This window comes from Grampus griseus (assembly GCF_964374135.1).
Source record: "Grampus griseus genome assembly, chromosome: 2".
Classification (NCBI taxonomy): domain Eukaryota; kingdom Metazoa; phylum Chordata; class Mammalia; order Artiodactyla; family Delphinidae; genus Grampus; species Grampus griseus.
In genome coordinates this window covers 70,862,689-70,934,777 of record NC_139018.1, presented here as the reverse complement: position 1 = coordinate 70,934,777, position 72,089 = coordinate 70,862,689, and positions in this window count along the sequence as shown.

The following is a 72,089-nucleotide window of genomic DNA, read 5'->3' as shown; positions in this document are numbered from 1 at the left end:
AATCCTTTGTTGTTTCATTTACAAATATTTTCTCCCATTCTGAGGGTTGTCTTTTTGTCTTGTTTATGGTTTCCTTTGCTGTGCAGAAGCTTTTATATTTAATTAAGTCCCATTTGTTTATTTTTGTTTTTATTTCTTTTACTCTAGGAGGTGGGTCAAAAAAGATCTTGCTGTGGTTTATGTCAGAGTGTTTTTTCTATGTTTTCCTCTAAAGGTTTTATAGTGTCTGGTCTTACATTTAGGTCTTTAATCCATTTGTAGTTTACTTTTGTGTATGGTGTTAGGGAATGTTCTAATTTCATTCTTTTACATGTAGCTGTCCAGTTTTCTCAGCACCACTTATTGAAAGGCTGTCTTTTCTCCATTGTATATTCTTGCCTCCTTTGTCGTCAATTAGATACTCATATATGCATGGGTTTATCTCTGGGCATTCTATCCTGTACTATTGATCTATATTTCTGTTTTTGTGCCAGTACCATACTGTCTTATTCTTTGGCGGGGTGGGGGGTGAAGTAGAAAAGAACAGCTTTATTGCTTTGCCGGACAAAGGGGGCCACAGAGGGCTAATGCCCTCAAAACTGTGTGTCCCGACCTGGAGATGGTAGTGAAGAGTTTTTTTTTTTTTTTGAATTGTTGAATTTTATTTTACTTATTTTTTTATACAGCAGGTTCTTATTAGTCATCAATTTTATACACATCACTGTATACATGTCAATCCCAATCGCCCAATTCATCACACCCCCACCCCCACACCACTACCACTTCCCCCGCTTGGCGTCCATACGTTTGTTCTTTACATCTGTGTCTCAATTTCTGCTCTGCAAACTGGTTCATCTGTACCATTTTCTAGGTTCCACATATATGTGTTAATATACGATATTTGTTTTTCTCTTTCTGACTCACTTCACTCTCTATGACAGCATCTAGATCCATTCACGTCTCAACAAATGGCCCAATTTCATTCCTTTTAACGGCTGAGTAATATTCCATTGTATATATGTGCCACAGATTCTTAATCCATTCGTCTGTTTATGGGCATTTAGGTGGCTTCCATGAGATGGCTATTGTAAATAGTGCTGCAATGAGCATTGGGGTGCATGTGTCTTTTTTTTTGCGGTATGCAGGCCTCTCACTGTTGTGGCCTCTCTCGTCACAGAGCACAGGCTCTGGACACGCAGGCTCAGTGGCGATGGCTCATGGGCCCAGCCGCTCTGCGGCATGTGGGATCTTCCCGGACCGGGGCACGAACCCATGTCCCCTGCATTGGCAGGCAGACTCTCAACCACTGCGCCACCAGGAAAGCCCTCATGTGTCTTTTTGAATTGTGGTTTTCTCTGGGTATATGCCCAGTAGTGGGATTGCTGGATCATCTGGTAATTCTATTTTTAGTTTTTTAAGGAACCTCCATACTGTTCTCCATAGTGGCTGTATCAATTTACATTCCCACCAACAGTGCAAGAGGGTTCCCTTTTCTCCACACCATCTCCAGCATTCCTTGTTTGTAGATTTTCTGATTATGCCCATTCTTACTGGTGTGAGGTGATACCTCACTGTAGTTTTGATTTGCATTTCTCTAATAATTAGTGATGTTGAACAGCTTTTCATGTGCTTCTTGGCCATCTGTCTGACTTCTTTGGAGAAATGCCCATTTAGGTCTTCTGCCCATTTTTTGATTGGGTTGCTTTGTTTTTGTAATATTGAGCTGCATGTGCTGTTTATATATTTTGGAGATTAATCCTTTGTCTGTTGATTCATTTGCAAATATTTTCTCCCATTCTGAGGGTTGTCTTATCGTCTTGATTATGGTTTCCTTTGCTATGCAAAAGCTTTGAACTTTCATTAGGTCCCATTTGTTTACTTTTGTTTTTATTTCCATTACTCTAGGAGGTGGATCAAAAAAGATCTTGCTGTGATTTATGTCAAAGAGTGTTCTTCGTATGTTTTCCTCTAAGAGTTTTATAGTGTCCAGTCTTACATTTAGGTCTCTAATCAATTTTGAGTTTATTTTTGTGTACAGTGTTAGGGAGTGTTCTAATTTCATTCTTTTACATGTAGCTGTCCAGTTTTCCCAGCACCAGTTATTGAAGAGACTGTCCTTTCTCCATTGTATATCCTTGCCTCCTTTGTCATAGATTAGTTGACCATAGGTATGTGGGTTTATCTCTGGGCTTTCTATCTTGTTCCATTGATCTATGTTTCTGTTTTTGTGCCAGTACCATATTGTTTTGATTACTGTAGCTTTGTAGCATAGTCTGAAGTCAGGGAATCTGATTCCTCCAGCTCTGTTTTTTTCCTCAAGAGTGCTTTGGCTATTTAGGGTCTTTGGTGTCTCCATACAAATTTTAAGATTGTTTGGTTTACTTCTGTACAAAATACCATTAGTAATTTGATAGGGATTGCATTGAATCTTTGATCGCTTTGGGTAGTAGAGTTATTTTCACAATATTGATTCTTCCAATCCAAGAACATGGTATATCTCTCCATCTGTTGATATCATCTTTAATTACTTTCATCAGTGCCTTATAGTTTTCTGCATACAGGTCTTTTGTCTCCCTAGGTAGGTTTATTCCTAGGTATTTTATTCTTTTTGTTGCAGTGGTAAGTGGGAGTGTTTCCTTAATTTCTGTTTCAGATTTTTCTTCTTTAGTGTATAGGAATGAAAGAGATATCTGTGCATTAATGTTGTATCCTGCAACTTTACCAAATTCATTGATTACGTCTAGTAGTTTTCTGGTGACATCTTTAGGATTTTCTGCATATAGTTTCATGTCATCCGCAAACAGTGACATTTTTACTTCTTCTTTTCCAATTTGTATTCCTTTTATTTCTTTTTCTTCTCTGATTGCTATGGCTAGGACTTCCAAAACTACGTTAAATAATAGTGGTGAAAGTGGACATGTATTTCTTTTTTCTGATCTTAGAGGAAATGCTTTCAATTTTTCACCATTCAGAATGATGTTTGCTGTGGGTCTGTGGTATATGGCCTTTATTATGTTGAGGTTGGTTCCCTCTATGCCCATTTTCTGGAGAGTTTCTATCATAAATGGGTGCTGAATTTTGTCAAAAGCTATTTCTGCATCTATTGAGATGACCATATGGTTTTTATTCTTCAATTTGTTAATATGGTATATCACATTGATTGATTTGCGTATATTGAAGAATCCTTGCATCCCTGGGGTTAATCGCACTGGAATATGGTGTATGAACTTTTAATGTGTTGTTGGATTCTGTTTGCTATTATTTTATTGAGGATTTTTGCATCCATATTAATCAGTGATATTGGTGTTTAATTTTCTTTTTTTATAGTATCTTTGTCTGGTTTCAGTATCAGGGTGATGGTGGCCTCATAGAATGAGTTTCAGAGTTTCAGAGTGTTCCCTCCTCTGCAATTTTTTGGAAGAGTTTGAGAAGGATGGGTGTTAGCTCTTCTCTGAATGTTTGATAGAACTCACCTCTGAAGCCATGTTGTCCTGGCTTTTGTTTGTTGGAAGGTTTTTAATTACAGTTTCAATTTCATTACTTGTGATTGGTCTGTTCATATTTTCTATTTCTTCCTGGTTTAGTCTTGGAAGGTATACCTTTCTAATAATTTGTCCATTTCTTCCAGGTTGTCCATTTTATTGGCATAGAGTTGCTTGTGGTAGTCTCCTAGGATGCTTTGTATTTCTTCAGTGTCTGTTGAAACTTCTCCTTTTTCATTTCTAATTTTATTGATTTGAGTCCTCTCCATCTTTTTCTTGATGTGTCTGGCTAATGGTCTATCAATTTTGTTTATATTCTCAAAGAACCAACTTTTAGCTTTATTGATCTTTGCTATTGTTTTCTTTGCTTCTATTTCATTTATTTCTGCTCTGATCTTTACGATTTCTTTCCTTCTGCTAACTTTGGGTTTTGTTTTTTCTTCTTCCTCTAGTTCCTTTAGGTGTAACGTTAGATTGTTTATTTGAGATTTTTCCTGTTTCTTGAGGTAGGCTTGTATAGCTATAAACTTACCTCTTAGAACTGCTTTTGTTGCATCCCATAGGTTTTGGATCATCGTGTTTTCATTGTCATTTGACTGTATGTATTTTTTGTTTTCCTCTTTGATTTCTTCAGTTATCTCTTGGTTATTTAGTAATGTACTGTTTAGCCTCCATGTATTTGTGTTTTTTACGTTTTTTTCCTTGTAATTCATTTCTAATCTCATAGCGTTGTGGTCAGAAAAGATGCTTGATATGATTTCAATTTTCTTAAATTTACTGAGGCTTGATTTGTGACCCAAGATATGATCTATCCTAGAGAATGTTCTGTGCACACCTGAGAAGAAAGTGTAATCTGCTGTTTTTGGATGGAATGTACTAAAAATATCAATTAAATCTATCTGGTCTATTGTGTCATTTAAAACTTCTGTTTCCTTATTTATTTTCATTTTGGATGATCTGTCCATGGGTGTAAGTGAGGTGTTAAAGTCCCCCACTATTATTGTGATACTGTCAATTTCCTCTTTTATAGCTGCTAGCAGTTGCCTTATGTATTGAGTTGCTCCTATGTTCGGTGCATGTATATTTATAATTGTTATATCTTCTTCTTGGATTGATCCCTTGATCATTATGTAGTGTCCTTCCTTGTCTCTTGTAACATTCTTTATTTTAAAGTCTATTTTATCTGATATGAGTATTGCTACTCCAGATTTCTTTTGATTTCCATTTGTATGGAATATCTTTTTCCATCCCCTCACTTTCAGTCTGTATGTGTCCCTAGGTCTGAAGTGGGTCTCTTGTAGACAGCATATATATGGGTCTTGTTTTTGTATCCATTCAGCAAGCCTGTATCTTTTGGATGGAGCACTTAATTCATTCACATTTAAGGTAATTATCGATATGTTTCTTCCTATGACCATTTTCCTAATTGTTTTGGGTTTGTTTTTGTAGGTCCTTTTCTTCTGTTGTGTTTCCCACTTAGAGAAGTTCCTTTAGCATTTGTTGTAGAGCTGGTTTGGTGGTGCTGAATTCTCTTAGCTTTTGCTTGTCTGTAAAGCTTTTGATTTCTCCATCAAATCTTAATGAGATCCTTGCCGGGTAGGGAAATATTGGTTGTAGGTTCTTCCCTTTCATCACTTTAAGTATATCATTGCCACTCCCTTCTGGCTTGTAGAGTTTCTGCTGAGATATCAGCTGTTAACCTTATGGGAGTTCCCTTGTACGTTATTTGTTGTTTTTCCCTTGCTGCTTTCAGTAATTTTTCTTTGTCTTTAATTTTTGCCGATTTGATTACTATGTATATCAGTGTGTTTCTCCTTGGGTTTATCCTGTATGGGACTCTCTGTGCTTTCTGGACTTTGGTGGCTATTTCCTTTCCCATGTTAGGGAAGTTTTCAACTACAAAGTCTTCAAATATTTTCTCAGATCCTTTCTCTCTCTCTTCTCCTTCTGGGATCCCTATAATGTGGGAGGTCTGTTAGGCCGTCTTCATTTCTTTTCATTCCTTTTCCTTTATTCTGTTCTGCAGCAGTGAATTCCTCCATTCTGTCTTCCAGGTCACTTATCCGTTCTTCTGCCTCATTTATTCTGCTATTGATTCCTTCTGATTTAGTTTTCATTTCAGTTATTGTATTGTTCATCTCTGTTTGTTCTTTAATTCTTCTCGGTGTTTGTTAAACATTTCTTGCATCTTCTCAATCTTTGCCTCCATTGTTTTTCCGAGGTCCTGGATCATCTTCACTATCATTATTCTGAATTCTTTTTCTGGAAGGTTCCCTATCTCCACTTCATTTAGTTGTTTTTCTGGGGTTTTATCTTGTTCCTTCATCTGGTACATAGCCCTCTGCCTTTTCATCTTGTCTATCTTTCTGTGAATGTGGTTTTTGTTCCACAGGCTGCAGAATTGTAGTGCTTGTTGCTTCTGCTCTCTGCTTTCTGGTGAATGAGGCTATCTAAGAGGCTTGTGCAAGTTTCCTGATGGGACGGACTGGTGGTGGGTAGAGCTGGCTGTTGCTCTGGTGAGCAGAGCTCACTAAAACTTTAATCTGCTTGACTGCTGATGGGTGGGGCTGGGTTCCCTCCTTGTTGGTTGTTTGGCCTGAGGCAACCCAACACTGGAGTCTGGGAGGGCTCACGCCAAGAAGTACTTGCCAGAACTTCTGTTGCCATTGTCCTTGTCCTCACGGTGAGCCACAGCCACCCCTCATCTCTGCAGGAAACCCTCCAACACTAGCAGGAAGTCTGATTCAGTCTCCTATGGGGTCACTGCTCCTTCCCCTGGTCCCAATGCACACACTACTTTGTGTGTGCCCTCCAAGAGTGGAGTCTCTGTTTCCCCCAGTTCTGTCAGAGTCCTGCGGTCAAATCCTGCTAGCCTTCAAAGTCTGATTCTCTAGGAATTCCTCCTCCTGTTGCTGGACCCCAGGTTGGGAAGCCTGACATGGGGCTCAGAAACTTCACTCCAGTGTGTGGCCTTCTGTTGTATAAGTGTTCTCCAGTTTGTGAGTCACCCACCCAGCAGTTATGGCATTGATTTTATTGTGATTGCGCCCCTCCTACCGTCTCATTGTGGCTTCTCCTTTGTCTTTGGGTGTAAGGTATCTTTTTTGGTGAGTTCCAGTGTCTTCCTGCCGATGATTGTTCAGCAGTTAGTTGTGATTCTGGTGCTCTCGCAAGAGAGAGTGAGCGCACGTCCTTCTACTCCGCCATCTTGAACCCAGTCCATACTGTCTTGATTACTGTAGCTTTGTGGTATAGTTTGAAGTCAGGGACCCTGATTCCTCCAATTCCATTTTTCTTTCTCAAGATTGCTTTGGCTATTTGGGTCTTTTGTGTTTCCATGTGAATTTGTAAGATTTTTTGTTCTAATTCTGTGATGAATGCCATTGGTAGTTTGATAAGGATTGTGTTGAATCTGTAGATTGCTTTAGGTAGTATAGTCATTTTCACAATATTGATTCTTCCAATCCAAGAACATGGTATATTTCCCCATGTGTTTATGTCATCTTTGATTTCTTTCATCAGTGTTTTATAGTTTTCTGAGTACAAGTGTTTCACCTCCTTACACAGGTTTATTCCTAGGTATTTTATTTTGTTTGTTACAGTGGTAAATTGGAGTGTTTCCTTAATTTCTTTTTCTTATTTTTCGTTGTTGGTGTATAGGAATGCCAGAGATTTCTGTGCAATAATTTTGTATCCTGCAACCTTACCAAATTCATTGATTAGTTCTAGTAGTTTTCTGGTGGCATCTTTAGGATTTCCTATGTATAGTATCATGCCATTGGCAAATAGTGACATTTTTACTTCTTCTTTTCCAATTTGTATTCCTTTTGTTTCTTTTTCTTCTCTGATTGCTGTGGGTAGGACTTCTAAAACTATGTTGAATAAAAGTGGTGAGACTGGACATCCTTGTCTTGTTCCCGATCCTAGTGGAAATGCTTTCAGTTTTTCACCATTGAGTGTGATGCTTGCTGTGGGTTTGTCATATATGGCATATGTCATATTATGTTGAGGTAAGTTCCCTCTATGCCCATTTTCTGGAGAGTTTTTATCATAAATGGGTGCTGAATTTTGTCAAAAGATTTTTCTGCATCTATTGAGATGATCATATGGTTTTTATTCCTTAATTTGTTAATGTGGTGTATCACATTGATTGATTTGCATACATTGAAGAATCCTTGCATCCCTGGGAAAATCCCACTTGATCATGGTGTATGATCCTTTTAATGTGTTGTTGGGTTCTGTTTGCTAGTATTTTGTTCAGGATTTTTGTATCTCTGTTCATCAGTGATATTGGTCTATAATTTTCTTTTCTTGTGTTATCTTTTTCTGGTTTTGGTATCAGGGTGATGGTGCCTTCATAGAATGAATTTGGGAGTGTTTCTCTCTCTGCAATTTTTTGGAAAAGTTTGAGAAGGATAGGTGTTAGCACTTCTCTAAATGTTTGATAGAAATCGCCTGTGAAGCCGTCTGTTCCTGGACTTTTGTTTGTTGGAATATTTTTAATTATGGTTTCAATTTCATTACTTGTGATAAGTCTGTTTATATTTTCTAATTCTTCCAGGTTCACTCTTCGAAAATTGTACCTTTCCAAGAATTTGCCATTTTCTTCCAGGTTGTCCATTTTATTGGCATATAGTTGGTTGTAGTAATCTCTTACAATCCTTTGTATTTCTATGGTGTCTGTTGTAATTTCTCCTTTTTCGTTTCTAATTTTATTGATTTTCATCATCTCCCTTTTTTTCTTGATGTGTCTGGCTAAGGGTTTATCAATTTTGTTTATCTTCTCAAAGAACCAGATTTTAATTTTATTGATCTTTGCTATTGTTCCTTTCATTTCTATTTCATTTATTTCTGCTCTGATCTTTATGATTTCTTTCCTTCTACTGACTTTGGGTTTTCTTTGTTCTTCTTTCTCTAGTTGTTTCAAGTGTAGGGTTGGATTGTTTACTGGAGATTTTTCTTCGTTCTTCATGTGAGATTGAATTGCTATATAGACTTCCCTCTTAGAACTGCTTTTGCTTCATCCCATAGGTTTTGGGTTGTCGTGTTTTCTTTGTCATTTGTTTCTATGTATTTTTTAATTTCTTCTTTGATTTCTTCAGTGATCTCTTTGCTATTTAGTAGTGGACTGTTTAGTCTCCACGTATTTGTGTTTTCTGGGGTTATTTTTTGTTTTTTTTTTTTTTGCGGTATACGGGCCTCTCACTGTTGTGGCCTCTCCTGTTGCGGAGCACAGGCTCTGGACGTGCAGGCTCAGCGGCCATGGCTCACGGGCCTAGCCGCTGCGCGGCATGTGGGATCTTCCCGGACCAGGGCACAAACCCATGTCCCCTGCATCAGCAGGTGGACTCTTAACCACTGCGCCACCAGCGAAGCCCCATATTTGTGTTTTTTACAGTTTTTTTTTCCTGTAATTGATTTCCAATCTCATAGCATTGTGGTCAGAAAGGATGCCTGATATGATTTCAATTTTCTTAACTTTTCCAAGGCTTGATTTGTGACCCAAAATGTGTTCTGTCCTGGAGTATGTTCCATGTGCACTTGAGGTAGGTCTCTAGGTAGGTCTCTGTACCCGCTGTGTCAGCCGCATCTCTGCATGTTTTCCTTTCACCAGTGTCTTTTCCTGAAGCTGGCCCAGAGCCCATGTGTCCCTGCAGGCCAGCTGGGGCACAGTTTTCCACAGGCACACCTGCAGCGGCCGATGCAGCTGGAGGAGGCCTTGGAGGGGCATCACACTCGGCCCGCCTGGACCCACATGGCCAGAGGAGGCCCTTTCAGGCGCAGTACCTTGGCTTCCAGGACGTGCACGGCCCACAGAGGCCTCGTGGGGGGTGGTGCTCAGTTCTGTAGGGACCCATGTGGTTGGAGGCCTTGGGGGCGCTCAGGCTCAGGGACCCACAAGACCGGAAGAGGCCTTGGCAGGGTAGTGGGGCTCCGGCCGTGTGGGACCCACATAGCCGGAGGGGGCCCCGGGAGGTGGGGTTTCAGGCCCGGGACCCCAGCAGGCTTGCCAGAGCCCTAGCAGGCCAGGGAGACACTGGCTGAGTTCCCCTCCAATCCCTGATCCCCCAAAGGTCCCTCTCCATCCCTGCTGATCCCCTCACTGTGAGTGGGCCCCTCTGAGCTTGGGAATTTCTCTCCACTCCCAACCCCCTCTCAGGGGTCCTGGTCCCATCCCACCTCCACCTTTCTCTCCATTCCCTCCCATGTCCTACCTGGTTGCACAAGGATTCTTCCCCTCCCCTAGGTGTCTGAGGTCCCCCACCAGTGCCTAGTAGGTGCCCTAGTTATGAGGAAATGCAAGCTCCACATCCTCCTACTCCTCCATCTTGACTCCACCCCCTGAAAATTTGATGAATTCATTTATTAGTTTTAATAGTATTTGTGTGGAGATTTTAGGGTTTTCTATGTAACGTATTATGTCATCTGCAAATAGTGACAGTTTTTCTTCTTCCCTTCCAATTTGGATGCCTTTTATTTATTTTTCTTGTCTGAATGCTGTGGCTAGGACTTCCAGTACTATGTTAAATAGAAATGGCAAGAGTGGGCATCCTTGTCTTATTCCTGAATTTAGAGGAAAGGCTTTCAGCTTTTCAACATTGACTATGAAGTTAGCTGTGGGTTTGTCATAAATGGCCTTAATTATTTTGAGATATGTTCCCTCTATATCCACTTTGATGGGAGTTTTTATCATCAATAGATATTGAATATTGTCAAATGCTTTTACTGCATCCATTAAGATGATCATGTGATTTTTATCCTTCCTTTTGTTAATGTGGTGTGTCACATTGATTGATTTGCAAACATTTGAACCATTCTTGCATCCCTAGATGTATAATTGATTTATAATATTATATTAGTTTCAGGTGTATGTCATAGTGATTCAGTATTTTTATAGTTTATACTCCTAGTTGGATTTTCCCTTTTCTGTAGATTCTTACTTCTTTTCCACTTATAGAAGACCTTGTAACATTTCTTTGAGGGTAGGTTTAGTGTTGATGAATTTGTAGTTCTGCTTGTCAGAGAAGTTCTTTATCTCTCCTGTTCTACATGATAATCTTGCTGGGTAGAGTATCCTTAGGTTGCAGGTTTTTCCCTTTCAGCACCTTGAATATATCATGACATTCCCTGGCCTGCCAAGTTTCTGCAGAGAAATCAGCTTATAGCCTTTTGGGGATTCCCTTGTGTATGACTCTTTGTTTTTCTCTTGCTGCCTTTAGTATTCTCTATCTTTAACTTTTGCCATTTTAATTATGATGTGTCTTGGTGTGTGTCTGTTTGGGTTCATCTTGTTTGGTACCCTCTATATTTCCTGTACCTGAATATCTTTTTCTTTAAGTGTGACAAGTTTTCAGTCATAATTTCCTCAAATACATTTTTGATCCCCTTCTCTCTCTCTTATCCTGGGACCCCTATAATGAGAAAGTTGGTATTGTAATATTATACAGAAGATCTCTTAGACTGTTTCTCTTTTTTTTATTTAACTTGATTTTCTTTTTGCCATTCTGATTGGGTGATTTCCATTATTTTATCTTCAAGATCACTTATGTGTTCTTTTGTACCTCTTAGTCTGCTATTCATTCCTTCTAGTGTGTTTTTATTTCAGCTATTAAATTCTTCATTTCTGATTGGGTTTTTTATATTTTCTAGTTCCTTATTAATGTGTTCACTGTTTACATCAATTCTCTTTCCTAATTCCCTTAACATTTTTATTATCAATGCTCTGAATTATTTATCTGGTAAATGGTTTATTTCTGTTTTATTATTTATTTTTTCAGGGTTTTTCTCTAGCTTTTTCAATTGAGAGTAGTTCCTCAGCCTTTTCATTTTGCTTAACTTTCTCTGCCTCTATGAATTTAGGTGAAACAGTCACCTATTGCAGGCTCGAAATGGTGTTCTTATGTGGGAGTATCCCTGTACAGACTGCATATACCCGATGCCTTTGGTGGGAGAGCTGGATTTGACATGAATGCAAGTCACATCTTTCCTCAGAGTGTGCTGGCACCTCTCACCTTGGTAGGGGGTGCAGCGAGAGATGGAGGGGCTAGAGCTGGCACTGGGTGTGAGCTGGGACTTCCCCTCTATTCAGTGGCCATCACCACCCTATCAAGGGTGGGGTCTAATCCCAAATTGTTGAAGCAGAAACCCTGAGGATTGGGCCCAAGCTCTCTCTGTTCCCACTAAGTGTGTTTTTCTCTTTTCTTACATTAGGACCCTAGTTTTAGAGTTGGGGGGAGTGCTGAAGCAAGTGGGGCCCATGTGGACTCTTAGCTTGTGTAGGCCACAGAGTTATGATGTGCTGCCTATCTAGGCATCTGTGGCTCTACTCAGAGTCAGTCTTGGGTGTAAGTTCCCTTTTTCTCTTACAGCCAATCAGTGACCCAGCCTCCTACACCCCCACCCTGTTGTGGAATTACTCTGCATGGCAGGTGGGCCTGCATGACCTTTTGGTGTATATTGGGGGTGAGTAGTGGTGGAGTGGCTGCTATCAGAGATCTGGGCTGTTTCTGATGTGGTGCTTCTGTAAGCGCCAACAATGGCCACTGCTGCCCCACCCAGACTCCACCCTGGGACCAGGTCATCTCTGTGTCCCATGACTGAGTCTTTTCCCTAGTTTTGGCCGCCCCAGATCCAGTGCCACACCTACATCGAGTTAGTGGAGCCAGAGCATTCCCTCTGCTCAGGCTGGGGCATGCTGAGAGGGTTATAGGAAAGCCAACAGCCAGCTGCTGGAGCAGATTTCTTTCCTCCATGCCTGGGGACAAGCCAGGAAGCAAGAGCTCTCTGCAAATGGATTCCAGGCTCCTCATAGCCCTTCTGTTAGTCTCAGTGGCCCTCCAACCAGACAAGGGAGCTTGTGTCCCCCCTGTAGAACCCCGGGACTGGAGTACTCAACCCGTGGCTTGGACCACTCACTCCCTAGGGCAGGTGTCCTCCCATGTAATCTCCCTTTTCCTCCCAGTCCCTTCCCAGGGGCACAGGTCCTAATGTGATCACTTTTATTCCCTTCCTACCCAATTACATGTGGATCTTTCTTACAGCCTTTGTTGTACAGGAATCCTTCTGCAAGTTTCCAGTTAGTTTTCAGTTAGAATTGTTCCACATGTAGGTGTATTTTTGATGTATTCATGATAGGAGGTGAGTTCTACATCCTCTTATTCCTGCATCTTGATCTGAACCCCTGTTTTCATCTCATTTTCAGTCACACGGAACAGTCACACTATGGAGAGGTATGTGCTTTTTCAGCAGACAAATAAGACTAGCCTTCATTCTAGGAAGAATTCTCTCTGGAATTCCATTTAACCTTGTGTGTTTCATCAGGATGCTATGAAGGCCTGTTAGGGCCTATGGTATGATAAATTGGGCATAATGACCTCAAGGCTCTGCTCCTTACAGCAAGGACATGCCTCTGTGTTAGTCTGTTGAGAAGGATAAAATGTCTTTGGTGTTTAAAAGGAAAGAAAGAAAGAATAGAAAAGAAAAAAAATCCCTCCTACTTTTGCATAGTATGTCATAAGACAAAGTGATAGAATATCTCCAATCTTCCATACAAATGTTCTTTGCCTGACTTATTGACTTTTCACCTTCAAGATTATTAAACTCAATTTTACTTGCTACCTAATTCTGCCACTGCAAAAGAGTTCATTCTTAGTCAGGTTTTTTGAGTCCCTAAAACTCTTGGGGGATTTTATATCTAATAAGAATATCCATTAAATATGTTTAATGAAAGTTGACAGCTAAGTATGATATATAAAGTATAATTTTTTTTCCCTCCTAAGGAAACGGTCCAAGATTGACACAAAGTAGATCTCCAGGGTTCAGGAAAATTCTGAAAGACTAACAGAAGACTCCACCAATGCTAGGATGTCATAAGGATATGATTTTAATAGAATAACCATAGTTGAAATGCCGTCGTCTTAATAAATTTAGAACAAGCCAAAGCTTTGACAACCTCTTTCTTTTTATTTTTCATTTGTGCCTGGAGGTGCCGTATAAATCTGCACAGGTCTCTGCATATGATTTTCAAGAGAAATTTAACAGGGAGGTACACATATCAAGCAGAATTTAAGATCAGGAATGCAACTTTTATGAACTTAATAATGTCATCATTTGTTTGAAACCAAGTTGTTCATTTTCTGTTGCATAGATTTCATTCTGACCTTAATAAGAGAATAGCATATTCCTCTGTGTGGGTGTGGGTGTTTCTGAAGCTGTAATATTAAAAAAGCATAAATCAAAGTTGTTTTGACAGATGAACGAACAACACAGTTTTGTAACAGGATAGAAACTAAAAAAAAGAAAAAAAGAAAGAAAGAAAGACTGAATAGCTGATAAAAGATGAGTTGAACTAGGAGGATTGATGTTTGAGCTGAAGGCAGCATTAAAGATTAGATGCTCATTGGCTTTTCAGCAAGCCCGGTGACTCATTCTACATAAATGAAGTTTGTGATATGTAAAAAGCTTTCTATCTTCACTACAAGCAAATTAGCAGGTATTTTGTGGTAAGAATATTAATGTTTTCTTACATTTGTTTCTAAGCAGGAACACATTAACAGAGCAGGTTTGAAAAGAATTTCACTTTTATAACATCAGGTGCTGAAAGTATTAGAACAAGGTCACCTCTGTAAAGTAATGAGGGAAAATTAGGTTATAAACATGCAGTGCCTAAAAATATATTCAGTCTACTATGCAGAGTGAATGCAATATAGAGTTTCCCCAAATTGCTAATTTTCTTTTACTCCAAATTATACTCAGGCCACAAACTGAATCCAAAGAGTTAAATAATAAAGCAAGACAGGATGGAGGAGGATTACTGGGGCTCATAATAGGCAACCAATCCAAATCAGTAGTGTTCAAATGTCTGTACATATACACAAATCAATTCATAATTTATGAATCAGGACTTTTGGAATGTTTTATGCAATAAACCTCAGAGGTCCATATTTCTGTTTGGGAGAAAGCAGAAAAAGGCAAATGAAAGACAAAGGCAAAGCACTGCTTATTTTGGGTGACTGTTAAAACATAAAAGAAAGTTGAGTGGTTGCTGGGAATACTATCATGAGTAAGAGCTAGAAGATAAAATGACAATAAAATTCTTGAAAAGTGGGATAATACGGGTCGGAATGATTCTATTCCTTTTATGAATACATATAAGAGACAGGATGGGTAATGTGTATGCAGAAGTCTCACGAGGTCTGGATAATCAGGTCTTGGGAAGGATATCATCTTATATAATGGACCGTTAAGGTACCAGTGTCCTGACTTTTGAGATTTGAGTAATCATACTTGTAGCTTTTTCCAGACTAGAAATAAACAAGCTAATATAATTTTTCACCTTGCCCTAAGTATCATCAACCCACATACCTGACCTCCTATCTCCTGGGCCATAGTTTTGCCTTATTATTTATTTCTGCAACTAAATTAAGGCTTGTTTTGATTCACTTCATTTTGCCCAAATACGGTGAGACTATAGGGTGATTAAAATATAAGAAGGCAACCCTGACCTCAATCTACAAAAATCCTTCAGAGTATAATATAACAATTTAATTACTTAAGCAATTACCTGTAAGCAGAAAGGTGAAAGGAAGAGTGTTTTGAAAAGCAGTTGATAAAATTTTTGTTGAATTAAAAATTTATTTTAGTAAGAATTTAATTGTAAATGAAATGAATTGATGGCTATGATAGCCACTTCTTAAAAAATTCATGGACCAGAGTCAGTGACTGGTTCATAATGGTTGTATCCAACATGGAACTTACTTAGTGTGTCTGGAATTTAGATGGTTAAATTTGTTGGCTTAATAAAGGACTAAATAATCTCATACAAACTTTTTATTTTACAGGTAAAGAATATGAGACTTGGAAAGATGAAATGACTCATCCAAATTCACAAGGTAATTACAGAGTTATAAAAGACTTGAACCTAGGTCTTTATATTTATTTCTATTTATTTTATTGACTAATGCAGCATGCTTCTCAAGCCTGGAAGGGGTTTGGTATCAGTAATGTTCAGGCACTACTCCAGGCCAATTAAATCTAGAATCTCTGGGGAAAAGGTGTACCATGAAAATTTTTATAACTCTTTTCATGATGTAATGCACAGCCAGGACCGAGAAACACTGGGCCATTTGGAGATTCCATTAGAAAATTTTACAATTCCTTTAGTCCAGGACTAAAGTGCTATTTTACCCAAGGTAATTTTGAGAGAAAACACTTATCAAGGTCCATTGAATGATTAGCATAGAAAGTGCACTGTGTATGTCTCCAGTGTTTCTGTCATGTATTCAGTTAACAGCAGGACATGTATCAAGGAAAAAGCCAGTGTTAAGGTAACACAGATCTCGTGTTTGAAGCAATCTTGAAAATGAGAGGTCTGGCAAGATGAAACTCGGAAAATAAATCAATGCTTGTCTAGAGGTTATAGAGTAACTTGGGAACTATTTGAGCTCTAGTGATTACAAGATCAGAAGATTAAAAAATAACCCTGAGGGTGTGCTTTAGGAACCATTCCCTCTGGAGATATATGGGAGATTTATGATTGAGTTGAAATCATTTTTGATTGGAAATAAGTCCAACTCAGGAAGAACATTAGAGTAAAGTAGAAATGGTGGGAAGAACATTGTCAGAGAGAATATGTTCTTTATTCACATTCTAAAGCCTAACCATTTACCACTGAAAGAATAGGAACCACTTAATAAATTAATATGACAATTAATGGGTAGGCTAGCAACCAAAAAAGTACTTACTATATTTAGGACAGGTTAAGTGATGGGATCAGACAAAGATCAAGGTAGTCCTGGAACTCAAAGGTTTAGGTATGACTCAAATATGACAAATGTTTGAAAAGCTACATAGAAAAAGAAGAGATAATTTATGATCTAATGCTATAATAGATGATCAATTATAAGGCACTTATATAGTCAAATGAATGTTTAGAAAATAAGCACTTTTGGGGGTTCAGAGGCAAAGAGAACAGAGGTTCCCAAATGACCATTTTCAGAAAAATTTTAAATACCTTATAACATGGAGAGTATAGGTCTTTATTTTTCCATTGCCTGGGGGTTTTTTGTTTGTTTGTTTGTTTGTTTGTTTTAGTTTTATTGCTCAGTATTTCCCACTTAATGTAGGTCTTAAGGCTGGGGGTGGGGGAGAGAAAGGACATTAAGTATTGAAACTAGCCTTTCTAACCTAGCTTTCCCTAACTTTATACAAGAGAAAAGATGCACGTGGTTGCTTCTCTATTTATCATATTTACCAGTATAATTTCCTTGCTCTCTCTTGTTTAATTAAAAACTTCCTCTGGGGCTTCCCTGGTGGCGCAGTGGTTGAGAGTCTGCCTGCCGATGCAGGGGACATGGGTTCGTGTCCCAGTCCGGGAGGATCCCGCATGCCGTGGAGCGGCTGGGCCTGTGAGCCATGGCTGCTGGGCCTGCGCGTTTGGAGCCTGTGCTCCGCAACGGGAGAGGTCACAACAGTGAGAGGCCCACGTACCGCAAAAAAACAAGACAAAACAAAACAAAACTTCCTCTGTCTATATGAGATGATGCATGCTAACTAAACTTATTGTGGTAGTCATTCCACAATGTATGTAAGTCACACCATTATGCTGTACACCTTAAATGTGTACAGTGATATATGTCAATTATATCTCAGTAAAATAGGAAAAAACAAAAACTTTCTCTAAAAGAGGTATAAATTATTGCAAACACTTATAAATCTGATTATATTTTAAAAGGTAGTTATTATTTAAAAGTTTCACAATTTTGTCTTTTAAAGAGGATTCCTGGAGAAGTTAATGGTGAATTGAAAGAAATATAATGTGATTATAGCACTGTAACATATGGCTGTTTATTTGCTTATTCATTTATTCAGCTAGTCTATAAAAGTGGATTGAAAATAATAAATAAGTACCACTATGGGCCAGATATTGTGATAGCTCTAGGGTAAAGATGAAACTTGATCTGTCACTGAATGGAGCAATAATATTGCGATTGGGAAGAATATAGGCCCAGAACTAAGTAAAATGCAAGACATTGTGTTAGTGTCATAAGAGAGGTAAAAATATTCAGCATCTATCAAACCTGGTCTTCTTTCAGTGTTCCTTACTAGAGAGAATGGAAACCATTCAGTTTTGTATGTCAGATATGTAGGAAGTAATTAATATCCCACTGTACCTCAACTTCAATTCTTAGCCATTGGCAAGTTGTCCATAATTCATATTCAATTTTTTTTCTATTCTTATGGCTTTACTCCATTTCATGTGTTTCTGCTCAAGTTAAACTTAGGTTCATCTCTTGCCTGCACTAATATAAATATAGTTAAGTAGCCTCCTAACTAGTCTCCTTACATATGCTTCAATGAGAGTAATCTTTTCAAAATGCAAATCTGGTCATATCACCACCCTTCTTAAATTTCATGAGGGTAGTTTCTGTCTCTGCAGTTCATTATATCTCTGGCATCTAACATATTGTCAGATACCAAATAGATGCTCAATAAATAATCTCAATGGATAAATAAATGAATTGTAAAGTTGGGAGAAATATCTTGATGTAAGAATTCTCAAAATTATGAAACTTTAACCCAAATGAGAGACACTATTCTGCCTATCATATAGGGTGTTGATCACACAGAAAAGCTTCCAGAACTTAGATTACTGACAAAATACCATTAATGATATAATGTGTCCTAAGCATATATGCTTATTTTATAAATATGCGAATATATAGATACATCTGTGTGTATGTAGATACATCTAAATGTATATGCACAATATATATATTGTCCACCTAAAGGGAAATAGATGAAAATTATGTCACAAAGAGTGTTATTGGTAGTGTAATAAACCCTTAGTGAAACAAGAAAGAAGTTTTCCTATTTATAGTGTAGAAGTCATTTACAATTTTGGCCATTTATTATATATTTCCCTGTTCCCCGAAGAGCACCCCGATTTCCCTCAGTGAACAACCCTTCTGCCACTTTCAGGCCTTGCTGATTTGATGGTTGTTGACTACTTTCTCGTTTCTGGAATTAGGCATTGCGTTCTCCTGGTAATTGTTGAGTAATTGTTTCAGGGAGGGGTGACTGACCCAATCAGAGCTAGTGAGTTGTAATTAGATATCCACTGGGAATAAAGAACTGGAATTTAGAGGCTATAAAGCTGAAGCCATTGCATCCATTTTGGCACCACAAAGGAAATTCCTACCAAAGAGTGGAGCCAACATAAAGAATGGAGAGCTAAGTGTTAAAGAGGGATCAAGTCCTGGTGACATTATGTGAGCTCCAAGATCTTGGTAAGTCTGAACCAGGACTATTCTGTACATGAGCTAGTAAATTCCTTTTGGAATTAACTTGTTTGGGTTGATTTTCTGCCACTGGTAAACAGGAGATCCTTATAGTATCATGTAGCTTCCATGTTCCCTGGGTGGCTGGGATGAAAGAGTTCATCCCAGGCAACTGGCCTCATCCTTGAAATGTGATAGATTGTATTCTGGCCAGGGATAGAGTTTCTTAGTAAGTCAGATAGGCTACAGAAGTGTAGGCTGTGACCACAGAAACTAGCCTCTGCCTTACAGACTGTGACTGTTCAATGGCGCTTGTCTAGTTTTGCTGGGAATAGGTTGCACCTGTTACTAAGAAATGTCTCATGGCCAAAGAAACTTCCAAAGTGAGCACCTGCACAAGACAAAAAAAAAAGTGACAAAAATTCCAAACTGGAAAAGCATAATTCTGCTTAACAGAAAACATTGATTTTATGACTTTTATTGAGTAAAAACTCAAACTAGGACCTCTGTGCACATTCAACTCTGAACATTCAACTCTGAGAAGCAGAGACCGGTTTTAGAGGGAAGGACTTTAACATTTTATTATGTATTTTAGGTAAAAATTCAATCCCCCTTTTAATTCTCTAACTCATTCTTCCTTTTATTATTTTACCTTGCTCCTGAAGAGAAAGAGGAGCCAGCTGGGGGCAGTCCATGCTGTAACATGAGGACCAGTGGAAGGTAAGAAATGGTCTGACAGCTGCTGAGCTAATCCTAGTCAGCTGTCTTTGACACTCAAAATGGTGAAAAGATCAGCATTTATGTCACCATTTCCACCTGTAAGTGGTTGTTTATGGGTGAAATGGTGTCTTAAGAGAGCCCTTTGATCAAAGGAATTTGGAACATGGATGGATAAGGAAGAAAACAAGGCTGGTGTAAAAGAAGCTGGGCTGATTGTTAACTGCTCCATTATGGTGCAATGCTTTCTTAGAGATGCTCCTGCCAATATATCCTCTAGACTGCTATCAGCATGAAGTTTGGAAGCCTTATATCTGATCGTATATCTCATCCTTACTTAAAGTATTGGGGATAAGTGAAATGATAGACATTATTGCTGTCCTCATGGGTCTTATTCTCGATATGTAAATGAAAATCAAAAATAACCTGAACCAAGGCCAAGTGTGAAATACAGGAAACGTATAATATAAAATCAGAAAAGTGGGTGTTTCAGTTGGGGAATTTTTCATGAAAGAGGTTAGATCTAAACTGTGACTCAAAGGAGAGTGGTGAATATATACACTGAGAAGAGAGAAAAGGATTTCTGGTTGAACCCTTGCATAAACAAAGCTCAGGGGAAAACAAGTAAAATGTTTGTCAAATGGGGAAGGTAAAGAAAAGAACTTGTAAAATAATACCTCTTTACCAAATGTATAAAGTATCTTTTGGAAGCATCACATAAGTGTTTTTCTGTTATAATTCATCCTCATGTAATAATTTCTTTTAACTAAATTACCTGAGGGAAAATATATGTTTTTAATTCATACTTGGATATTTTTAGAAATGAAAAAGTATGAAGTTAGCTTATCATTTCTGATGATCTGTAAAACTTACCAGACCCAGAGGAATTCCAATTATTCTATTAAATTACTCTGTAATTGAACGAGCATCTCCACTCTCAATAAAACAGGTTCTAATGTCCAAAGCAGTATGTGAGCTATTGCTGAGTGTCTTAATGGCTCCTGTGTTTGCCTACATACTCTCATACTAGCTTCCAACTAATTACTTTGTAAAGCACTTTGGGATAATTTGGTTGTGAATAGTATTGTATAAGGCAAATACATTTCTTTTCTCAAACATTGACTCATGTTGGGAGCTGAAGAGCTACAAGTACTTTTTTTTTTTTTTGCCTTAGCAGTAGATATTTTATGTTAGGCATGAATGCCTTTTCAGATCTTCTTTTAAAGTGATGTGTTTTCAGGTACAGAGTATAAAGACCTTTCTAAGGAGGATAGAGAATTTTAGAGAACAAAGCATATTAAACCAACAGAAGCAAAAAACTTTTCAGGTCGGGGCTTCACTGGTGGCGCAGTAGTTGAGAGTCCGCCTGCCGATGCAGGGGACACGGGTTCGTGACCCGGTCCGGGAAGATCCCACATGCCGCGGAGCGGCTGGGCCCGTGAGCCATGGCCGCTGAGCCTGCGCGTCCGGAGCCTGTGCTCCGCAACGGGAGAGGCCACAACAGTGAGAGGCCCGCATACTGCAAAAACAAAAAAAAAAACAAAAAAAAACATTTTTCACCTTATATAATGTAATTAGTGGACCTTTTCCTGCTGACATTGCCATTACACAAAATATTTATTTTGTTGTAAAGTCTTTTGTTAATGAATATGAAGTATTTTATAAATAATTTTCATGAAATAATTGTCTTTTTAATATTTATTGCATTTACACGTGGCAGACTTTTTTTTTTTGCAGTATGTGGGCCTGTGCCTTCTTCAAGTGGCACTTTTATTCCAGATTTGTGCCTATCTCTTCATTGATAATCTTCTTTTTCAAGTGCTGGAAATGGGATTTAGAATGTGTGTCTAGAATTGGCTCTTGTGCACATACACAAGGAAATTCTTGTGTTCCTGTAACTGTATGGCTCCTATGGAAACCCCTGTGGTTCTAGGTTACTGGTAGTCTGCTCCAATCTTTTCTCTATGACTGTTATCTCCTGAAAACTTCATCTATGATGAAGGTCTTTTTACCCCTCTTTCGTTATTAATATTCAATATTATGACCTGTATTTCGATTTCCTGTGGAAAAATGACGATTCATAATTTGCAAGAAATAGGTGGCATGTTTCTTTACCCATACCTGAAAGTACGGGGAAGTATTTAACACTCCTAAGATTTTTAGATATTCTTAAGTGCATCATGATTTATTGACACAGGCTTGGTAATATTATCTTCCTACAAACAAACCTAGACTTTGAGTACTAAAGAAACTAAAGCAGAATATAAATTGTGCCCTTTAAATGGAATGGCCATTACTTACGCTCAGTGATCGAAATGCATATGCATATACATGTCTTCCTCATCCGGATGACAGATTTGAGAATCTTCATGCCGTGTGATTCCATTTGGAGGTGGGATTAACATTTTTGTCCCTTTGATAAACCACTAACTGCCTTAAATGAAGTTTAATGATCCTTAGTGAGTTATTAGTGGATTGTTCCATGGTGTAATGGTTAGATTAGTGAAATCTCACAACAGTATGGTAACTGTATCCAAAGGAATCTGGAAATTGATGCATCTCTATAGAAGGAAGTGATTTCTTTATTCTTCCCAATGTGTCTCATTATGTTCTTGTCCTTTTTAATGTACCTACCATTATTAAGAGACTATGAGGGTATTATGCAAATTTCAAATGGACTACTCCATGTGAATTGTTTCAAAATATGTGCTTATGTTATTCTGGAGAATAATTATACAGGATTCTCGAGGGTCTTATGTACTTGATGTTAAAACCCCTTAAGTTAAAGTTTTAAAATGCAGTTTTATTTTATGAGTTTTTACATTTGCGGAGGTAAGGGAATTCTCAATGATATTTCTCCTGAAGTGATCTGTGTTTGGGTACATTACAAATATATGATAACTAGTATTGAGAGCCATTTATTGACTTCAAATTGCATACAAACCAAGTGCTGATACCAGTCTCTGAGCTAGGTGCATGGTTTGGGACTAAGGTGTCATCATGTGCCAGTGAAGTTATATGTCACCATGAACAGCAGTCAAGGAGATTCACTTATAATGTTTGTAGTTATCTTTGAATATCCTGATTTGGAAATGTGAAATTTCAAGGGATATTTTGTTTCTGTATGTTGCTACAAGTTTGGCTATCGATAAATAAAAATACATACTATAAGGTAGAGAAGATAATCAAAGGCAATGAATTAAAAGAGAAAGTTCAAGGATTCTCTCCGTTATTCATTATCCAGTAGCCTAGAGACTGAACTGCAGTGCTGAGAGGCAAGTTGGGGTTTTAACTCAGTATGCTAAATGGAAAATATCCAGACCATGATCACAAAACAGCTGTTTTCCTCCATAACAGGGTGAATTATAGTACATGATGGAGCCAAGAAACCTCTTAGCATTTGTGCAAAAGGTTCTTTTGCCAGCCAGGAAGCAAGCATAAACGAGCATTGGCTTTGGAAGAGTTGGCACCTGTTTTACAATTTCTCCATGACAAAAGTCTTTCCTATGAGAAGTTTTGTTAAATGCTCCCTTAAGGATTTAAGATGGTGATGAGGAAGAGAGCATCATAAGTGAAAACAGGGGTGGCATTTTCAGAAAATGCCTTCGCAAAATACCATTTTTTGGAGTCCTTATTTATGTGATCTAAATGCAGTTCTCAAAGATAACATCATTAGTACCTGAGATATTTTATATGCATTAATATAATCAAATCTGAAAACTAGGAAACTATTTGAAGACATCAAAGTCAGAAAATTTGGAGATTATGTGAAGTTATACTTCATCTCTAAGAAGGAGACTCAATGACCTTCCATTAAATATTAATAAGATACAGAGGTCATACCAATCACACTCCAGAAACTTAGAAGAAATCACAGTCAAATCAAATCAAAGCTTTGGTTACAAATTGCAGTATATTTCTAAGAATGGGGAAAATGGAGACATTTTGCATGGGGAAAATGGAGACATTTTGCATGGAGAAAATATTACTCTTCCTGTAGAAAAATCTGTGAATGAAAGCTAAGAATATGACCTCGAAATGGAGAGAAATCAAAGATAAGCATTACACTTCTTTTTTTGGTGAAGTGTACACTAAGAGCTCTTGAAGCAGAGATGATGGATTGTATTTTTATATCCCTGGTCACAATAACCAGTGTTATTTGAGTTGACATTCCAAAGTATATATATTCTTTCTCATAATTTTTCAATTTGTGACATTGACACTAAATTCCAAGGCAAATACTCTAATAGATAAAATTGACATGACCAACATTTTAAAAAATAATCTTTTACCTCTAAACTTGTAGTTCTCTGGGCCATCTGTGAAACTTTTCAAAAGTGTATATGGCTGGTTCTCATCCTCTGAACATTCTAATTCAGAAATTTGGGGATAGGATGATTTTTCTTTATTTTAAAAAGGTTCACAGAATTTTAAGAACTACAGCATTAAATGATCCCTGAATTGCAAAGATCACATATTTGCCTTTGAAAACTCAAAAGGGTTTGTTTTGCATTCTCTGTAAGAGCATGCTGCAACCCCATAACAACTGCAGACAGCCTGTGTTCATTTTATCCCATGTTCACCTTTAGTCAAAATGTCTTGACTACTCCATTGCATTCGTGCTTCCTTCATCTGACAACCTGTTGACTTTAGTCTCTCAGCTCAGTAACTAGTAATTTGCCTATCCTCACTGGTTTCTCTAATTTCCTCTTGTAATTATAGTACATTTTATCTCTCCTGGTTGGATAATCTTCAAATAGTGTCTAGTTAACAGACTCCTTTGTTTAGTTTTCTTGGGTGCTTATTAGAATTAATGGCAAATGTGTAATTTTTCATAGTAGTCTCTTATAGTCCTTTGTATATTTCTGTGGTATCAGTTGTAACATCTCCTCTCTCATTTCTGATTTTATTTATTTGTGTTCTCTCTCTCTCTCTCTTTTTTTTTTTTTTTTTGATGAGTCTAGTGAAAGGCTTGTCAATATTACTTATATTTTCAGAGAACTACCTCTTAGTTTCATTGATCATCTTTTTTGTCTTTTTTGCCTCTATTTCATTTATTTCTGCTCTAATCTCTTATTTCTTTGTTCTACTAATTTTGGGCTTTCTTCTTCTTTTTCTAGTTCCTTGAGGCATGAAGTTAGGTTATTTATTTGAGAATTTTCTTGTTTCTTAAAATAGGCATTTATTGCTACAAACTTCCCTCTTAGAACTGCCTTTGCTCCATCCACAGATTTTGGTATGTTATTTTTCATTTTTGTTAGTCTCAAGGTACTCTTTGATCTCTCTTTTGATTTCTTTTTCGACCCATTGGTTGTTCAGTATCATGTTGTTTCACCTCCACACATTTGTGAATTTTCTGCTTTTCTTCGTGTAATAAATTTCTAGTTTCATACCATTGTGGTTGGAAAAGATGCTTGATATGATTTCAATCCTATTAAATTTATTAAGACTTGTTTTGTGGCCTAATATATAATATATCCTGGAAAATGTTCTATGTGCACTTGAGAAGAATGTGCATTCTGTTGTTTTAGGATGGAATGTTCCATATATATTAGTTAAGTTAATCCAGTCTAATGTGTCATTTAAGGCCAGCGTTTCCTCATTGATTTTCTGTGTGGATGATCTATCCATTGACATACGTGGAGTATTAAATTCCCCTACTATTAATGTATTGCCATTTATTTCTCCCTTTAGGTCTATTAATATTTGCTTTATATATTTAGGTGCTCCTATGTTGGGTGCAAATATATTTACAAATGGCATATCCTCTTGTTGGATTGATCCCTTTATCATTATGTAACTCCATCTCTGTCACATATTTCAGTCTTTGTTTTAAAGTCTATTTTGTCTGATCTAGGTGTAGCTATACAAACTTTCTTTTGGTTTATATTTGTATGAAATATCTTTTTCCATCTCTTCACTTTCAGTCCTTACATGTAGTATGAGTCTCCTATAGGCAGCATATAGATGGTTCTTGTTTTTTAACCCATTCAGTCACTCTATGTCTTTTGATTGGAGAATTTAGTCTATTTACATTTAAAGCAATTTCTTTAATATCTTTGTTGGAGTATAATTGCTTATAATGTTGTGTTAGTTTCTGCTGTACAACAAAGTGAATCAGCTATATGTATACATATGTCCCCATATCCCCTCCCTCTTGTGTCTCCCTCCCACCCTCCAAATCCCACCACTGTAGGTCATCACAAAGCATCGAGCTGATCTCTGTGTGCTATGCAGTAGCTTCCCACTAGCCATCCATTTTACATTTGGTAGTATATATATGTCCATGTCACTCTCTCACTTTGTGCCAGCTTCCCCTTCCCGCTCTGTCCTCAAGTCCATTCTCTACATCTATGTCTTTATTCCTGCCCTGCCACTAGGTTCATCAGTACCGTTTTTTTTTTTTTTTTTTTTAGTTTCCATATATGTGTGTTAGCATACAGTATTCGTTTTTCTCTTTCTGACTTACTTCACTCTGTATGACAGACTCTAGGTCCATCCACCTCACTACAAATAACTCAATTTCATTTCTTTTTATGGCTGAGTAATATTCCATTGTATATATGTGCCACATCTTCTTTATCCATTCATCTGTTGATGGACATTTAGGTTGCTTCCATGTCCTGGCTATTGTAAATATTGCTGCATTGAACATTACAGTACATGTATCTTTTTGAATTATGGTTTTCTAATGGTATATGTCCAGTAGTGGGATTGCTGGGTCATATTGTGGTTCTATTTTTAGTTTTTTAAGGAACCTCCATACTGTTCTCCATAGTGGCTGTATCAATTTACATTCCCACTAACAGTGCAGGAGGGTTCCCTTTTCTCCACACCCTCTCCAGCATTTATTGTTTGTAGATTTTTTAATGATGGCCATTCTGACCAGTGTGAGGTGATACCTCATTGTGGTTTTGATTTGCATTTCTCTAATGATTAGTGATGTTGAGCATCTTTTCATGTGTTTGTTGGCAATCTGTATGTCTACTTTGGAGAAATGTTTAGTTAGGTCTTCTGTCCATTTTTGGATTGGGTTGTTTGTTTTTTTTGATGCTGAGCTGCATGAGCTGCTTGTATATTTTGGAGATTAATCCTTTGTCAGTTGCTTTGTTTGCAAATATTTTTTCCCATTCTGAGGGTAAAGTAATTATTGATAGGTATATATTATTGCCATTTCATTGTTTTCTGGATGCTTTTGTAATTCTTCTCTGTTCCTTTCTTCTTCTCTTACTCTCTTCTTTGTGGTTTGATGACATGCTTTAGTGGTATGCTTATATTCCTTTCCTTTATTCTTTGTGTGTTTACTGTACATTTTTGCTTTGTGATTACTGTGAGGCTTATATATAATCTATAACAGTCTCTTTTAAATTGATAACAGCTTGTCTGTTCCCATTATAAAACTCAACATTTTTACTCCTGCAAACATTTTATGTTTTTGATGTGACATTTTACATCTTTTTATCTTGTGTATTCCTTAACTAATTATTGTAATCATAGCTACTTTTACTACTTTTGTCTTTTAACCTTCATAATAGCTTTATGTGTTTAATCCACTACTTTTACTATATATTTACCTTTCAGTGAGATTTATTCTTTCATATGTTTTCTTATTACTAATTATCACCCTTTCTTTTTAACTTAAAGAAGTCCTTTAACATTCCTTGTAAGGCCAGTTTTATGATGATAAACTCCTTTAGCTTTCACTTGTCTGGAAAATTCTTTATCTCTCTTTCAATTCTGAATGGTAACTTTGCCAGATAAAATATTCTTAGTTGGAAGTTTGTTTGGTTTTCTTTAAGCACCTTGAATATATCATGCCACTCCCTTCTGACCTGCAAAGTTTCTGCAGAAAAAACTGCTTATACTCTTATGGGGTTCCCTTGTATATAACTGGTTGTTTTCCTCTTACTACTTTTAATATTTTCTCCTTGTATTTAACTTTTTTTTTTTTTTTTTGCGGTACACGGGCCTCTCACTGTTGCAGCCCCTCCCGTTGTGGAGCACAGGCTCCGGACACGTAGGCTCAGCGGCCATGGCTCACGGGCCTCGCCGCTCCGCAGCATGTGGGATCTTCCCAGACTGGGGCACAAACCCGTGTCCCCTGCATTGGCAGGCAGACTCTCAACCACTGCACCACCAGGGAGGCCCCTGTTTTTAACTTTTGACATTGTAGTTGTAATGTGTCTTGGTGTGGGTCTCTTGGGGTTCATCTTATTTGGAACTCCTTGAGTTTCCTGGTTCTGGATCAGGTTAGGGATGTTTTCAGCCATCATTTCTTCAAATAAATCTCTGCCCCTAGCTTTCTTTCTTCTCTTTGTGGAAGCCCTATAATGTGAACGTTAGGCTGTTTGATGATGTTCTATAAGCCCCTTAAGCTGTCTTTACTTTTTTTTCATTCTTTTATCTTTTTGATGCTCTGATTGGGTGAGTTCAGCTGCCTTGTCTTCAAGGTGACTGATTCTTTCTTCTGCTGTATCTAATCTGTCGAACCCCTATAAGTGTATTTTTCAGTTCAGTTATTTTATTCTTCAGCTCTGTGAAAAAATCTATTTGGTACTTATATTTTCCATGTCTTTGTTGAAATTCTCACTGTGTCCATCCATTCTTCTTCCCAGTTCAGTGAGCATCTTTATGAAAATTACTTTAATCTCTTTATCAGGTAAATTTCTTATCTCCATTTCTGAGGTTTTATCTTGTTCTTTCATTTGGAACATATTCCTCTGTTTCTTTATTTTGCTTGACTCTCTTTGTTGGTTTCTATAGAGCAGATGAAACAACCACCTCTCCCAGTCTTGAAGCAGTGGCCTCTTGAAGAAGATGAACATTGGTGTTCAATCTTGCCCCAGCTCTTTGGTGTCTCTCAAACCTTTATGCTTGTCCAAGCAGCCTATTATTTTTTTAATAGCTCCCAGTAGGTGAGGATGCACCGAGACTTGTCAGTGTCCCTAATGGGAGTATCTCAGCATCTAGATTCAGGCTGATTGAAAGCCAGATCCATAGGCAGCCGCTTTTAAAATTATTCAAATAAACACAGTCCTGTGGGATCACAGCATAAGCCCCTCTGGCCAACAGAGCCAGGCAATCTGGTGGCATCTCCTCGGCAGCAGTTGTAAATATCAGGGCTCCAGGTGGGTGTATGAGCTCTTTTCTGGAAAATACCATCCAGCTGTAGCAAGGGGCAGAGGGAGAGTGCCAAGTTGGTGTCCATAGCCTACATTCCTTGAGAGTGTCTCCATCGCCACTAAATGTATGCCAAACATGAAGCCTACCCCTCAGACTGAAGCTTCTGGACTATTATCAAAAAGACAGGAAATAACAAGTACTGGCATGGATGTGGAGAAAAGGGAGCCCTTGGGCACTCTTGTTGGGAAAGTAAATTAGTGCAGCCACTGTGCAAAAAGTATGGAGGTCCTCAAATAATTAAAAATAGAGCAACCATATGATCCAACAATTTTACTTCTGGGTATTTATCCAAAGTAAGCAAAAACTAACTAATATATCGAAAAGATATGCACCCCCATGTTCATTGCAGCATGATTTATAATAGCTAATCTATGGAAACAACCTGTGTCCAGCTGTAAATGAATGGATAAAGAAATTGTGATATATGTGTGTGTATATATATATATATATATACACACACACACATAAGATTCCATAATATTCTGTAATATATATTATAAAATATATATGGTATTCATATATATATATATATGTAAGATGGATCTTGAGAGCATTATGCTAAGTGAAATAAGTCACACAGAGAAAGACAAATACTGTATGACCTCTTTTATATGTGGAGTGCTTAAAACAAACAAACAAATGAAACAACAATAACAAAACCCAAGCTCACAGATACAAAGAATAGATTGGTGGTTGCCAGAGGCAAGGTTAGAGGGATGTGAAAAATGGGTAAAAGGGATCAAAATAAAAAATAAAAACCTTCTATAAACTTAACTAACACACATACTGTGAAAAAGAGCTTGGTCCAACTTTGAAATAATTACGAAGCTCTGTTCTGGAGTAATTGTCTTCAAGCCATTTAAAGAGCTACCCACTATAAGAAATGCATTTTACTTCCAGACCACACACACATACACATGAAACTAGAAAAAAATTTTGCTGAACAATGTTTATCTCTACTATGTATGATGTAGCCTATTTGTTATTCTTTTCTATTTCATTAAAAATATGTGGGGGGTTGTAACCCATTCATGAGTGGAGACCTCTAGCTCAATAACTACTTTTACAAGATACAAAAAAAAAAAAAAATTAAGGACAAAGCTTTTTATCTATTATTCATTTTAGCATCTAAAACAAGTGAAAGTGTAGTTGCTTAAATAGTGTTCCCTCAAATTTCATATACGTCTGGAACTTCAAAATGTCACCTAATTTGGAAATAGGGTCTTTGCAAATATAATTAGTAAAGGAATTCAGTATGAAATCATCCTGGATTTAGGGTGGGCCCTAATTTGAAAACTGGTGTCCTTACAAGAAGAGGAAAGGACACAAACATGGAGGAGAAGATGAGATGAAGACAGTAGCAGAGACTGAGGTGATGTGTCTACAAGCTTAGGAATTTCAGAACCTACCAGAAGTTGGTAGCAGCAAGGAATAATTCTTCCCTAGAGTCTGCAGAAGGAGCACGGCCCTGCTGACTTCTTGCGTTCAGATTTCTGGCCTCTAGAACTGTGAGAGAATACATTTCTGTTGTGTTAAGTCATCCAGTTTGTAATGCCTTGTTACAGCATCCCTAGAAAACTAATACAGAGAGTGCTTAGTAAGTATTTGTTGAATGGCTGTAAATGGATGAATAACTTCTGAAGCCTTTATGTTCACTGTAAAGACTAACCTTAGGCTTCCCTGGTGGCGCAGTGGTTGAGAGTCCGCCTGCCGATGCAGGGGACACAGATTCGTGCCCCGGTATGGGAAAATCCCACATGCCGTGGAGCGACTGGGCCCGTGAGCCATGGCCGCTGAGCCTGCGCGTCCTCAGCCTGTGCTCTGCAACGGGAGAGGCCACAGCAGTGAGAGGCCCGCGTACCGCAAAAAAAAAAAAAAAAAAAGACTAACCTCCTCTGTGGGGATAGTTCTGGGGGGAATTTACAATAGTTACAATACTTCACTTTTCAAGCAGTAACTTGTGGCCCATTAGCAAATATTTCAATTGGTTTTGCTCAGTATTTTAAAATGAAATAGAATAAAATATTATATAGTTTAATATAATAGGAAATACCAATGTGGCACACGTTTTTAAGGTAAATGTGTGAAAATTTTGTCTCGTGTGTGTGTGTGTGTGTGTGTACACTGTGTTGCAATGTCAAATTTATCTTACTGTGGGCTACAGTAAAACAGAAATATTTGAAAGCAAATGGTCCAGCCACATCTTATTCACATGTTTAGTCAAGCCAGAAGGTTTTGTTGAATATTTGAATATACAAAATATATCATTTTTGTCTGTTATAGCATTGCAAACTTACTTGGAAAAGGAAGGAGTAAAACTTTCTTTATATGAGAATGAAATAATTTGTACATAGGAATAAGAATCTTTTTATAAAACTACCAGAAATAATAAGTGAGTTTACAAGGTCATAGTAAACAAGGTCAACATACAAAGATATATTGTATTTTTATATCTTAGCAACAGACAGTTGAGAATTGAATTTTTCAAAAACACCATTTAAAATAGTATCTAAAAGCATAAAATATGTAGGGATAAATCTAGAATATACGTTAAGACCTGTTCACTGAAAACTAAAAACACTGCTGAGAGATATTTTAAAAGACCTAAGTAAGTGAAGTGATATATCATGGTCATGAACTGAAAGAATGTGTGTTAAGATGTCAGTATTCTCCAAATTGATGTAGAAATCAATACAATTCCACTCAAAATTCCAGCAGACTTTTTGATAGATATTGACAACCTGATATTCTAAAATGTATTTAGAAATGCAGCAAATTTACAATGGCCAAAAAAATTTTGTAAAAGAACAAATTTGAAGGACTCATCCTATTTAATTTATACAGTAAAAATATCATATAATGGATAAAAGTTCTGGTCAAATCGTCACTGGGGATAGTTCTAACATATCTGTTACTTAGAAAATCTGATCTTTTTAGAATAAAGCCCTTTAGCTGCCATTCTATTTTAGATCATTCACTTTTTCCTCGATAGAATACTGATTAGAAATTCTACATGTTTCTGTAATTGTTTTCATGGCCACAGAAGGAAATTAAAACATCCATAAATAACAAAATAAATGACTAAAACTGTATTATGGAATGATTATATTCTAATGATGCTTTGGGTGAGGGAATACAATTGTGGAAAAAGAAAGTTCATTATTCCTGATAAGGTTCAAGGACACCCCCTCCTTTTAAAAGAGGAAGTCTGTGAGACAATGCCTTAAAGTCTTTAGAGGATCTTCTGTATGACTGAATAGTTCTCTGAGACACTGCCTTATGTCTTTCTGTGATCATAACCAAGAATCTTATTGTCTCTCTCTGGACTGATTTTTGCTTGGAAGTCCCTTCTTATTTTGAGAATCTTGGAGAAGCTAAAAATGTGAAGCAGTTTTGTTTTCAAGCCCAGTAAGTCTTGGCTCCTTTGTAGTCACTTATCTTCTTCCCCTTACCTTCTACCATAGGCAACTAGCTGGAAGGAGACCAACAGTATCTCCAACATTCTACCTTCCCTAGATCATTCAGCTCATAAAGTACATTTTTCATTATCTACATTACTTCAGGAACGAGTTTTGGTATACTTGTCTCCACTATATAAAAGACCCCTTTCCTCCATTTTCCAATAATCCTCACTTTTCTTTAAGCTTGCAAACTCCTTCATTGAGTTTCTACTAGCACTCTCTTCATAGTCATCCAACCCACCACCCACTTCTGAAGCCACATGCTCTGGATTTTGTTTTAGTGACATTCTATTTCTAAGTAGCAGAATCTGTTCCAGTTATCTAGTTCTGTAGAAGCAGCAACCCCATAACTTAATGCCTCCAAAAGATGATAGCATTTGTTTTAATCATGAATCTACAATTTGAACAGGTCTCAGCAGGGCTGGCCTGGGACAGCTTATCTCTTTTTCATTCTAGAGAGCTGTGCAGCATTCATTTGCATGTCTGGTGGTTGGTGATGGCTGTTGGCTGGGCCTTTCCATCTCTCTGAAAACATATTATTTACTTGTTCAAGGTTTTAAATTTTATTATATGTTAAATTATGCTTGATATATTCTGACATTTGCTTTAGTAATTTAATATTTTTTCTTTTGAGAACACTCCAAGTTGATGGTGTAGCTGTAAGTTATCCATTTTTACAGCTCTGAGGTGTTTATTTATGCCAGTAACACAATTTACCTGTTGTATTATTGATGAAAATTTAGGTAATTTACAATTTTTTGCTGTTATGAATAACACCCATTTGCATATTCTTGTACATATCTCCTAGATACATATGCAAGCATTTTTCTAGGGTATATATCTATGAGTGAAATTGTTGGGTCGTACTTACATGCTCAAATTTATTAGCTAGTCACAAATTGTTTTCCTTCAAGGTGGTGTCAATTTATGTAACTACCAATAGAGTAAGAGTCTTTCTTTAGATTCATGCTTGCCAATCTTATAGATGTGAGTGGTATCTCATAGTAGTTGTATTCTGTGCTTAATAATGATTTTGAGTATCTTTCTACATTCTTTTTCTTACAGTCTGTATATGCATGTCTTTTACACGTTTCTTATGTATTGTTTGTCTTTTTGTAACTGATAGATTATATATTTTAATATATATTTTGTATATTAATTTTTGTCAGTGTAAGTGTAATAAATATCTTCTTGTTATTGAGCTGTCTTTCCGTTTTCTTTACTATGTTTTTGATATATACAATTACATAATTCTGATTCCAATTTAATAATTAATCACTCTTTTTTATAGTTTGTGTTGCCTTTAAAAAAAAATTTCCCATACCAACCTCTTAAGGATATTATCACACTGTAGCTTCTCAAAGTTTTAAAATCTTATTCCTTACATTTACCAGTTTATCTGATGGGAATTAATTTTTTTTTTTTTTTTTTGCGGTACGCGGGCCTCTCACTGTTGTGGCTTCTCCCGTTGTGCAGCACAAGCGCAGGCTCAGTGGCCATGGCTCACGGACCTAGACGCTCTGCGGCATGTGGGATCTTCCCGGACCAGGGCATGAACCCGTGTCCCCTGCATCGGCAGGTGGACTCTCAACCACTGCGCCACCAGGGAAGCCCAGGGAATTAATTTTTTAAAAAAAATATTATGTTAGGAAAGTATGGTAGTTAATTTTATGTGTCAACTTGATTGGGCTAAAGGATGCCCAGATAGCTGGTAAAACATTATTTCTGGATGTATCTGTGAGAGTTTCTAGAAGATATTAGCATTTGATTCAGTAGACTGAGTAAAGAGATAAACCCTCACCAATGTGGGCAGGCATCATCCAATATTTGAGGGCCTAGATTGGAAAAAAAAAAAAAAAATGAAGGAAGGGCAAATTTCCTCTCTCTTCTTGAGCTGGAACGTTCATCTGTTCCTGCTATTGGACATTGGTGCTACTGGTTCTAGGGCCTTTGGACTCTGGGACTTATACCAACAGCTCCCTTGTTCAGGCCTTTGGACTTGGACTGAGTTATACCACCAGCTTTCCTGGTTCTCCAGCTTGCAGAAGGCAACCGTGTAACCCAATTCTATAATAAATCCCCTCCATCTCTGTGTGTGTGTGTGTGTGTGTGTGTGTGCATGTGTGTGTGTGTGTGTATACACACTATTGGTTTTGTTTCTCAGGAGAACCCTGACTAAATACAGAAAGCGTTAAAGCATTTCAGTTTTCTCCCCACGTGTTCTTCAAATGAATTCGTAGAACAGCTTTGGTTACCGTATTTTTCTATACATCCATTAAATTAGATTTGTTAGTTTTTATCTTTCTAATCATCCATAAATTTACAGATTACTTGACTGATTAAAAATACATTAAAGTGTCTCTCTCTAAAGGTCAATTTCTCATTTTATGGTTTTAGTTTGGTTACTTTTTTGTTATACCTTTCAAATAAATTTAACCTTTCATCTAAATTGTACATGCTATGGAAAGCACTTCTCTCTCTATATAACATCTTTTTTTCTTATCCTAACTCATGTTTATAAATATCACCTCTTTGCAGATGACAGATCACTCTGTCATCTGTATTCTAAATTCTGACCTCCCCCCAGAGATATACTGCTACATTTCAACAACTTGCTAGATGTTTTCACTAGTACATTTCACTAGAATTTTAAATATAGTCTCCCCCCTAAATTAAATAATCATGTCCTTCTTGAACCTGCTTCTCTTTCTGTTTTGTCTGTTTCTTTCATAGTGCTATTTCATGCAAGACACCCATGCTTACAAGTGACTTTTTCACTCTCTCTTGTCTTATATTTGTATGTGCAATTTAGTTGTCAAGTACTATAGATTCTACCTCTACAGTGTAATCATGATCAGTCCACACACACTGCAGCAATGGTTGAAGGTCCTCAATACTCTCTGATCATTACAAATCAAGCTGATTTCCTTAATTCCAGTATCAGCTCCATCCTATCTTTTTCATACATTAGCTTGCAAATGAAACTTTCTGAACAAATATTCATATATAATCTCTTTTACACGGTTTAATGACATAGAGATGAAAAATATGGCTTTGGAAACTGATGGTCTTCTTGTACTGAATGTCTTCTTTCTTTTGTATTCTCTCCAGATCCACTCTCTGTTCACTTCCACCTTGTTTTAGCCTGCAGCAAGAGGCTGAAATGTCACAAACTACATTCATATCCCTCTTGCTCTTGAGCTTCTTGTAGATTGTTGAATTTTCCCTGCCTTGTACTTGCCATCTTGGACTGGCTGTATTCTACTGTTACCATCAATATGAGCTTCTCCATGTAATGCTCTCCTTCCAGTTTCTGGTTTCTTTCCCACATTCCTTCAGATATGGGGGTAAAATTACACACCCCTCTCCCACCAAACTATCACTGGAGCATTGCCCTACCCCTACTGGTCTTTCTATATGATATCTTTGTAGATAATCTCTTTGCTAAACTCTCCTGTATTATACTAATTTTTTGTACCATCTTTTTCCTGACTGGAAAATTGTCTGACCTTGCCACTTACTACTGGATAAACTTGGAAATTTTATTTAATGTTGTTGCATCTTATTTTGGTCATCTGAAATGTGGACAAAATAGTAGTATCTACAAAAGTCACTGTGGCATATATAATGCTTAATGAATAATTTTTTATTGTTTATAAAATAAAATAGAAACTCTTAAACATGTAATTAAAGACATGTCAGAGGGAGAGGAAAAGCAAAACGTACTGTCCTTTTCCATATAACAGGAAGACTGTTCTGTAATGCATTCTCCAAAAATATCCAGAGCTTCTCCAGTGGAACTGAACTACAGTTGTTTATGATGAAAACCAGCTCAGTAGAGGACCTGTGAATTGGCTTTTCCTCTTTGCGTGTTTCTCTATTTTGTCCTCCCACTCCTCTATACTAGATCACTTCCACAGACAAACACTTTATATCTGAACCCTTATTTCAGATTCTTTTCACAAAGAAATTCTAAACTAACACAAAACTACTGGGATTACTTTTGGGGTATTGTGGTCAAAAGATTTTTTGGTTATAAGGTAAAGATCAAGCTCTAGTCACTAGTACATAGTGTCTGAGAATTGCTGAAGCTAACATTTTAAACTGTTCTGCAAAAAGCATTTCTTGTTCCTTAAAGTTTTATCACCAACATTTTATTGACATTTATCACCAACTTTTGGGATCAGGAGAAAATGAAAACTGTGTGTGTCTCTATGTAGTGTATAGACCTAGTGATAAAGGTAAAAGTAGCAAAGATATAAAACTCAGTGGGTAACTACACAATAAATTGTGGAATATTCTGATCTTAGATCTTATGTTTAATTTTATTGATACAAATATGGCTGTTTCATTTGGAAATATCTAATTTGTGGTGGTATCAAACCAGTTTTATATGATGCATTTATTATGCGACAAACATTTTCCATTACTGTATGAATTTTTATATACACTAAAAAGCAGAGGGCTCTAAATCACAGCCAAAAAAATCCATAATAAAAATTACTTTTCTGGGCTTCCCTGGTGGCGCAGTGGTTGAGAGTCCGCCTGCTGATGCAGGGGACACGGGTTCATGCCCCGGTCCGGGAGGATCCCACATGCCGTGGAGCGGCTGGGCCCGTGAGCCATGGCCGCTGAGCCTGCGCGTCCGGAGCCTGTGCTCCGCAACAGGAGAGGCCACAGCAGTGCGAGGCCCGTGTACTGTAAAAAAAAAAAAAAAAAAAAATTACTTTTCTCAGAATTTATACCTCATTTTTGCTAGGTTTGACCAGATTACACTCTAATATGCATTCAATGTAATTTAACAAATATTTACAGAGTGACAGTGTAGTATAACCGAATGCTCATTTTTTAACAATTCTTTATGCCTAAACTCAATAGCTGGTTTGTGAAGACTGAGCATCTGATTTTAAAAAAAAACACTGAACGTAGGAAAAGCATAAAGCTCCAATAGGCCAAGGCCCAGTTTTCTTAATATCTGATGATGCAATAACAAGAGAATATCACTAGGATACAGCCAAAAAAAAAAAATTAATATGTCAGGTAGACCTCAAGGACTTACATGTTTCCACTCTCAAGCCTAATGGTATAACATACTCTGGGATTGTCCACTGTGGCAACTATCCCATTCTGCATAGGCTCCCCATTCCTCACTAAACTATTTAATGCACCTCCGCAAGCAACTAGACAGGAATTGAGAACCTATATTTATTTACTCATTTGTAGCCTTTTCTAGTGTATTTTTTCACTCCACTGAATGTTTGCTGGTTCAACAGCAATTCAGAGTGAAAACAATAAGTAGTTTTTCCTACTAGTCTTTAGAGTGGTGATACCTCTGGAGGAGGAGAGAAGAAAATATGATGGTTGGGAGAAGAATGATTCAGTAGTATCTATAATATTTATTTTGTTTAAAAATTCTGAAACAAATATAGTAAAAGTTAATGTTTAAAAATTTATTATTGGGTATATAGGAGTAAAAGTTAGGATATAAGCTAATTATATGACAAACGGATCCCAAATACAGAAGCTAAAAAAAGACGAAAGCTTATTTTCATTATACTACATGCTAGTGTAGAGGTAGACAGTTCCGCTTCACAAAGTCAAGAGGGAATCTGGCTTCCTTCTATTTCAGCCTCTGCCATTCAAATGAGTGTTTCCTGCGTTGCATAGTTGGAGCTGGCACACGACAGCACTTCCATCTCTAGCTTGTGAGAAGGGAACTGGAGAGGCAGTGGAAAGCAGGCAATTTTCTTTTTGGGAAATGATGTAGACTTTGTACATATCACTTGTACTCATATTCTTGCAAATACTGAGTCCTTGTCCTCATGCAGTACAAGGAGACTATGAAATACAGTAAGTCCCCTACATACGAACGAGTTCTGTTCTGAGAGTGCGTTCATAAGTCCAATTTGTTCATAAGTTCAACAAAGCTAGCCTAGTTACCCAACTAACAAAATCAGCTATGTAGTACTGTACTGTAATGGGTTTATAATACTTTTCACACAAATAATACAGAAAAAACAAACAGAAAAAATAAAACATTTTTAATCTTACAGTACAGTACCTTGAAAAGTACAGTAGTACAGTACAACAGCTGGCATACAGAGGCTGGCATCGAGTGAATAGGCAAGAAATAAAGATACTGTACTACTGTACTCTATATAGTACTGTACAGTAAAGTACACAAAAGCACAACCACTTGTAGAGAATGCACACACGTGACAATGTACATCAGACATGTGCACTAACTTTTGTGATTAGACATGTTCACAACTTGAAGTTTCGTATGTAGGGGACTTACTGTGTGATATTTAACTGGGCAGCTATGTGCACCGCTAAAGCTCTGAGAACATAGTTTCATTTCTATTACAAAATGGAAAGAGGTCAAAATGAAATTTAGGGGGAAATTAGTTACTGCCAAAATGCATGTCCATTACATTATGTGTTATGTTATTCATTGCTCTCTATTTTCCCTATGTTTTAAATTTAAAACTTAAAAACAGAAGAAAAATAATTTGTTAATCACTTAAAGAGTTGAATGCATTTAGTAAGAACAAATCTTGCCATCTAATATACTCTGTGGTGGTTTCTTTTCATTAGTAAAATAATACAAGGGGTGAACAGTACAGACAAAAAATATCTGGATTTCTGTAAGGTACTACACAAATTCGACTGCAGTATATTTTTAAAATACAGGAGTCTAAGACTGATTGAATTATAGGTTGGCATATTAAGAGTTAATTAATCACCATTCCTAGGTATATTGTTAATAGATGATGAATCTATAGGGCGATAATTGATACTATCTTATGGAGTTTCATCTTGAATTATGCAGTAAATGTTGCAAAGAGGTGAAGGTGAGGTGGGGAGAGGAAAGTGAACTTTTTGATATGTGAAGAATTCTCAGGCAGCCCATTCCATGAGTCTAAACTAGGGCATTTGTAAATGTGAGGAAGGTATTTTTTGTTGTTACACAATGACAAAAAGACAGCACTAGAATTTATTGGGTAGGTGTCAGGAGTGCTAAAAATCCTGTTTCAAATGCTAATAGTGCCACCCAATCCATTAAGAAACACTGTAGGGGATGTTGCACCTCAGGAACTGAATTCTGCTTCATTTAGTCATTTAAGAACAATAATGTTGTCTACTTTTGTTCTAGTTACGTGTACTTATAAGCAAGCAAGCCCATAGCCAGTGCCCAGGACAGATGTGGTGAGGGTGGGGAGGACTCAGGGGCAGAACTATATAAATATCCTTTGCCATTGTCAAAGCTGAGTTTCTTCACATCCAGTGGAAAGTGTCCTTCATGTGGATGGATTTGTCCATAGCTCTGTGCTTCCTTGGGGAACTTTGGGAGGACTTGGAAATGTGTACTTCCACCTGGTAATATGCTGCATCATCTCCTTTTCTATTCAGTGACCTCTCAAATCCATTTTTTTAAAAATTTATTTTATTGAAGTGTAGTTGATTTACAATGTTGTGTTAAATTCTGCTGTACAGCAAAGTGATTCAGTTATACATATATACATTCTTATTCATATTCTTTTCCATCATGATTTATCACAGGATATTGAATATAGTTCCCTGTGATATACAGTAGGTCCTTATTGTTTATCCATTCTATATATAATATTTGCATCTGCTAATCCCCGACTCCCAAATCATCCCTCCCCCACTTCCCCTCCCCATTGTCAACCTCAGTCTGATCTCTATGTCTGTAAGTCTCTGTTTTGTAGATAAGTTCATTTGTGTCATATTTTAGATTCCACATATAAATGATATCATGTGGCATTTGTCTTCTCTTTCTGACTTACTTCACTTAGTATAATAATCTTTAGGTCCATCCATGTTACTGCAAATGGCATCATTTCATTCTTTTTTATGGCTGTGTAGTATTCTATTGTATGTATGTACCACATCTTCTTTATCCATTCATCTGTTGATGGACATTTAAGTTGTTTCTTTGTCTTGGCTATTGTAAATAGTGCTGCTTCAAACACTAGGGTACGTGTATCTTTTTGAATTATAGTTTTGTCTGGTTGTATGCCCAGGAGTGGGATTGCAGGATTATATGGCAACTCTATTTTTAGTTTTTTGAGGACCCTCCATACTGTTTAGGAGGGTCCCCTTTTCTTCACAACCTCTCCAGCATTTGTTACTTTTAGGATCTCTCTAAAATTCTTTATCCTTTTCCTAAAAAATGTATATTCCATAATTATGTCTTCTGATATCTTTCCATTATCACATCACTATCCCTCTAGATAACCTGTATCACTCAGGATAAGAACTAACAGAATCAATGTAAAGACATTTTAAAAGGCAAGACTTTCTGTAAATGGTAGGTAAATGTCTATGAAATTATTGTTGAAAATATTAATTTAGTAAATTCCAATTATTCATTTTTCCTTGTTGTTCAGTTGGATAGAGACCGCTGCTGAGATTCAGAAGAAGTGTGTTCTATCACTATCAATTTGATCTCTGGAAAATTATTTTAATACTTCCTTGACTCGGTCATATAATTTTAAGTAGAGATAATAATTGTTAAAAGGTCTTTTGATTTTTATAAAAACAGTATTTATGATGGAACTTTTAAGACCATATGAAAAGTAATACTTTATTATTAAAGACAGTTCTAGATTGTCCAGAATAACTTAACAGAATTTTGGTCATTTTGCTTTCTCATTTCAAGATGCTAAATGTGTAAATAAAACTCCACCGAATTATGGGATTAGCCTATAATAACTTCAGATATTGTTGTAAAAAAAAAGACCTGTCTCTAATAATGCACAAAAACTAGCCCAGTAAAAGAAAGTAAAGAAATTAAGGAAACAATCCCATTCACCATTGCAACAAAAAGAATAAAACACCTAGGAAGAAACCTACCTAAGGAGGTAAAAGACCTGTACTCAGAAAACTATAAGACATTGATGAAAGAAATCAAAGATGACACAAACAGATGGAGAGATATACCACATTCTTGGATTGGAAGAATCAGTGTTGTGAAAATGACTGTTCTACCCAAAGCAATTTACAGATTCAATTCAATCCCTATCAAATTATCAATGGCATTTTTTACAGAACTAGAACAAAAAAATCTTAAAATTTGTATGGAGACACAAAAGACCCCAAATAGCCAAAGCAATCTTGAGGGGGAAAAAAAAAAAAGAGCTGGAGGAATCAGACTCCCTGACTTCAGACTATACTACAAAGCTACAGTAATCAAGGCAATATGGTACTGGCACAAAAACAGAAATATAGATCAATGGAATAGGATAGAAAGCCCAGAGATAAACCCACACACCTATGGTCAACTAATCTATGACAAAGGAGGCAAGAATATACATGGAGAAAAGACAGTCTCTCCAATAAGTGGTACTGGGGAAAACTGGACAGCTACATGTAAAAGAATAAAATTAGAACACTCCCTAACACCATACACAAAAATAAACTCAAAATGGATTAGAGACCTAAATGTAAGGGGAGACACTATAAAACTCTTAGAGGAAAACATTGGAAGAACACACTTTGACATAAATCACAGCAAGATCTTTTTTGACCCACCTCCTGGAGTAATGAGAATTAAAAAAAAAAAAAAAAGGGACCTAATGAAATGTAAAAGCTTTTGAACAACAAAGGAAACTATAAACAAGACAAAAAGACAACTCTCAGAATGGGAGAAAATATTTGCAAATGAATCAACAGACAAAGGATTAATCTCCAAAATATATAAGCAGCTCAATATTAAAAAAACAAAACAACCCAATCAAAAAATGGGCAGAAGACCTAAATAGACATTTCTCCAAAGAAGACACACAGATGGCCAAGAGGCACATGAAAAGCTGCTCAACATCACTAATTATTAGAGAAATGCAAATCAAAACTACAATGAGGTATCACCTCACAGCAGTTAGAATGGGCATCATCAGAAAACCTACAAACAACAAATGATGGAGAGGGTGTGGAGAAAAGGGAACCCTCTTGCACTGTTGGTGGGAATGTAAATTGATACAGCCACTATGGAGAACAGTATGGGGGTTCCTTAAAAAACTAAAAATAGAATTACCATATGACCCAGGAATCCCACTGCTGGGCCTATACCCAGGGAAAACCATAATTCAAAAAGACACATGCACCCCAATGTTCATTGCAGTACTATTTACAATAGCCAGCTCATGGAAGCAACCTAAATGCCCATCAGCAGACGAATGAATAAAGAAGATGTGGTACATATATACAATGGAATATTACTCCACCATAGAAAGGAACAAAATTGAGTCATTTGTTGAGACGTGGATGGATCTAGAGACTGTCATACAGAGTGAAGTAAGTCAGAAAGAGAAAAACAAATATCGTATATTAATGTATATATGTGGAACCTAGAAAAATAGTACAGATGAACCTGTTTGCAAGGCAGAAACAGAGACACAGATGTAGAGAACAAACGTATGGACACCAAGTGGGGAAAGTGGCGGGGGTGGAAGTGGTGGTGCAACGAATTGGGAGACTGGGATTGACATGTATACACTAATATGTATAAAACAGATAACTAATAAGAACCTGCTGTATAAAAAATAAATAAGTAAAATTAAATTTAAAAAAAAAGAAAGTAAAGAATAGCACATATTAAACCTGATAACCTTGGGCTTTCTCCCCTCACAGGCAACACACACAGACACACACATGTATACACAGCTTGTGACACTTTAAAACTCTCACTGAAATTCAGATTATAATAGTAAACAGTACAGAATAAACCACTGAAATCCATTCAGAGCACAGAAAAAAACTAGTAAACAAGACCCCAGTTTCCAGCATTGTCAAAACTGTACTGCTGAGTTAAAAAGTCAGGCAAGAAAATCAATTTTCTCTAATACATGAATTTAATGAATAAAAATTCAATATGAAGACAGAGGAAAAATAACCCAGCCCTTCTAAACCAACCTAAAAATGTTGATATAAAGGGAGGAACAGTGTTCATCTGCATGTTTTTACTTATTTATTCACTAGACATTTATTAAGCAACTACTAATGATTAGAACTAGCATTGGGCATTTGAAATTCAGAGCTGCCTCTAATATGCAGCATCTGTTTTACTAGAAGTATAAACATATGAGCAAATACAACATGAAAAAGGTTTTTATAAAGAGTAAGATGTATAGAAAACAATTTTAAGAGACACCTAATCCTGATTGGGAGGTCTGGGGAAGGATTCTTGGAAGAGGTGACATCTATATTAAGCCGTGAAAGCTAAAAATGCATTAGTCAGGTGAAGTCGTATGAGCATCAAGCAGAAAAAATAACAAGTGCACAGGCGGGAGGTGAGAGCTGGGCCTCGCTTGTAATGCAAATTTGAAATAATTCAATTTCTGAAGCATAGGATGGACCCCTAGCAAGAGATGAGCTTGGAAGTGTCCATAGATCATGATGTATGCCTTTCTACGTACTGTGAAGGTGATGGCAAGTAAGGCATTTAAGGATCTTTAGCAGGGATTAATCTTGTTAGATAAAGCACTGGTCACCATCTTGGTACAATTGATATGAGGATTTTCCAGGTGCTGCATGAAAATCTTATTTAGAATAAGGATAATAGTTAAATAGAGGAGTTGAAATCTGTATTTTGGTACTACCTATGTTTTGATTAAAGGTATAATATAAAGTTGGAAACCAAGGTCTTCATATGTACTAGTACTGCTAACACAAACCATAAAAGTGATAGAAAATGTTTTACTTTGAATTACTAATCCTTCTTTCTAGACCATCTCACTGCTAGAAAAACTTGCAATTCCACATGTAAAATTTTGTGAAGCAGTAAGATTAATATAACAATGGTTGGGTTAGCTAGTAGTCATAAATATGCATCTCAGAACTGAGGGTCAACTTGTTTACTGAAATAGATGTAGAATATTGATAACCTTACAACTGGCTGGATGTTATTAGGTGTACAAATATAACCTGCTCCTTCTACCTATTATGTAGAATACAGGGTAAAGCCTATGTGTGCCTGTTTTGTAGCCAGTAATCTACAGTGATCAGGGTTTTGCAAATATTGCCTTGGAATTCTGAATAAAAATTTCCTATCATTCTGTTTTTGACAAGATCCTTGTAGTTAGACTTAATTGCTAAAACATCATAGATACCTCAAATAATAGAAATTATATTTGAAGACAGTTTTGAAGAGCAAGAAATAGACAAAAAAAAAAAAGCAAAACAAAAACAGTCTGTAAATTCACCTCAGCTTACTGAATTCCTTACAAGTCTGTATTTTCTCTCACATCAAGACTTTTCAATGTGTCCACTGTGCCTGGCCCATTTGTCTTTACCTCCTCTTTCCTCTATCTGCTTAATTACTCCAAATTTTTTGTCTTATTCTCCAGAACACAGTAGGATGCCCTTTTCTTTGTCCCTATCTTCTTATAGGACTTATTTCCCTTACCTCTTTAGACCATGAGTTTCTGAAGAAGCTTGTTGATTGTGAGAGAAAGAAAAGCCAGAACATGTGAATACTGCCAACAACGTTCCTCCTTTCCGTGTCATTTATCAGACAGATCACAACTTGTCAATGTCTAAAGCATGTGATGAGAGATTCAAATGCCATATACTCCAACTACTGTTTCAGTAGTTTTAAGGAATATTTTGTGCTTTGAAAGATACATGCCACCTGCAGTAAATCGTAGTTAACCAGAATAGTTAAAGGAAATGATTTTAATCGTTGGAATTTCTGGTCCTCCTTCCATCCCCAAATGATACACATCCTCACCCACCCCCCCAAAACCCCCACTACTTTTGTTTAAAGCCATATTACAAATGATTTGAATGATTTCTGCCAACTCTTCTAGTTCAATCTATACAGGATAGGAATGCTGTGACTATGGAGTGAAGCATTCTTTATCTATTCACCATGTGGTAGTTTTCATGGTCTGTATTTCAGAGATTCAGGTAAATAACACATACACTGAATCCTTCCTTTTAAGGGAAGCATTGTTGATTTTATTTCCATTTGTTTGCTTGCTTTAACTTTAGCTGTCACTATTCTCTACATAATTTTGAGTATTAATCTACAGTTTTTATTTGTTGCTATGCTATACTGATTTGATACTCAAAATAATAACACAGCTTGCCTGTCTAAGAAGGAACTTAAGGATAGGGTGGTAGTCATCTTCCCGAATTGCTGATGATAATCCCTTAAAGTAAACAGTTTGTTTTCATGGTCCTCTGGATGTTAAGAGGTAAATCTCCACTAAATTGGAAAACTGTCTTTTCTTGATCAGAAGAAGGGTATGCTTGGGAAGGTGTTTTGTGGAATAAAAGAGATTATACCTCCTCTTTGGAAAGGACAACTTTTGAATCAGCTACAAAATCTTCTCCAAGAACTTCCTGCCTAGAGAGTGCTGACATAGAGTACAGAACATCTGCATACTTGCTATGTGAGATTTTCTGGTCTCCCCATGTGATATTGACTTCTGTGTTTGCAAGCATTTTGGAGCCAGTTGAGTACTTTTTCATGGAAATGGAGTTTATTTACAATTACCAGCACTGGTGCTGTGACATCTCATACCATCTTATAACCCTGATATGCATATTCTGCCTTGTTTTTAATTCCAACCAGTAGAATCCATATTTTCCCATCACACCACCACTTTACTGTCATTATTTAACTTAAAAATGGGCAAAAGTAAGTGAAGAAAAGAAAGAAAGCATTTAGGTCAAATCAAAGCAAAGAATCTTGCAATCTTAAAGTTATATCAAAATGGCAGTAGGGTTTTTGAGAACAAATTATTTTTTTTTCCTTTGCAGACAATGACTGATAGCTTAAAAATGTTCCTAGAGACATCCCTCATCCATCCCCACCTTTTTGGAAAGATTGTCCTAGTTACTTTGATATGTGGAAATTTGGGGAGCTTATCCACAGATAGGATAGAATATTCTTTCCTGTAGGATTTCTCACATGTACATGTGCTAAATGATGCAGTGCCTTATGTCAAAAGATAATAATACAGATTTAGAGCTGAGCAGAGATATAATTTAAATAAGCAATCAAATTTCATATTTTTTAAGGAAAAGAGAATCATGCCTCTATCCTAAAACTAGTTCATCATGAAAAACGTGAGATTTTTTACTTTACTCACGTGAACAAATTTTATCATTCATAATAAAATATGCAGAAAATATATGATAACTAGTCCATTTTGATAGAGCAATAAATAACCTAACATTGTGCAATAAAAAAAAAATGAGGCCAGTTCATCAGGAAGAGGTACTTTCAGTGGCATAGTGTGGAGAAAAACAAATTGTTTTCTAAAACTACTCCACATGCTCCAGACTAATTTATTATTACATTATTATTTCCCTCTAGAATTTAAAATGGTTGGAAAAGATTTTATACTTATCAGGAGTTCTAAATCCTTAAATTTTCAGTGCTTTGCATTTTCAATTCTTTATATACTGAGAGGAATAAAATGTTCCAGTCTCTCTCCTTATTTTTATTTCTGTTCAGAGATGCTGCAGGAGCTGTCACAAAGAGGATTATCCAAACATGTGCTGAATTTAAAGCATGTATATGGATAAAGAGATATATGATTCAAGAGGAAAGAACAATACCTCTTATATGGATGTGTTTTTATCACTATAACTGATTCCATGCAATCATTATCATGCAGATGAGTTGGAAGCAGCTAAATATTGTGAGCTTCTAGCACAACATAATTAAATAAACACATTGTCCTTTGTGTTTCCAGGAAAGTAGCTGTAGAACTGCAGCCTTTGGCAGTCTTCCAGGGCTGGTGGGCATCTGTGGCAGGGTATTTTTGTTCTCTGATGAATGAAAACCACATTTGACAAATGGTCTCACACTCTGAAGTGTGAGGGTGGGAAAAGATATGGGTCAATGTGCATTAGTTCATATCAGTTCTTTGTAAAGTATTGATGTTATCTCAACAATGTTTTGTAAAATACTCCAGCTGTATAATGAGGCACACGTTTGTGACCGTCACACCATATGTTAGGATACGGCAAGAACATAGTACAAGGGTGTGTCCAGATCAAAGTCACTTACTTGTGTCTGAAAGTGCAAAAATTGGGATTAAGTGTGAAGTTAGATAAAAATAGATGAAAGTGGGGCTGTGTTGGAAGTAGGAGTCAGTCTGTAAAGTAGGGACAGTTTTGTAGGGAGAGAACAGACTGAATTCCAGAGAGAGACCAACAATATGACCAAAATGTGTGTCAGTCTTCAGACAAGAGGAAAGAGAGAACATTCTAAATAATAACCAAAAAGCCCCATGAATACAAAGATGTTTCTCAGTGATTTATGTGAGGACATCCAAATGCAACATAAATCAAATAAGAATAACCCTGAATACATGGAAATGGTAAATTCTCCACCCACTTTTTAATCATCTTACAACTGTGACCACTTAGCCATTACTTAGAAGAGAGATTCTTGACCTTGCTGGTATTGATATCTTGGGCCAGATAATTCTTTCTTGTGAGGGCTGTCCTGTGTGTTGTGGGATGTTTAGTAGCATCCATCGTGTCACCCACTAAATGACAGTAGCATAGCCCCTAGTTATGAAAACAAAAAATGTCTGGGGCTTCCCTGGTGGCGCAGTCGTTGAGAATCTGCCTGCTAATGCAGGGGACACGGGTTCGAGCCCTGGTCTGGGAGGATCCCACGTGCCGCGGAGCAACTAGGCCCGTGAGCCGCAACTACTGAGCCTGCGCGTCTGGAGCCTGTGCTCTGCAATAAGAGAGGCCGCGATAGTGAGAGGCCCGCGCACCGCGATGAAGAGTGGCCCCCGCTTGCCACAACTAGAGAAAGCCCTCGCACAGAAACAAAGACCAAACACAGCAAAAATAAATTAATTAAAAAAAAAATGTCTGCAGACATTGCTAAATGTCCTTGGAGGACAACTGTACTTCCTGTTGAGAACCACTGACTTAGTGTCTCTATCTGCTTCAAATAGACACCCTTCCTAAGACAGAAAACCTTAAGGGATTGTATATTAGCATTATTGGTTTTAGCATCATTCATGCTTCCTCATAGACTACTCGTGAGCCTATGTTCAACTTCATGAAAATCAGATTCCAACCTGTGCTTCATTTTTTTAAAAAGTGGACTTCTTCAGTATCTCTTTTGCCAGTGTCTCTACACTGTTAATCTGAAAACTATGCCACCATTCTGGTACAGAAAGCACTCCCTTACTCTTACCAGGTGCTATTCAACTTTCTTTCCTAGGATATAGTAGCTTTTCCTCCCTTGTATTCCAGTCTAATGGTTGTCATTTAGATATTCAAGATAAATTTAGCTGACGTTGCTGTCTTCTTTACTTAAAACCCAAAGTAGGACATATATTTCACAATGTGACTGTGAGTCGAGTTCTGTGCTTTCTCAGTGAGAAAAACAGAGAGATATATTGTCAAGAATCAAGTGAAGAATGAGAACATCTACATCAACCTGACCAAGGCAAAGTCATAATGCACTCAAGGCAGAGATTGCATTAGGTTGCAAATGCTCCCTTTTGGAACTAGAAATAAAATTATTGAGCAAATTTATTAAGACAAATGTATGGGAAGTAATTTGTTATACAATTTTCTTGTGGTAACTCTAGAGCTTCTTGTTAGAAGGACTAGTGGAGAACCATATATATAGTTATCATGATGAGCCCTTAACAATATTATCTGCAATTATTTCTTCCGTCCATTGAATCTACATCTTCTGAAAGTATACCTCCTGGTATAAGTGGAATTTTAGAGCATTTGTTACCTAATTTTAAGGAGAATGGGTAGAAGAAGAGGTTTCTTTCACATCTTTAATTGGGTTGATAGTTGTTTGCTTTGGGCAAACATCTAGTAGGCTTCAAAACAGCCACTGATATCATCTTATTTTCCCTGTATGTTCTATTCCTATCTCCGTTTCAAATGTTCCCTACAGTGTTGACCAAACTTTGTACTCAATAAATTAGATCTAATCAGACATTTACTCTTCTCACCTTCCCATTACAAAACTGTCAACTTACCTGCATCTATAGTCACCTACACTGTCTGATTTTCTCTCAGTTACTTTGGATGAAGTATCTCTTTTCCAATTAAACGTGTCAGGTGTGACCTGGATTCCACCTTCACAAAATGTGACCTCTGTAATTAGCCACTTCTCTCCTATTCCTCTAGGGAGGCAAAGACAGCCTGAACTAAGATTATCTGTGGAATCACAAAGAGTAAATAGTTGAGAGATGTGGTGGAGGAAGATCAATAGGAATTATTAATTGATCTCATTTGAAAAATAGAGGAGAAGAATACAGTGAAGATTGCAGCACATTTTCTAAATAAGTAGAGAGATGCCATGGATTGGACCTGAACAAATAAGAGGTAGAACATTAATCTTATGATCTTTGACTGATTCACACATACACACATAATTACTTTCTATCTTTCCCAGGTAGAAAAGCCCTTGTGTCTTTCTATGCACTTATTAGCTTTCTATTAAAACCATGAATTCTCCAATGACGTTATTTCTGAAAGGATCCTTTACTACTCATACCTTTGGCAGAACCTTTTTCATATTCTATTTAAAATTGTGCTCTGTGCGTGAGTGGTTCATATATTCACCTTTGATAATGGAATCTCTTCATGATGGTGGTGGTTCTATTTTCTTATACTATGTTATAATTGTAAGGACCTTGGAGCAAGAAACATTTTTAAAAATCTAAAATGAATGCATGGAGCTTCCCTGGTGGCATAGTGGTTAAGAATACACCCGCCAATGCAGGGGACATGGGTTCGAGCCCTGGTCCGGGAAGATCCCACATGCCGTGGAGCAACTAAGCCTGTGCACCACAACTACTGAGCCTGCGCTCTAGAGCCCGAGAGCCACAACTACTGAAGCCCGTGTGCCACAACTACTGAAGCCTGCACACCTGGAGCCTGTGCTATGCAACAAGAGAAGCCACCACAATGAGAAGCCCGTGCACCCCAACAAACAGTAGCCCCCGCTCACCGCAACTAAAGAAAGCCGGCACGCAGCAACGAAAACAGAAGGCAGCCAAAAATAAGTAAATAAACAAATTTTTTTTAAAAAGTGAGTTGGAATTTTAAAATAAAATAAAATGAATACATTATGGCTGTGATTTTCACATATTCTAGGGATTATTAATTCTTCCAATATATAGTTTGATAATATTTATTCCTCCCCATTGAGTTATTGTATCAAAATATTAGACTTGTTTTCCATTTTCCTAGAGATTTTTTGTTGTTGCTGTTTGGACAGAATGTATTTACCAGTACATAAATTTTATTTAAAAAATTCAAAGTGTTATAACCAATTTAATCTACTGGTTCTTCTATGAAATTGATGGATAGCCATGATCTCCATTTCAATTTGAAGCATGTCAACAGACTTTAAATCTATTGGTTTTTACCAGTTGTCAATATCTATTGATTTAATAAACTTGAAGATATAGCGTTGCTTCTACACACACAGATGCTAACACACACACCACACACACACACACGCACAATGATTACAAATTTTTATAAACTGACTGTCACACAATGATAGGATTTACAAGTTTAATCCCATGAGATCACATCTTCATAAATATAACGGTTTGTGTTTACACACTTGTTTTCGTATCAGCTGTACATCATGGCCTTGGAAGTAGTCAGAGAAAAAGGACCTATGAAAGGTACCAGTGGAGGAAAGCCAATAATTAATATGGCAATAAGTTAGTGGAGTAAAAAACATGAAAATCAGTATCCACTCCTATTTGACCAGTCTCTATGGTTGAATGGGCATATATCAGTTTCTTGAGACAGTATTGGTTTCAAATTGTGTATCATTTTTCCCATGAGCACACATATCAAATTATTGGTTGAAGGCTTGATTTAGAATATATTGCTATTTTATCTCAAATGAACTTAAACTCAACTTTTAAAGGTTTCTATAATCAAACATATTCTGAGTCTACATTCTAAAACACTTCAGGTAATTAAACACTTTAATAAAGACCCTAAGATGTAGTGAAGACACTATGTTTCTTTCATTTCCTTATACTGTAACATCCCTGTATGCTGTTCTCAGTCTGAATTCTGAAAATAAAAATGTGAATAATTCCCTTTGTAAAAATCATAGAGAAAGTGAGATAACTTGAGATTACCAAAATTATTAAAGGAATTTAATTAGCCTTTAGGCTTGTGTAGAGTAGAGATGATCACATCATGACTCACAAAGTTTTCTAGGCCTTATACTGCTTCTTAACTCTTCCTTCAGTATTTTCATTTCTCCCTCACTTGTATGTTCAGGAAATTTTATACATGTATGTATATATGTATGTATATATACGAAATATTGAAGTCCCGAATAAAGCCAGTTTAAAAAAATTAATTTTAATTATCTTTTCTGAAAGAATCACAAAAGCCAAGCAGTTATCTGCATCTTTGTAAAACTATGTTATGTCTTAAATTTTGGCTCTTCGTTTGACATAAAAACTTCCTGAAATAAGTGCTCTCTAAAACATGAATCTCTTGGTAGTTTCCTTAAATACAGTGAATTATAACAATAATTTTGAATTATGTCACAACCTGAAATTTTCCAGTAATAAAATATACATACTAGTTATAACCACATAAGATTATGCTATAATACTATGTTAAAAGAATTACATTCTTTAAAAGTGTGTTTATTAAAATAGGTCAAAATTTAATTTTTGTATTTCTTTTGTAACTAAGCGGCTGTGGTTCTTAGCATTGATTGTTAGGAGAGTATTTCTTACACCCCCAACTCCACATATAAAAAGTATCAAGAATAAAAATTCTATTCATTTCATTCTCTCAGTAACTCTGTTAAAATGACATGAATTGCCCTTACAGTTTTCCAAGCAAGGATTATCAGGTACATTTGTTGGTCTCAGCAAAGCAACAAAAGAGGAGTTAGCATAAAGCAGCGCTCTGGCAGTTAGAAAATATAGATTTTGTTTCTGCCTTCATCACTTGTTCATTTTGCCACTTGAGCATTACTCCTGCTGTATGAACCTGAGCCTTTCCATCCACAAAGTATCTTGTTTAGTACAGTGTATCCAGGGGGCCCTCAGGAAATATTAAAAGATGATAAATAGTAAAGGTAACTTGCCTCTTACCTAACGACTACAGAATGTGCTGTGTGATTGAATAAACAAAAGGCTTTGAAATTATGCATGGGGCCTTTTTTTTTCTCGTTTCCTAGCAGTATTCAGTGCATTTTTCTCTGTTTAAATATGAGTTGGACATAGTGGAAAATATACTCAGAGACAGTGGATAGCTATATCCTTCCTTGATGTACTTTCTATCTAAAGCAGTCCTTCATTTTCTTCTGCTATGTATCTTACTGTTCCTACAGGTTTATGGAGAATAGCAAATACCAAGTTAAATATATTATAACTTTTCCTATGCTGTAAGGTTATTCTAAAGTTATCTTTCTCTAATAATAATATTCTTTGGACTTTTATTTCATTTCTCTCCAGATGTACTTTAGTTTTTGCACATATTTTAGGAGTGGTTTTATTTGTTTGTTTGTGGCATTGCTCTTACGTCACACACAAAATAATATTCTAATTGGCCCGAAAAGGATAATGCGTCTTCCAAAACAAGAATTAAGTTCTTACTTGATGAATTCGGCTGGCTTTTTCAGAAGAAGTAAAATCATTTCAAAGGTTGCTGGGCAAGCCCTTAAACTTAGCACCTCTCTGAAATTCAACCCACATTTTAAAATAAATGTACTTAAAATTTGAAAATATTTAAATCTCTAATAAATTAACCATCTATAGAATTTTTTTAAATAGCTCTGTTATTGTGCTCTATTTCATGTGGAGCAATTCTTTCAGCCTTCGTTTATACTCTCAAAATAATGAGTTCCATCTTTTTAATTTATCTCAACTCTTACCTTTTAATAGGAATTTATTATTTTCACAACAGTAGGAGAGAGCCATTCTTTATCAAAATGTAGCTATCTGATACTTATTGAAATAAACATATTTCTGATACTGTTTCTCAGTCTCTAAGAAAAAGAATTGCTACCACTCTATGTCTCTGCCCTTTCCTTTGTGTTTGTTTTTAATTATGCTAACTTTTGCCTTTGACATATAATGTTTTCTCATTTTAACATTAGTTTTGATGTTTATTTACTGATAATACTTGTACACAGGGACAACACATTGCAAGTATATTCAGCAGATAGTGAAAAGATCTGAAAGTCTTCCTGGAAAGTTAATAGTTGGAACTCAAAAATAGATCCTGCACATACCAAGCATTTTTCCTATTTCTACCATACCTGAGAGAAGATTTCATTTTATATGCATGAAACAAAGTCTATTGTATGCATTAAACCAACTTTATGATACCAGGGAATCTTTGTGGGCCTAAAAAAAAAAATCAATAAAATATTTATAAGAAAAAATAGCTAGTGAAACCATGCAGTCCCTGGTTATCACTCCATGTTATAGATGATGGCTTCAGTCATTTTCAAGTTGCCAAATACAATTTATTACTATAAAATCTTTCTCATCACAAAGCCAAGCTCTTTCCAAATTGATACAGTTTATTGCACTGCAAGGAGGTAATGCCCATCTCCACTCAGAGCTCAAACAGTTAATGTTCAGGACTTGGAATCAATTTAGCTGACATGAAAGAGCCCCTGGAGTGGTAATGGCTCTTTTCTCGTGATCTGTATATCACTGCACTTAAGTTCTAGAATGCCAGGAGCGCTTCAGATTTGAATTTATTTTGTTACTGGGCTTAATGCACCCACTTGAATATTTAGATGAATCACTTTCTGTCAAACAAATTTGTCTTTTGAATATCAAGCACTTAAAAATAATGCTGATAAATAGGCAATGGATAAAATCGTATTCTGCTTGATCGGAGTTTTTATTTTTTCCACTTATTCTGGAACCACTAAGATTTGAATAATTCTTCAAATCTTTTCTGGACTGGAACAAATAGAGATAAATATGAAATTGACCTTGATTTTACATGGCTGGTTTTTCATGGCCGTCATATAGGGCCATGCAGCCTGGGCACTGCATAACTTTAAGGAGCACTGGTCACTTCTAGTCTTTGCAAAGGACGCCCCCTGTATCTGGATGGTGCACAACTGGCACAATTGAACATGGAGGCGCTACCACAGATAGATACAAAGCAAGTAAGGAATTTGATTAAATCATCATTCTAAAATTGCATGGTTGGTTAAATGAGTAAATCAGACCCTTACCTGCTTTGAACTGCCTTCTTAATGGCATCTGATCGTAGACTACAAGAGCCAGAATTGACTTAAGAGTTTCTCTAGTTCCAGCTTCTTACCATATAGGAGTAAACTCAAGTCCCTACTCACCAAGGGGTTAAACTAAGTCCTGTAGGTAGATAGTAGTTGTCAAAGCTAGATCTAGGGGCTTCCCTGGTGGCGTAGTGGTTGAGAGTCCGCCTGCCGATGCAGGGGACACGGGTCCGTGCCCTGGTCCGGGAGGATCCCACATGCCACGGAGCGGCTGGGCCTGTGAGCCATGGCCGCTGAGCCTGTGCTCCACAACAGTGAGAGGCCCGCGTACCGCAAAAAAAAAAAAAAAAGCTACATCTAAAACCCAGTGTATAGACTTCTTTTCCAATGATCTGTTTTCAAAACCCTACAGTAACTTTCATTGTCTCATTAAGATGTTGACAGCCACCTCTCCCCTGATTATAAGAGACATCACAGGGAAGTGACCTTACAATAATAGAGTTGTGGTTTTAGCCTCTCTTGAAGTCCATTCTGCTGTAGGGATTCCACAGTTTTGATCTTGGCTTGTTAACCTCATTAGCATTGATTCTCAACACCTGTGCCTGTGGTTAGTTGGAGACCTAGGGTGTATGGGGTGTATGACTTCTTTGTACCAGAGCCCACCATCAATAGTCATTTCTCCCATGACCAAATGGAGTATGAAGAACTAGAAATAGTGAACCTGGAGTCATGTGTGGGTGTTGAACAGGTTATTATAAAGATTCTGTTTACATATGTATTTTATAATATTTCATGCAGTATAGATTTTGGACAATAGGTGAAGGAATGGCAAATGAAGTTAATTATCTTTTTTTTTCTTTTTTCCCTAGTGAGGTTGATGGGATTTTGTTTACTTTCCTAATAAGATGGTGATTTACATGTTTTAGAGAACCACTTACTCTGTGCCCTCTGTGCATGGTTTCAGCCTTGCAAGTCTGAACTGAAGGCATGCATGAGTCCAGAGCAGATGTGTACAGCTGGGCAAACCTCTTTTCTATTGCTCTTCCTTGGAATGATAATCCACATGCTGAGATTTCAAATGACTTTAATACACATTTTCTTGATTAATGGAAAATGGCAGAGTGTAGGAGACTGAAACAGTTTGTGCTTTGCTTGATTAATTAATAAGGGACTCTCTTTTCCCAGCTCCAACTCATTATGCTAATGAAGTATCATCAATTAAGGCTTTCCCTTGATTATTGAATGTCAGGTAGCGCTCAGTGAAAATGCTGCATTCCTTTGCTGTCTGGGTGGAACTGCCATTACAGCTTTTTCTGGACTGCTCCTTCCATTAGCTGCTGTTTGTTCTATTTTCTCATTATTGTGTCTTTTTCTTGCTCTTAAGTGAGGTGACTATGGAAAGCTTGGAATGAAATGGAAAATGTTGTCTCTGGAAATGTGGGTAAAGAAAAAGTGTTAACAGAAAGATACACACAATTCTTAATTCAGAACTCATTTGTAATTATTAATGATATAGTAAAAAATTAATCAAAAGACTCTGTTGAGCTTTCTGAAATAAGTCTTTGGTATTGTGATTAGATAAGATAAGCAGTTCAGAAATACATGATCATTAACCATTTCCACCCTACTATTGAAATTAAATTTTAAGGTTTTTTTCCTAAGGGAAGTATCCTGAGAACAAAAGAGTACCTATTTAAATGCTTTATTCTCTTTAGGTAATGTTCTAATTTGTTTACAAATATTACTTAGATTTGGATCCACTTAAAGATGACAGAAATGTGAAAAGAATAGAGTAGAACCAAGTACAGCTTCTAGATTACATTGAGGAAACAAACATTTTTACGTGTCCTAGTGGCTTTTTCTCCTTAGCACTGAAGATGAGGCTCTTGATATGGGTCAATTTTGTACATTCATGTTATCTAATTCACTCATTAGGGAATGCCTTACTTTAAGATTAGGTAGTCCCTGTTAATGAGGAACTGCTAAGACATTTATAAAGGTTGTAAGTAGAAGAAGGTCTGAGTAAGACACTCACAATCACCCATCTTATCTACTTTTGGTAGCTGACATCTTGGGGGAGCAATAGTAATGAATCTGTTTAATCTTCTCCTTTCACTTCACCTAAAGTAAAAAATAGTTTATAGTTTTATGGTACATCTCTGGCCTTGAAAAAAAATTGTTTTTCAACTAGTGGTGTCATCTGCTTAATTAATTCATCGATTTCTCAGTTTCCCTAACTACAGAATGAGGAGATAGTATTCATGCATGGCTATCTTTCTGGAGATTCTGAATATAAATAAATGGAGAAGTAAAAAGGATACTCTACTACTTGCTTTTATGGAATGCATTTTTATTCTGGTGCTGTGAGTTTTAAAATTAGAGGAAGACATCTGATAGAGCTCATTGCTGAGTATACTGATGCTTAGTTACCTCCATCAGTTAAAACTAAAGTTTATTCCTCTTTTCAGAGAGCACTCCTTTTCTCTGCTTTCAGGAATAATGTTTCCAGTTCATTGGAACGCTTAGATGTGCTGTCTTTGGGTTATATCTTTAACTCTTTCTCTGAGTCCCAAACCTGTTAGAGCACTAAAGAAAGACTGATCCATAAAGTGAACTAAGTATGCTGCTGAGCAGAGGCGGTATTTGCTGCCTCAGTGTGGAACACCTGTATTATCTTCTCAGAAGGATCTTGGTGAGAAATAAATCTAAATCTAAGGATGGACAAGTGGGGGGTTGGTAATCATCAGAATTCAGGCCTGAATGCCACTCCTTTAGAGGACCAGCCCCAAGCAGCAGATTCTCCACGTGCGGCCATGCACAAGAGCAAATCCACTCGGCGCTCAGAGCCAGTATTCCATTTGATAGTCATACTTGCATTTGTGCCATATAGTGTGGAGAAATGGTAAATAACCTTCTGAAACAGAAAGTGGTGGAAGATCAAATTACCCAGGTAAAGAAGAAAATAGTTTAAGCCCTACCAACTGCAGCGCATATGCGTTCATTGTCATCACTTTAATCTTCTGTTTGTTTTGTTTTTGATATTAAAGTCATGATAACGAGATAGGATGAACTGGGATGAAATTTTATTTTTTTAGAATCAAATTACTCTCCATAAATTTCTTTATTTTGACAATGAAACTTTACTTTCATTGTAGAAAACAGCTTATGTTCAATTTTTCACCAAAATGTACATGTCCCTGCGGTCATTAAAGTTGAAGCTGTAGGACTGTTATATTTATAACACTGCAATGTCGGTTGAGTGAGAGAAATAGATGAGTATCATAGATTTGAGGATATGAGATATGATTCTGTCATTCATAACTAAAGTCATGCTGCATGTATAACATAATCTCATTGTGTCCTGCCTGGTTTGAAATGCAGAATAAAATGTGTGTAGAAAGGAATGCCATATTTATATAATTGATTAATTGTAATTATTCCTAGAAAAATAGACTTCAGGGCCTGAATATGTAGGAAGTGTGCAGATCAACAGATTAAAAGAAAAAGTATTTTTCAGATGGACAATATAGTCGGTAACCAACAGTTAACCAAAAGGAAATTGGATATAATCAGTTTAACAAGCATGTATTGCAAGTCAACAGTTTGCCCTGGTTGATGCCAAATGGTCACTTATTCTTCTAATTAACTTCCTTCTTGGTGGGAATGTAGTGTTTTGTGAGACACAGCATAAAGTAGTTAAATAGACAGATCCTGGAGCCAAACAGCCTGGGGTTGAATCCTAGCCCACCCACTTACTAGCTGTGTGAACATGAGCAGTCTGTTTAACATTTCCATGCTTCATGTTCCTCTTCCATAATTAAAGTAATACCTTCCCCATTCAGTTGTTGTGAGGATTAAATAAGTTAATAGATAGAAAGCCTCTGTAAGCATGTTAGCACTAATTAAACACTATAAAAATTTTGCTATTATAATATAGGGGAATATATTGGCGATTTTTACCGAATTTTAGGATCAGATAGATGGGTGCTTATATTCTGTCTCTATGGATACCTTTATTATTTTATTTTTTGTTTTGTTTTTGGATCTTGGATAAGTAATGAGGCTATTGAGCCTCAATTTTCTTATCTATAAGACAGGCATAATGATAGGATCTACCTTATGTTTTGTGAAGATTAAATAATTTCTGATACTCAATGCTTAAAAAATATAATCATAGTCTTTACTTTTTATTCACACATAGGATACTATTGCCACATTAATATACTTTATTGTCCTTGACCAAATTCAGGATATATTAAAATCCCTTTGTTACAGATGTAAAGGCTAGAAAGGGGTAATAAAATATACTCTGCATTCAGTATTAAAAATACATTGTTGAGGACATCCCTGGTGGTCCAGTGGTTAAAAATCCGCACTACCACTGCAGGGGGCACAGTTTCGATCCCTGGCTGAGAAACTAAGATCCCACATCCCCGCGCGGTGCGGCCAAATAAAAAAAAAAGTGAAAATAAACACTTAAAATATTTTTAAAAATACATTGTTGAACATCCATTTTACAGTTCAGTGTGCTTCTCCCCTGCCAGGAGAAAATCCTGAACTATACCAAAAAAACAAAAAGAAACATGATAATCGTAACAGGAATTAATTATGTAGCAGAGAAAATCCTTCCTACTTTTAAAAGATATTTTTTTTTTTAAGGAAAGTAATATTTGCCTTTTGACTGACATAATTGTATCTAAGTCACAGAGTGATCAGAAATTAGAGCTTTATTAAAACTTGATTTACTACAATTTCTGCTTTATTTTTTGCCAAGTGCACATTACTCCGTGAAACAAAATATAAAACCTCATAGCTTAATTTTAAACTTATCATCACCAGTAACAAGACATGTATAAGCAAAGTAACAGTGATTAGGGGAATCTATACATTCATTCAAGGAACTGAAGGAAGAAGTGTTTCCTCTCAATTTATAAAATGCAAATTATGAAATGACTAACAATTCAGTGGTTATTGTTGCTCTGTCCTTTGAATACATTTACTTATACTTTTCCTTTGCCTACTTTTATATTTTCATATTATACTTGGTTCCTCATAAATTATGCAACCACTTTTGAGAAATTTAGAAGTGAGTTGACCATGTCCTGCCCACCTGTACTTTTTTTCCTGGGCACACAAACTAAGGTTGTATTCTTGACTTTCCTTGCAGATTGCTGTGACTAGGTGATCAAGCATTCTCCAGTGGTATGTGAGAGAAAGTGATGTGCACATTTTCCAGTCCATCCTATAAAAATCGCCCAAGAGCACTCCATCCTTTTTTCCTTTCCTTCTGCCCTAAATAGAAACTCCTAGACTGACCCTACTGTACCCCCATGCTTGGTCATTGACTTGGAATGTCCCTACACATTTGCATGAGAATACTACTCTCTTGAATATGTTTAGTTCCATTTCGACATATAGTAGGAAAAAAATGATGATTTTGAAATGGAGTGATGCTGTAAAAAATTAAAATGTGTTAAAACATAAATTTTTGCTCTAACAACAGAAAAACAAATAGAGGTCATGGTGAGAAAAATATATACAGCAAGAGGCAAGTGGAGATGTGGGCTATGTGGTGGCAAAGCATTTTGAAAACACTCACCTGCAATTACTTGGAAGGTTAACCAAGTGTCTACTGGACCTGGAGCTCTAGGAGAAGTGATGAGAAAAAGTCAGAATGTTAATAGATTTGTGACTGTTATTTGCTGCACTGAGCCATGTATTATGGGAAAGAGCTGAGCACAGGCATGAATTAGCTGCTTTTAAACAGGTGTTGAAAGGAATAGAGAAACCAGATTAGAAGCATCATAGGATTGGAAAACAAAACTGCTCTGAACCTTTTACAATTGGAGAAAAGACTGAAAAAAGCTTTAAGAACCAAAGACATACACAAGGGGCTTCAGCTTGTGCAAAAATCAGCTTGAAAGAGGTTGTCTTCTCATTCACTCCTGTTGCTTCAGATGAGCTTAAAGAGATAGAGAGAGAGAGAGCGCGCGCGCGCGAGCAGGGTGGGGGGAGGGTAGAAGAAGAGAAGGAAGGAAGGAAGGAAGTAGCAGCAGCATGTGTGGAGGAAGAGAAAGAACTGTAAGGTCGGATCTTAACAAACGGCACCGCGAAACAGAGGAAAGCTTCAAGTGAGCTTTATTAGGGAGCGCTCCTGGGCGAGGTTCACTGGTCCGAGAGAAATGGGCCAGAGAAGTCGCACCCGGGCGAGGGTTGGGCAAGATTTTATAGGGGAAGAAGGGAAAGGGGTGTGGTGAATCTGGAAGGGCGCAGGGTATTCCTTATTTGGTGGTCTTTTCGGGTATCCTGGGGGACAGTTAGCCCCGCCCCTCGAAAGGCGGGAAGGCTGGGCCGGGTGGAAAGTCCCCAGGTCAGTTCCTGGAACTGGGTGGTCCGGAATGTCTCCAGGGCAATTTCTGGAACTGGGTGGTCCGGAGAATTTCGATCTGATGCAACCTGTGAATCTGATTGTGTTCCCCTGCCTCGGGCCAGTTGGCCTTACAAGAACAAAGAAATAAAACCAACTTAGTAGAGTTGACTTAAAAACTATAGCTAAGAAAAAACTCTGGCTTAACTAGAATATGAAAATGACTGGAACATGGAACTTACCAGAAGCAAATTCATTTTCAATGGAATTGTATTAACTTGCAAACCACAAGCCCATAAAATCATTAACAATTTGGGAATTTCAGTGATATGGATATGGAGATTTTAGCATTATTCTTGCAACTTTTCTGTAAGTCTGATATTGTATTAAAATGAAAAGTCAACAAGAAGCCCTTATCTGCCAATAAGAGTATGTGATCATCAACCAATTGTTGCCAGGAATTTCACCAGCAGGAAAATAGTTGTCCAAACTGTAAAGCTTCCAAGTAGGTCATCCTCCACCCCACCCACTTCAGATGTGGCCATTGAAGATGTGATATTGTAATTTATAATAAGAAATATATATTTGGTCTTCTTCTTCATTTCTGGTGCAGAACTTCTAAAACCTTAGGAATTTCCTAACTGATGAGAGAGATAAATCTGTCTTTTGTTATGCTAAGGAGGTGATTTTTGGACCACACCTAAGAATGAGGGCTGATTGCCTAGAGAATCAATCATGTGATTGGAGGGTTGGAACTTTCACCCCAACTCTTGACTTCCAGGGAGGGAAGAGGAGCTGGAGATCCAGTTCAATCACCAGTGGCTGATAATTTAATCAGCCATGCCTGTGTAATGAAGCCTCTATAAAACCCCCAAAAGATAGTGTTCTGAGAGCTGCTGGGTTGGGAATATGATCCTCAGGGCAATCGTGGAAACTGCAAACTGATGTTAGAGAAGTTGCCCTCAGTGTTGATTCTCAAATGATTTTGCAGTGGAGACACTTCCTATACCCTGTTAACTTGCAAACTCCATGGACTATGGGAAATAACTTTTCATTGTGCTGATCTCTTACATATTTGGGTCCAGTTGTTTTTTAGCCTATCCTACATTAATTAATACAAAGGGTAAAATCTATAACATCTAATTGGAACTGTAAAGATCTAAGAAATAAGTTAATCTAACTTTATCTCAACCAGTGTAGGGGATAATTTAAAAATTTCAATTTACCTCCAAAATATTTCAAAATTTATACAGTAAAAGAGAGATAAAATTAGGCTAAAACACCTTTAAAGATGATAAGTTGTCTATATTTTCTAACACTCTACTGAAAATGCTTAAAACCCATCTTGAGTTTGTCTTTGTCCCAATTTATAAAAAGAAAAGAAAACCTGAAATGTATTCCCAAATTAATTTACCTCTGTATCTAGAATGAGCAGAAAACACTATTACTATTTGTCACTTTACTATTGTACTGTAGGATACTGAAGTGTTAGAAAGAAGTCTGTAATGGTTGTCATTTGAAAATAAATTGTTTTTTGCTACTGAATCTTCATATCCCTGGAAACAGAATTGTGTTACCATGATTCAAAATGTATATTAGCAAAAATTTTTGCAAACCAAAAAAAAAAAAGCAATACAGAGTTTATCATTCATATTTGTTCCAACTTTTCCATTATAAACCTCATTATAGAAAATCAATAACATGGAAAGGAGATAAGTGTACCCAAATGTTAGATTTTTTTCTAATATGAAAATAAAAATATTTACAATTATAGCTTTATTTGAGCATCATAGACTATTGTCATTTCAATTTCTGAGATGTTAAAATTTTCTTTGTTTACATATAAACTCTTACATTTCCCATTGTACTTTTAGGTGATATAAACTGGAGTCAGGTGCCAGGTTTTTTTTTTTTTAACCTCATTTTCATTTTCTCGATACATCTAGGAAATTGAAAAGTAAAATAGGAAACATAATGTTCTGATTAAAATAAACAACAGGCTTCTTGTGCTGAGGTAAGTGCAAGCAGTAATTCTGCATTGCAGTTATTACAACAGAATCAATAAGTATGGAACTAGAAAACAAATGTATCTTCCTGAAGCTTTAATCAACCAGCAATCTCTGGTAGTGCACTTCCGTGAAATAGTGTCATTTTTATGAAGAATTTATTTACTTATATTTTATTTTTGAATCACTGCATTCAAGAGCAGTGTCATTATTTAATAATTATACTCTGCTAATTTCTGTATAAATCATGTTCTAAAGCTACATCTAGGAATGAGAGAAGGACAAAGTGGAGAAGGGGCCAGATTTTGCCAAAATAATATATTTATTAAATGTTACAGCTAGAGCTGTTACTCTTCTAAACAATTAAAATGGGATAAATTATGTAATAAAATGCATGTCTTTGAAGTTTACAACATCTTCTTTTTTAAAAAATAATAAAACTAATACATATTCATCCCAGGAGGGCAAAAAGAAGAAAAAGTTTACCCATAATTCTGCCAAGGAGTAATCAATATTCTGTCTGACTCATTTCTCTCTTTCTGTCTACCTATCATTATCTCTCTATCATCTGTCTATATCATCTTTCTCATCTATCCTTTCAGACTTTCTAAGCTTGTGTGTATATGTTTATTTGTTTTTATTTTTACCAAATTATACAATTTTATTTTCTCCTTTATGCACTTCACATATATTGTGAGCATTTTTTCATATCATTAAATATTCTTATAAAGCATAATTCTAGATAGCTTTATAGAATTTTTTATATAGATGTACTATGTAGTCATCTATTTACCCATCATCAAACATTTACTATTTCCAGTTGTGTTTCTTACTAATATCTTTTCTATGAACATCTTTTTTCTCACAACTCTGTGGCCCAATTTTTACTCTTTATTATTGTCGATTCTTAGAGACGAAATTCTTTGGTCACAAAGTAACGGCCTCTTTTTAAAGACTCTTGCTGTGACTAGGAACTTTACTGATCAATGGGGGCAGGGTGGAGGAAGCTGGGAGAGGGGAGACAAACACTGCCCAAATGATTTCAAACTAGATGTACTAATTTAATTCTAACCTATGAATGCCTGAGACATGTTCACTGCACCCTAGGTAGCATTATTATTCTCATTATTAAAATGTTTGATAATTCATCAGCCAAACTGTACCTTATTACTATTTAATTGAATTTTTAACTCATAGATTATATTCAGTGTTTATCTGTCATTTGTATTTCTTATTTACAATTTATATTTTTTACATTAATGGTTTAAACCAGAATGATATTTAGAAATAGAAGTCATACTGGACATTTTTCCCCTTTGTTTCTGAATTTAATGTAACTGCCCTAACTCTTTAGATGTAAAATGTAGTATTGACTAAAATCATGGGATTTTAAACATAGCCTTTAACTGAGAGCAAAGGAAAAATAATGTGCTTATTTTACCTGTTTTTCTTTTAGTTGTTTCATTCTGCTATTTTACTGCCTCATTTGTTTCAAAGTAAACTGTTTCAAATAATAATTTATATAGAAATTAAAATCGTCTTTTTCTGTAAGATACTACTGTGTGTAACAAAGTACCATCAGGAATGTTTTTCCTCACTAAAAATATGTCTTTGGTTTGGGCTTCCCTGGTGGCCCAGTAGTTGAGAGTCTGCCTGCCAATACAGGGGACATAGGTTCATGCCCTGGTCCGGGAGGATCCCGCGTGCTGCAGAGCTGCTGGGCCCGTGAGCCATGGCCGCTGGGCCTGCGTGTCTAGAGCCTGTGCTCCACAACGGGAGAGGCCACAACAGGGAGAGGCCCGAGTACTGCAAAAAAAATAAAAATAAAAATATGTCTTTGGTTTAATAAAACAAGAATTATCAAAGTTAGACCTTAATAAACTAGAGTGTGGATTTAATTATTCATCTATAGGATGCACCATTTAAAATTTCGTTACCAGTTTTAAAGGTCTGGATATGCAAATTGATTTTGTAAATTTTAAAGAGGGTAATTCTTAATCTACCTGAGATAAGCTATTTTTAATAATTTTAGAAATGCAATTTATATGCAAATATATTATGTGCTAAGTTCAGCTATTTCTTGTCTGTTCAATAAGCGGTTCTGACAAAAGAAGCCTGCTCAGCAACACAGTTAGCCACTAGTTTGGTGTATGCTATCTATTGTATTTCTAGATCAATTATACATTTTATAAAAAACAGCAAACATGATGGAACACATCCAAGTAAGTGTTATCTTCTTCAATATTGTAATTCTGAAAGTTTCTATGCTGACTCTAATAATACTATCACTATTTAAAACCTTAAAAAAATCCTTTGGAACTATCTTCGTTTGTTCTAAAATACTCTTTTGAACAACTTATTAGTTGTAATTATATTTTGATTTTGTACATCACAAAACTTTGGAGCCAGGTAGTTGTATTAGGACATATGAGTGTTGTTCAAATGCTATTGTACAAAAGATGCCACATGAGCAGATGACTTTTTGATGAAAAATACTGTCATTGAATATTCATATGTACTTCATTAATTTCTATCAAATATAACCTTTCCAATTCCTCAAAATTTAAACATAAAATCTTGACTGATCATTTAGCCTTTTTTCAGCTTTTTGGGTGGCATAATTGACAAATAGGCATTTGAAATATTTAAGGTGTACAACTTGATGATTTGATATTTGTACATATTGTGAAAGATCACCATAATCGAGCTAATTAGTATACCCATCACTTCACATAGTTACCCTTTAGCAAATTTCAAGAACCCAATATAGGAGACCTTCAGGATGGCAGAGGAGTAAGACATGGAGATCACCTCCTCCACACAAATACATCAAAAGTACATCTACACGTGGAGCAGCTCCGACAGAACACCTACCAAATGTTGGTCAAAGACCTCAGACTTCCCAAAAGGCAAGAAAATCCCTAGTACCTGGGTAGGGCAAATGAAAAAAGAAAAAACAGAGACAACAAAATAGGGATGGGACCTGCACCTCTGGGAGGGAGCTGTGAAGAAGGAAACGTTTCCATGCACTAGGGAGCCCCTTCACTGGCAGGGATGAGGGCTGGGCAGGGGGAAGCTTAAGAACCATGGAGGAGAGCACAGCAACAGGGGTGCAGAGGGCAAAGTGGACAGTTTCCACACAGAGGATTGTTGCCGACCAGAACTCACCATCCTGAGAGGCTTGTCTGCTCACCCATCAGGGTGGATGGGGGCTGGGAGCTGAGGTTCAGGCTTCAGAGGTCAGACCCAAGGGAGAGGACTGGGGTTGGCTGTGTTAAGACAGCCTGAAGGAGGCTAGTGCGCCACAGCTAGCCAAGAGGGAGTCCGGGAAAAAGTCTGGACCTGCCAGAGAGGCAAGAGACCATTGTTTTGGGGTGCACAAGGAGAGGAGATTCCTGCTCTGTGTGCCCACAGAAGGCAGAGCACTGCTGAAGTGAGCTCCAGAGACAGGCACGAGCCACAACTATCAGCTCAGACCCCAGAGACGGGCATGAACCACTAAGGTTGCCACCACTGCCACCAAGAGTCCTGTGTGCAAGTGCAGGTCACTACCTACACCCCCCCAGGAGCCTGTGTATCATGTAACTGCTAGGGTCCTGTGATCCAGGGACAACTTCCCCAGGAGAACACACGGTGCACCTCAAGTTGTTGCAATGTCACACTGGCCTCTGCTGCCGCAGACTCGCCCCACATTCCAATTATGACTACCATACTCCTCCCTTTCCCCAGCCTGAGTGAGCAAGAGAGTCCTAATCAGCTGCTGCTTTAACCCTGTCCTGTCTGGGCAGCAACAGACTCCTGAGGGTGGCCTACATGCAGAGGCGGGGCCAAAACCAAAGCTGAACCCCAGGAGCTGTGCAAACAAGAAAGATTAAGAGAAATTTCTCTGTGCAGCCTCAGGAACAGCAGATTAAATCCCCACAATCAACTTGATAAACCCTGCAACGTTGCAATACCTGCATAGACAACGATTGTTCCCAAAATTGAGGCGATGGACTTTGGGAGCAACTGTAGACTTGGGATTTGCTTTCTGTGTCTGAATTGTTTTTGATTTTGTGTTTATCTTAGTGTAGTTTTTAACGCTTATTATCATTGGTAGATTTGTTTATTGGTTTGGTTGCTCTCTTCCTTTTTTTTAAAAAAAAATTATGTTTTAATTTTTTTTAATTTTTAGTTTTATTATTTTTTAGTTTTTAAATATTTTTGTTTTTAAATTTTTTTCACCCTTTTTTCTCTTTTTGTGAGTGTGTATGTATATGTTTCTTGGTGTAATTTTGTCTGTTTAGGTTTGCTTTTACCATTTGTCCTAGCATTCTCTGTTTTCGTCTTTTTGTTCTTTGTTTTCTTTTTATGAGTGTGGTGTGTGTATGTTTCTTTGTGTGATTTTCTCTGTTTAGTTTTGATTTTACCATTCTGTTTGGGGTTCTATCTGTTCTTTTTTTTCCTTCCTTTTCTTCTGAGCTGTGTGGCTGGCAGGGTCTTGATGCTCTTGCTGCGTGTCAGGCCTGAGGCTCCGAGGTGGGAGAGCCGAGTCCAGGACACTGGACCACCAGAGAACTCCTGGCACAATGTAATATCGATCAGCAAGAGCTCTCCCAGAGATCTCCATCTCAACACTAAGACCCACCTCCACCCAACAGCAAGCAAGCTCCAGTGCTGGACACCCCATGCCAAACAACTAGCAAGACAGGAACACAAACCCACCCATTAGCAGAGAGGCTTCCTAAAGTCATACTAACTTCACAGACACCCCAAACCACACCACCGGACGCAGCCCTGCCCACCAGAAGAACAAGATCCAGCCCCACCCACCAGAACACAGGCACCAGTCCTCTCCACCAGGAAGCCTACACAAGCCACTGAATGCCCTCAACCATTGGGGGCAGACACCAAAAATAACGGGAACTATGAACCTGCAGCCTGCGAAAAGGAGAACCCAAACACAGTAAGTTAAACAAAATGAGAAAACAGAGAAATATGCAGCAGATGAAGGACCAAGGTAAAAACCCACCAGACCAAACAAATGAAGAGGAAGTAGGCAGTCTACCTGAAAAAGAATTCAGAGTAATGATGGTAAAGATGATCCAAAATCTCAGAAATAGAACGGAGAAAATACAAGAAACATTTAACGAGGACCTAGAAGACCTAAAGAGGAAACGGACAATGATGAACAACGCAATAAATGAAAGTAAAAATACTCTAGAAGGAATCAATAGCAGAATAACTGAGGCAGAAAAACGGATAAGTGACCTGAAAGATAAAGTAGTGGAAATAACTACCACAGAGCAGAATAAAGAAAAAAGAATGAAAAGAAATGAGGACAGTCTTCAAGACCTCTGGGACAACACTAAATGCACCAACATTTGAATTATAGGGGTCCCAAAAGAAAAAGACTAAAAACAAGGGTCTGAGAAAATATTTGAAGAGATTATAGTCAAAAACTTCCGTAACATGGAAAAGGAAATAGTCAAGTCCAGGAAGCACAGAGAGTCCCATACAAGATAAATCCAAGTAGAAACATGCTAAGACACATATTAATCAAACTATCAAAAATTAAATACAAAGAAAAAATATTAAAAGCAGCAAAGGAAAAGCAACAAATACCATACAAGGGAATCCCCATAACGTTAAGAGCCGATCCTTCAGCAGAAACTCTGCAGGCCAGAAGGGAGTGGCAGGACATATTTAAAGTGATGAAAATCATAAAGATCAGAGCAGAAATAAATGAAATAGAAACAAAGAAAACAATAGAAAATATCAATAGAACTACAAGCTGGTTCTCTGTGAAGATAAACAAAATTGATAAACCATTAGCCAGACTCATCAAGAAAAAGAGGGAGAGGACTCAAATCAATAAAATTAGAAATGAAAAAGGAGAAGTTACAACAGACACTGCAGAAATACAAAGCATCCTAAGAGACTATTACAAGCAACTCTATGCCAATACAATGGACAACCTGGAAGAAATGGACAAATACTTAGAAAAGTATAACCTTCCAAGACTGAACCAGGAAGAAATAGAAAATATAAACAGGCGAATCACAAGCACTGAAATTGAAACTGTGATTAAAAATCTTCCAACAAACAAAAGCCAACAAACCAAAAACCAGATGGCTTCACAGGTGAATTCTGTCAAACATTTAGAGAAGAGCTAACACCTATCCTTCTCAAACTCTTCCAAAATATAGCAGAGGGCGGAACGCTCCCAAACTCATTCTACGAGGTCACCATCACCTGATACCAAAACCAGACAAAGATGTCACAAGAAAAGAAAACTACAGGCCAATATCACTGATGAATATAGATGCAAAAGTCCTCAACAAAATACTAGCAAACAGAATCCAGCAGCACATTAAAAGGATCATACACCATGATCAAGTGGGGTTTATTCCAGGAATGCAAGTATTCTTCAGTATATGCAAATCAATCAATGTGATAAACCATATTAACAAATCGAAGGATAAAAACCATATGATAATCTCAGTAGATGCAGAAAAAGCTTTCAACAAAATTCAACACCGATTTATTATAAAAACTCTCCAGAAAGTGGACATAGAAGGAACCTACCTCAACATAATAAAGGCTATATATGACAAACCCACAGCCAACATCATTCTCAATGGTGAACAACTGAAACCATTTCCTCTAAGATCAGGAACAAGACAAGGGTGCCCACTCTCACCACTGTTATTCAAAATGGTTTTGGAAGTTTTAGGCATGGCAGTCAGAGAAGAAAAGGAAATAAAAGGAATCCAAATCAGAAAAGAAGTAAATCTGTCACTGTTTGCAGATGACATGATACTCTACATAGAGAATCCCAAAGATGCTACCAGAAAACTAGTAGAGTTAATCAATGAATTTGGTAAAGTAGCAAGATTCAAAATTAATGCACAGAAATCTCTTGCATTCCTATACACTAAGGATGAAAAATCTGAAAGAGAAATTAAGGAAACACTCCCATTTACCATTGCAACAAAAAGAATAAAATACCTAGGAAGAAACCTACCTAAGGAAACAAAAGACCTGTATGCAGAAAACTATAAGACACTGATGAAAGAAATTAAAGATGATACAAATAGATGGAGAGATATACCATGTTCTTGGATTGGAAGAATCAACACTGTGAAAATGACTCTACTACCCAAAGCAATCTACAGATTCAAAGCAATCTCTATGAAAGTACCAATGGCATTTTTCACAGAACTAGAAGAAAAAATTTTACAATTTCTATGGAAGCACAAAAGACCCCGAATAGCCAAAGCAATCTTGAGAAAGAAAAAGGGAGCTGGAGGAATCAGGCTCCCTGACTTCAGACCATTCTGCAAAGCTACAGTAATCAAGATAGTACGGTACTGGCAAAAAACCAGAAATATAGATCAATGGAACAGGATAGAAAGCCCAGAGATAAACCCACATATCTTTGGTCACCTAATCTATGACAAAGGAGGCAAGAATATACAGTGTAGAAAAGACAGTCTCTTCAATAAGTGGTGCTTGGAAAACTGGACAGCTACATGTAAAAGAATGAAATTAGGACGCTCCCTAACACCATAAACCAAAAAAACTCAAAATGGATTAAAGACCTAAATGTAAGGCCCAAAACTATAAAACGCTTAGAAGAAAACATAGGCAGAACACTCTATGACATAAATCAGAGCAAGATCCTTTTTGACCCCCCTCCTAGAGAAATGGAAATAAAACTAAAAATAAACAAATGAGACCTAATGAAACTTAAAACCTTTTGCACAGCAAAGGAAACCATAAACAAGACGAAAAGACAACCCTCAGAATGGGAGAAAATATTTGCAAATGAAGTGACTGATAAAGGGTTAATCTCCAAAATATACAAGCAGCTCATGCAGCTCAATATCAAAAACAAACAAAAAAAAACAATTGAAAAATGGGTGGATGACGTAAACAGACATTTCTCCAGAGAAGATATACAGATTGCCTATAAACACATGAAAGGATGCTCAACATCACTAATCATTAGAGAAAGGCAAATCAAAACCACAATGAGGTATCACCTCACACCAGTCAAAATGGCCATCATCAAAAAATCTACAAACAATAAATGGTGGAGAAGGTGTGGAGAAAAGGGAACCCTCTTGCACTGTTGGTGGGAATGTAAATTGATACAGCCACTATGGATAACAGTATGAAGGTCCCTTAAAAAGCTAAAAATAGAACTGCCATATGACCGAGCAATCCCAGTACTGTACATATACCATGAGAAGACCATAATTCAAAGAGTCATGTACCACACTGTTCATTGCAGCACTATTTACAATAGCCAGGACATGGAAGCAACCTAAGTGTCCATCAACAGATGAATGGATAAAGAAGATGTGGCATATACATACAACGGAATATTACTCAGTCATAAAAAGAAACGAAATTGAGTTATTTGTAGTGAGGTGGATGGACCTAGAGTCTGTCATACAGAATGAAGCAAGTCAGAAAGAGAAAAACAAATACTGTATGCTAACACATATATATGGAATCTAAAAAAAACCAAAACAAATGGTCTGAGGAACCTAGGGGCAGGACAGGAATAAAGACTCAGACGTAGAGAATGGACTTGAGGACAGAGGGAGGGGGAAAGGTAAGCTGGGACGAAGTGAAAGAGTGGCATGGACATATATACACTACAAAATATAAAATAGATAGCTAGTGGGAAGCAGCCGCATAGCACAGGGAGATCAGCTGGGTGCTTTGTGACCACCTAGAGGCATGGGATAGGGAGGGTGGGAGGGAGACGCAAAAGGGAGGGTTTGTGGGGATATATGTATACACATAGCTGATTCACTCTGTTATACAGCAGAAACTAACACAGCATTGTAAAGCAATGATACTCCAATAAAGATGTTAAAAAAAAATCCTATCTAGTATTGTTAATATTCACCATGTGGTACATTAAATCTCCAGAATTTATTCATCTTGTGTAACGGAAACTTTGTACCCCTTTGACCAACATCTCCCTATTCCCCCCAGCTCCCTACATCTGGCAACCTCCATTCTACTCTCTGCTTTTATGAGTTTGACTATTTTAGATTCCACATATAAGAGAGATCATGCAGTAATTGTCTTTCTGTATCTGACTTATTTCAGTTAGCATAATGTCCTTTGGCCTTATCCATATTGTCACAAATGGAAGAATTTTCTTCTTTTTAAAGGTTGAAGAATGCTTCATTAATACACACACACACTCACACACACGAGTATCAATCACATTTTCTTTATTATAGTTTTGCTACATGAATAATGCCGCTATAAGCATGAGAGTGCAGGTATCTCTGAGATTCTGATTTCAGTTTTTTATATATATAAAAAATATTATATATATATTATATATATATAATATGTAATATATATATATGTA